Source organism: Perna viridis, chromosome 3, assembly GCF_037379345.1.
Source record: "Perna viridis isolate PV_CMFRI_1.1 ecotype Kerala chromosome 3, ASM3737934v1, whole genome shotgun sequence".
Taxonomy (NCBI): domain Eukaryota; kingdom Metazoa; phylum Mollusca; class Bivalvia; order Mytilida; family Mytilidae; genus Perna; species Perna viridis.
Window position 1 is genome coordinate 49,411,957 of NC_142447.1, and position 53,389 is coordinate 49,465,345.

The window sequence follows — 53,389 nt, forward strand, 5'->3', positions numbered from 1 at the left end:
ACCGCTTACAGAGTGCAACATTCTACAGTTGACTATGTCAATGTGGCCAACCTTTCTATCTGTCTAGTTTCTGCGTTATCTTCTGGTGACTGAGAGGGGATTTAGTAGGTACTATCTGATCAAGACCTATCTTAGGAACAGGCTCAAGGTTTCATCAATCAATTCTCTTCTAAAGATCTGTCTTTATCCTTCTGATTTGAAGAGTTTTAGGTTGTAGAGGGCTTTCGAGGTGTGATGTTTGGCAAACGACAGGAGGATTTTTTCTTATTAGTTGAGTGTCAGGTCATACCATAAAAGTAGCTTATGTCAAATAGTAGCTATTTTCAGACAAAGCTATGTCATTATGTAAAAAAAGTTCTATTTTACTATTTTTCTAATAGTAACTATTTTTTTGTATTAAGTAACATACGTTTTCTTATAGAAAATAACAGTTATTTTTTGTAATATTTATTGTATTTATTGTTATGCCTGTATCTGTAAACTTAAAATGAATATATTAACAGTGTTTATGTCTTTACTTTATGATACTACTATTTACAAAATTCTGCTGCCCATAATATGTCGTTCGTGCTCTACGCAAAACTGGCTAAAGCCCTCAAAATCCTAGCTAAAACCTTGATATAGGTCTAGGAGTGTGATATACAATGTATGGTATGCCATATACCCGGTAGGTCTAAGGGTGTAATATATGGTATGCCAGATAGTTCTAGGGGTGTAATATAGGGTATGCATTTGTACAGTATGCAATACAGGTCTAGGGGTATGCAAAATATGTCTAGGCTAGTGATTTAGGGTATGCGATAAAAGTCTAGGGGTGTGACATAGGATATGCGATAAAGGTTGAGGGGTGTGATATAGAGTATGTGATATAGGTCTAGACCTAAGGGTGTGATACAGGGTATTTAAATCACAGGTCAGCCACAATGATAATGATTGAAAATTTTAGAATGGGGCAATTTCTAATACAATCAAAATGTAATCAAATCATTTTTAACATATTTAGGACAATATTCAGCAGGAATGTCATAAGCAGGGACTCTTTATGCTCTAAAAGTTTGTTTGGCTACATATAAATACCTAATTTTTACTAGATATCCTTCCTTTTGATAGATCAAGATCAACTACTGAATGTGATAAATATGTCACATGGCCTCGTTTTATCCCAGCGTACATTGCAGTTCCGAAAATCTGTTGTTAGAAGCTCAATAGATTTGTATTGTCATATAGTAGTCTATATTTAACTCCTTGGTAAGATTGACAAAATATTAACACTTTCAATCCTACATGACCCATCTTAAAATGGTAGACATTAACAATATACTAACAACTCAAAGAGTGTAAATTGCAGGTCCAAAAAATCCGTCATTAAAAACTTCCGACATCTTGAGAATGTTTGACCGGGTTGCTCATATTGTATCATATCATATATTGTACCAAAAACCTTGGTGTTAACCGAAAGCCAGATTGAAAATCCGAAAACCTCAATAAAACACGTTTTTAGGTGATATAATTGCTCACTGTGTTATTTAAACACACTTGCAAATAAGTTTTTTTTATTAGTATTCCAGCACTCTCTAGATACATAACGAAAGTCTGTAAAAATCAATATGGCGTCAGTACTTTGAAATTAGTCACTTTTCCTTCCGACGCCTTTATTGTTTTCGGTTATTAGAGGTACCGCGTTTGACCTGCGTCAGGTCAATTAGAAAAAAAATAGTCCTGCTCGCTAAGACAAAATCCAAATAATTTAAAATAAGCACATAATCGTAGAAATATTGGAATTAAACAAATAGTACAAAAGCTTTGGTATCATAATACTTCCATCTCTTACGAAAAATAAAGCAAGGTGCAAGGTGGAAAAGGGGGAGCGTACAGAGAACAGATCGCGGAATATTTAAGCGGTTCCATGTGGCAATATCCCACTTCCGGTTGAGTCCCACTTGCCGACGGTCTCTAAGTCAAGTTCAGGCTATAAGACTATTGATATAAAACTGAAAAATCGTCTGTCTGTGCGATTAAATAACCGTATCCTATTTAAAGAAGTCGCACTTCACTACAATGCGAATATTCCGGAAATATTTACAACCCGTAGTTGTTCAGAATTTAGTGAGCCATATCAGAATCTACTTTCGGTTCTGTGTTTTTGGGTTTTGTCCGAGGTGAAAAGAAACCATCTGTGTTTAATATATTTATGACTTATCTTATTTCAATTGCTGAAGCAACAAATTCATGAAAGTTACACAATGACAAATCAAGTGGTAAGAAATTCTGATTAATAAACTGAAGAGTGAAGTACGTCACTACATGTATTTATATGGAAATGCTTTAAATGTTAATGTAAATATAGGATATTAGTTTGTTATGAATACTGTATATATCAAATGAAATATCTTAGACGAGCCCGAATGTCGTGTTTAAGACATTTACGTGATATATAGTCGGCATCCAAAACGAAAGTAAATTGTGCATACATTGTCGGAAAACGTGTTTTTTTTTCGACATCTAGATACGCACAATTCACTTGTAGAGCGGTTCAGTGTCATACCCGCGTTGTGTCACTTCCCATAGAATGTTTCAAGGGCATGGCGGTTTAAAGTTCACAAATGACCAGATATACTTTACATACTTTGCCTCCTTCTTTCGACTATCAAGCTGTTTTGCGATTTATTCATCATATAATCGCAATACAGCTTGATATAAAACTACAAAAATAAACGAGAAATTGTATCAAAGATATAAAAGTGGAGGGTTAAAGATCAAGCAGAAAATATAATTGTTTCTGAAAAAAAAAGAAACAGAAAAGGGGGCAAAGTGTGTCCTGTGCAAAGGTCTGATTAATTGAAGGTCATTGATTTGCCAATACTTATTATTTTTATTTTCAGTTTTGTTATTTATTTATGATGTATTTTTAATTGCTGAGTAGACCATGCCCCAATAAAGCCCAAGTAAAAGTCTAAATGATTGCACAAAAATACTGGTAATGGTATTCGGTATCATTGTGCAATCCTTTAGACATATATTTTTGTTGGTTTGTGCTGCATTGTCATGACTGGATGATCAGATACCCATTAAGTTTGCTGGTTGGCAGCTTCCTTTAGAATGGTGTGGGGCTTACCTGAAAAAAGGTCGTCACTTTCCCTTATATGATAATTTTTTTTCTGTTCCATAAACACCTTCATTTTGATTGATTTGTTTATCAACCATTTTGCAATGTGCACTGTTTTGTAAGAAACAAGTTTACTGGTCCTTGAATGGAAATAAAGAGATTCCATTCTGTTTTATTCTTTACCTTAGTGTATACACTCTCTGATCAAATATCTAATCAAACATCAAGCAGATTTCTACTTTTCGACGATGGTTTGTCTTGGACTGTGGTTAACTTATAGGACATTATAGTAACACTATAGGACATTGACATCTGCTAAGTAAGCCTTTTTTCTGGCAAATGTGCACATCATAAATACAACATACAAACTAAATAAATTATAAATCCATGTTTTATTATCCATACAAAAGAAAAGAAAACAACAGAAGAAAACAGTCTCTTATGCAACAATAAAAAACTACTATTAGAAATTGTTATAGAATACTACAATGAAACCATTACATGACTAAAGTTGACATTCTATATAATATTATTATTTTTAAAAACTCATGCAAAACAGCTGAAAATACTTGCACACTTTTAATACCACGTCTGAAATCAAATTTAACATTACTATGTATTAAAATTTGATTATTTATATTTAGGTTTTGTGGTAAAAACTTTTTCCTACCATTCTGGTTTCCCCGCCTCAATTCCACACCTCTGAAACCTCTGTACCGAATTTATATAATTATTATTAAGCACCATATTTACTTGATCATACTGCAGCTCTATTTTATTCAACAAATCGTGTTTTTCAGGAGGGGATTTTTGAACATTTTGGAATTTGAATCTCCACATTGGCAAGGGACTTTCTCCTACAAGCAGTATTCTTGTCTGATATAAAGGTAGTCTCTAAATTGTTACATTGATTACTCATGCGGAGCTCTTTGTATTGCCCCCACTATGTTTATCTGGCTCACATTTGTTTCCAGTCGCTGTATTTTTTTTTCTGTTTGTCTGTATCTTTATTGACAAAGATCTTGTTTACATTTTAACTCACTTTTGTTGACCATTCCTCAGTTTTTTTTGTTCTTTCTCATATTTTGTTTACCAAAGGATGTCATCCTAATATAGTCACCTCCGTGGAATGTTATCTATAATATCTGGTTCATGCTCAAAGATTTTAGTGTGATCCACTTTGCTCATTCATCTAGATTTTTATGTGTTATTTCGAATATTTTATGCCTCTGCAGTAGTAGATTTGTTTTTCGATTTTGGGTTACTATTATACTATAATCCTAAATAATGGAATTTTCCGAATTATTTCTTTATTTTACCCTTTATTGTTTTTTTTTCATATTTTATAATGCTGCCTGAAATAAAAATTCGCGGTCGTATGGTGTACATATAAACACGCTTTCGTTCGTGTTGTCGTCCATCACCATTTGGTTTTCCAGCAATAACTGATTGATTGATTGATTGATTTTTGGAGTTTAACGCCCAGCTATATTCAGGCGATGAACATGAAATGATGATGATGATGAAATGAAAAAGGGATGGGACACAAGGATAGAAGGTCGACAAATTTTGATTGCCACTAGAAATGGGGATGGATGGGTAGGGTCGGGCAATTTAGCCTCCTGTGGCGGAACACAAAGGTTCCTACTCCTATCGAATACCACAGCAGGGTTCTTTAACCCTTTAACGATGGTTTGCGGTCAGTTTTTGCGTATTATGACCTGACGACCCCAGCATGTAACATGCCAGGGTTATCCCATTCTACCACCTAGGGCACACGACTCAGTTGCTCTGTGGGCACTATTTAGTCGCCTTTTATGACAAGCTTAGCGCTGCTGCGGGTCTATTCTTTTGACACCCGGACCCGCACGGGGCGTGTGCAGTAACTGGAATAGTATTCCGTTATCTTGATAAAGGTTAATAACTGGGTTGAATTTGGAGGTTATGGTCCCAACTATTCAAGAATCAGGCGTCAGAAAGGGAAAAACATTTCATTTGAGATTTTACTATGAGTGTTTGGATCTCTATATATGCTCTAATACCACATTGCTCTATACGATAAAGGTCAGGCTTGGATTGACTTTTTTTTTTGACATTTAAAAAAAATAAATGAAAAATCTTCTTTTCCTGGTTCGATATTTTTTTTTTTGAAACAGAAAAAAAGTCAGTGCTCACTTCTTTATTTCATGCATTTAGATTTTCTTATTTGACTGCCTAGCAGCTTTACTTGATCAAAATGAAATGCTTTAGAAGTGCCATCTGTTAAGCACTTCCAAAGACCTAGCAAAAATGCTGCAAGGTACACAAGAGTTTGACCCGGATTCCATAAGAAAATGTCATTCAGCTTCCTTGCTGAACATTAAATATTGAAACCACCTATTCCCCATGTACTAATAATACTTCTAACGACTTTATATAAATTAATTTCCCAAACGTGACATATGTGAATTGAAGACAAAAAGCTTATAATGTCATGCTTATGAATGAAAGTTATTTTTTACCCTATATGTCGATTGATTCGATGAGCGTTCCTTGCGGTGTCATTCATTGGGCATGTGGGCTTAAAACCTACGTTTGACGATTCATCATGGTGAAATACCTCGATGATTATTCTGGTCATGATTGAAACTGAATTTCCGTAAAGGTTTAATTATGCTTTTTTACAGACACACAGACAGACAAGTAGTTTATTTAAGTCTTACCTCTCATATAACATACTGAATATTAATTGTCAAAATCGGTATCACATGCGGTATCAACCCGAGACTCCTATATCACCCCAAGGCCATCGGCCCGCAGGGTTATATAGGTTAAGGGTTGATACCACATGTGATACATATTTTGATATGTCATTTTCGTTATATCATATATTTTAAATATACTTAAAGTTTGGTCTGTGGTGGTGTGCGATATAGGTCTAGGGTGTGATATAGGTCTAGAGGTGTAATATAGGGGATGCGATATAGGTCTAGGGGTTTAATATAGGGTATATTTAGACAAACACTTATAATGCATATACAAACAAGGTATATTTTAATCTAAATACATGATATAATGAATATTAGATATGGTATAACAGTCTTCTTTGTTCATTGGTTATTATGATCAAGTGATGCAAAGGATATTCCATGTACATGAAGCCTTGTTTCTATTTTTAAATATATTGACGCTATGTTTCTATTTATATGCATATGGACGCTATACATCTAAATCTAGATCCGGATATAAACCATTCCTTCCTGTAAAAACTCTCAGCCAATCATGGCGAAAAATCACAACATTCAAGTTTATATCCAAAATACATTATCCACATATATAATATGTAAATTAAGAACTTTTTGTGATACAGGTTATTGGCGAATATCTTTGGTCAGCTTACCTCTATTATTGTATGTAATCTTTAACCCGTCTCTTTGGTTTTTAGAGTACTGGGAAGGCTGTTCCGGGTAAGCTGAATATCCTGGGCGATAGCGACGATTCAGGTAAATTGGAAAATAGTTTACAATTGTTGTCTTCAAGGTCGCTAATGGTCAAATATTCTATGCCACTTATTTCGACTTGCTTTCAACATCCAGGCGAATTCAGTACTCTACTAAATCTAACTCCCAGTCAATTAGTGAATTTTTCAATGTATGGACTTGGTTCAGAATTTTAAAAAAAATCAGTGAGCTAAAACTTGAAGATTTTAGGTCGATCATGTTCTTTTCCATTTCACATCTTTTGACATATCTTACATTTGTACACTACTAGCAAAATAAATGTATTCCTGTTTTGAAAATAATTTATACTTTACATTTTAGAACGTTTCAAAGTTTATGTCGGTTTTAAAAGCTCATTAGAGCTTGTATTGTAATATTTTATATGTACCGACTTTACTTTTGAACTTAGTTGTGTAACGATACAGTTCGTAAATAGGCAAACTTCAAGCGAAGTTGCGGTATGAATTTATTTATTTAAAATCGGGTGACTTCGTGACCGTGATGACCCGAATGTTTCTCAATCAAAACAACTCGGAGACTAGGCGTTTCTCAGCTATATTACATTAATACTAACCGATCATTTCATCTTTTAATGTAAACTCCCACACACGTAAAAACACGCGTAGAGCACATGTAGACGTATAGTATTTAAGAGGTACATTTTGATCTCGTATGAATCTAAAATTGACGGTTCTACGGCACCGATCAGTAGCATAATTTGGTGTAGTAATGTATAATTATGCGAATCATATAGGTTACAGACCACCAATTCAACCAATGAGCATTTGGAACGTACGCAAAAATAGTCCTACGCAGAAATTACCCCTGTTCCTCATAGTGCTGTGAAAAAAGTTCTCATCTTATTTAAAAAATTTAAACAGTTTCTGAAAGGAAAAACATTTCTGTACATTTTATAGGTGCATTTTGCTTCTTGTGATGTGAAGCCTAATCTCCATAATGAATTTTAAATATACCCCTATCTTGTGAAAACACTGGGATTTCCCATGCTATTTATAGACCCTTCACTTCCGGTGACCAGTACTGCACTGCAAGTCTGCTAACCCCACATGCCATTCTGAGGATTGTGAGCTGACATATGTAGAATCATGCTGATATATAGTCATCTGCAGGTTAAAGTTAAGGTAAAGTCCAGAGAAGCCATTGAATATTGTGAAATTAGCATAGAAGACTATGGGAAGTTGAATTAGTGGTTTTTAGCCTTAAGTTGAAGCCATGGCAAAATGAAAAGTTTCTTGAAATAGCTTTAAACTACTTGAAGATCTTGTTAACTTTGCCATGACAGGAATACACTACAAAAATCCTTCAAAATATGCATTTTTTTAAGTTATAGGTCCAAATTATGGAAAATTGGTCTTTTTGGCTGATTTTTATGTCCTATCTTGTAAAAAGTGTAGAAAATTTAGTAAAAATATCAAATATTAAACTTTGAGGGCTATATTTACCTAAATATGGTAGTAATAAGCACTTGAAATCAAGTTTTGTGTAGATTTGAGCAAAAATTAGGTTAGAAATGAGGAAAAACTCACTTTCATTACTGCGGTTAAGGCCATATAAGCATTCCCCTATGGCAACATGGAAAATCCATTATTGAGCACTTTTTTTGCTTTAGGTGCCCTTTACTGGTCATGTTTTAATGTGAAAACACTGTATTTACAAATTTAAAGCCAAATATATCACCTTTTGTAAAAATTTAAAGATTTAGGGTTTTTGACATGTGATCAAGAAAAAGGGGGAGGCATGTCAGAAATAAATTTTTAAAAATAGACCAATTTCTCAGAATATGATTACTTTTAAAACTATTTCTTCATTAATATTGTTAAAAAACAAGTTGTGGTTGATATTTTTTATTTGAAAAGTCAGAAAAAGTTCTTTGCAAATATTTAATGCATTTCAGTATGGTAGAATATTGTCACTTTTTTGCTCGCACAACTTGGTTACCCTATATTTAAAAATAAAATATTTAAAAAAGTGCTTGTCACATTTCACTGAAACTTTGCAGATGCATTCAGTATGTGTGTAGGAAGATACCTGTATAGTTATTAATTTTTTCTAAGACAAAAAGTGACTCTTTAGGTTACAGACCACCAATTCAACCAATGAGCATTTGGAACGTACGCAAAAATAGTCCTACGCAGAAATTACCCCTGTTCCTCATAGTGCTGTGAAAAAAGTTCTCATCTTATTTAAAAAATTTAAACAGTTTCTGAAAGGAAAAACATTTCTGTACATTTTATAGGTGCATTTTGCTTCTTGTGATGTGAAGCCTAATCTCCATAATGAATTTTAAATATACCCCTATCTTGTGAAAACACTGGGATTTCCCATGCTATTTATAGACCCTTCACTTCCGGTGACCAGTACTGCACTGCAAGTCTGCTAACCCCACATGCCATTCTGAGGATTGTGAGCTGACATATGTAGAATCATGCTGATATATAGTCATCTGCAGGTTAAAGTTAAGGTAAAGTCCAGAGAAGCCATTGAATATTGTGAAATTAGCATAGAAGCCTATTGGAAGTTGAATTAGTGGTTTTTAGCCTATACGAATTACAGTACTGAAATTACGAGTGCAAGAAGTCGCTACTAAAATTAGCGATTTAATTTTTTTAGATGAACCTCAGCATGATTGCTCCGTCGAAAACATGGCCGCCTTTATTCAGAATAGAACAATTGGGGTCGAACAACAGTTATATTGCAAATATCTTAAAAAAAGAAAAAAAGAAAAAAAAACATTTGGTCTAGGCAAATTTTGACAGAGTGTAAGTGCTTAGCATGATGAGAGCTACCTTTGTGTTGATTTTCGTGAAAATCTGTCAATTGATGTTTGAGTTATTGCCCTTTTTCGACATTTTGGTTTTATTATTTGAAAAAAAACTTCTTCTCTAAAACTACTATTCAGAATCAAATGAAACTTGATAAGATTGGTCCTTAGGGTATTCTGCACAATTGATGGTTAAAAAAATTGAAACGTCGAAAAACATGGTCGCTGTTACTAAAAATACACTCTTTTGCAAATAACTCAAAACCGTTGAATTTAGCAAAATTCTGATGGAGGGTAATATAATGTTCACCATCAGAAGACAGACTTAACTCCTACATTAGGCGACGAATCACTTTGAAAATTTCGCCATAGGTCTAAGTCTCCTGAAACAATTTTTTTTTGTCGTTTTTCACGTGTACAACTTTGAAAATCTTCTCTGAAACTATGCGACAAAATTTAATGAAAGTTGGCATTACTGTTTTTAGTCTATACTGCACAAAATGAATGTTAAAAATTTTTCATCGGTCGAAACATATTGACGTCGTTACTAAAAAGAGAACATAGGAATCAAAATGCTTTTTTTGCTATTTTTTCTCAACTATAGTAGAATAATGAAGATAAAAGCTACTCATAAGATAAACATGTTATTCTGAGTTGACTGGCAGTTGCTCGGATTCCAATGATTTTTTTTTTTTTGGTTTCAATAGAAAACATGGTATTTTAAGTTGAATGGTGATCACGGAAGTTCTTCTGGGCGGTCATTTTAAAAATGGCTGCCATTTTCCCGTTTATTTTATACTTGTTTTGATTTCGACGATATTTGGTTTATAAAGTAAATTGGGTCTCATGAGTTGAATAGTGATGATGAAAATGTTGTATAGCCATGATTTAACTTCATTTTATTTTCTTTTTCAGCAAATGTATACTTGGCTTAATGCCCCCTCAGACCCGGTGAAATAACAGGGCATAGGGGGGTCCCAGCCCAAACTTTTTCTAGAGGTTCTAAAACACTGAAGGTATTTCCAACATTTTACAGTTGAACTTGCAGCATTCATCAATATATGCTCTTTTTCGGCACTTTTTTGTCAAACATGGTAACAAAGCATGATACCTTAACTTACTCAGTTAATAGAGCATGGTTTGCATGAGCGATTCAGGTTCTTCGAGAGCCTCATGTTTCCAGATACAACATACATGTGAGTGGATGAGAATATATAAGTTTGAATTTGAAACAATTGTCAAGTTTGAATTTCTTTGTTTGTACAGTGGATAATAGTAATGCAATGTAATTCATTTGTAATACCTGAATAACTTGCATTTTCATCAATTAAGATCGTAGATCAGAATTGATATAGTAGTCGCCAGAACCTTTAGTTTTGTAAAGCCTGTTAGCATCTGAAATTATCTTGCACTACCGCAGAAAAATAGTCTCACTAGCATACCCCATTAAGGTTCAAATGCAGATGATTAGGTCCACTTTATAGGTATTTCTTATATGTCATATTTTTTTAATTCTATGCTTTTTACGTCAATAAACAAATCCAATAAACAAGTTTACTGTGAAATAAATAATTTTATGTTGATTAATTTGGTTTGTATTAATAACGATCCAATTAAAAATAATTGACATCTAACCTCTTATCAGTACCTGTTTATTTCTATGCATTTACTCGAATAAACCAACCGTTCGTTATATTATATTCAATATGTCGATATATTTAAGTTGCCTACAAATGCAATATTCTTAGACTTTTAATAAACCATTGGATGTTTAGTTGGAGATGAATCCTCTTCGAGATTATAAATATAGTCATCGTTCAAAGAAATGAAAATGAGCAATGCTGAGAGCTGTCTTCATATATTTCATGCAAGGTCTGGTGGATCCATATATTTATAAAAAGGGGGCAGTGGTTGCGATTAAGAAACTTATATAAATCAAAGACTGAAGTCTTCGAAGTCGCTTTTCGTCAAATATTCACTGTCACTGATTTTGGCATACTTTAAACATCCGAAATGGTATAAATGCGATATGCTCTAAAATCGGGGGACTTGGTTCCCTTGAGATTATTGCGTACTCTTTCGTAACCGTTATGACCCGAATGGCTATATATAGATGTCGGTGTACTGATAATATGTATGACCTTTATATAATCAATTGTAACCAGTGTTTGAATCGGAAACTGGGCAATATGACATAAATTCAGTGCTAACCGATCATTTTATCTTTAAATGTAAACTTTCCGTTCAAATACAAGCAAAAACACGCATAGACATGTGTATGATATGTTTTATAAGGTACGCTGTAGCAATCTTTGGGTCGCGTATGATATTGACAGGGAACTAGTTTATGAATCAGATTAAGCAGCTTTTTCACGACACGCTGGTGTCCATGCGATAACTTGTAGGACTTGGGCTGTGAAGCTTATCAACCGAGAAAAGTAGCTAGTTTGAGAGGGACGTGTGTATAAGAGCATGCTTTATTTCAATGACTGTGGCTAACGTTTGAATGATTTGACAGTCAGTTTCGACCTGGAGATCTTTGAATTGAATTTCGACTTGAAAATTTAGGAACTGGGAAAGGTCAACTATACTCGGCGTCACATAAATAAGATACCGTTAAAATTTGAATAAAAATATTTTCTACGACTTTATTGACACCTACAATCGTTTAAATTGACTTGCTCATTCGTTTAGCCAAACGGCTTCTCCCTACACATTGAATCGTTAAATTCCGGTGAGATTTTAATTCTCGGTCCCAATATTTACATTGTCAAAAGTCGGCCATGTTTACAGTGATCAGGTTGCTAAGAGATGTTGTTTACGTTTAAATGGTTTGTCCAAAAACCGAAGAACCCAGAATGCATTTCGGCGTAAGTTCGGATATCTCGGATTTATTTTACGCGAACAACGTACAATACCGAGAAGTTGATCAAGCAGACGATTGTCACCGAAGTTCGACGGGAACTTACGAACTTCGTTTGTAAACAAATTGTCGCGTAGAAACCAACATGGCGGATATTAGTATGGGATTTTCCCGTAAGGATTTGTTACGTACGATTTAAGCCAATAAGCGACTCGTTGGTAGTAACACGTCATGCATATATGCGAACTATCTTCAGATTAAATAAAAGAGAGACAACTCTAGCAGTAAGTCCCGACGGTTTAAAAAGTAGAGCTTCAATTCGAAAATGTGCTGTATGTGACGTCGAGTATAGTAGTGTTTAGTTCAATTATGCAGTATGTTGGATGTTTTGTGTTAATTCATCCAGGTGTTGCATGTAAACGAATATTGAACCTGAATATTTCGCAAACTGGCGCACGGCATGCTACGATGCATCGCGAATTTTGTTATGTGTTTATTAAATGTCCTTCGTAATCAGAATGGTGAATTTAAAAAAAAAAACAAGAGTTCAGTATTAACCATTTACAACAATAAGCTTGTGTTTAGATACGCTTGAATTCGATCCTCATACTTTCCTTTTACTCCTGCTTTTATCCGATATTTATGCAATTTGACGATTATTTGAGGCGTAGAAATCAGTACATGAGTACTTTGATTGTGATAGTAATGGATTTCATATAATGCAAAATCCTTGCAAAACTCATTACATTGAGTTAGTTAAAAAATACATTTATTTTAATGCATTATCGTTGTCCTTTATCTTCGAAAATTCCATAGAAATATTCACTTTTCTCAATTATTCATCCTTGATTTTGTTGGATTTGTTTGTTCTTTATTTTTTTCAGACGAAGGATTCAACGCGGTAAGTGAAATATAGGCATATTTTATACGAAAACAGATAAAATGTCATTGTGCTGTCGTCTTCATTGTCGTCCATAAACTCTTTTCTTCCAATTTTGACGCCATAGCCGAATTATTACTGGCAAATACTTGAGATTGATATTACTTTTTGGAATGGATCCTTTCTTTTAGAATTTGCTAAATGGTTTATTACAGGGGTCGCTTAATGGCTTAGAACTAGAGTATCATAAAATATTGCTTGCTAATGATTCCCAAAATGTCGTGCTTGTCGAGTGAGCACTTTTCTTTTAAATGCTGGTATTCCAGTTCTTTTTGTACCCAGGGGTATATAGGTTTCACCCTATCAGTCTGTCCGTCTATCCATGCTGTTTTCTAGGCAGCTTGCAGCATTGTTATGAAACTATGTGGGATGTAATATAACAACATGGATAATTATGTACATGCTGTCAAGAATTTATGTCTGTACAAAAATTGTAGAAACTTACAGGATTGCTATTAAACTTCATTAGGGTGCTAGATTACCCTAGAGATGTGGAGATGTGCATCTTGTCATGAATTTATGTTTGGACAAAAGTTATAGAAATGATGGCTGTTGAATCTTAAGTATTTTTTTTTAGCAAAACGTGGTCTGATGCGTTGTCCACATCTTCTCCTTAATGATTTTCAGGGTTGTAATTAAACTCAATGAAGTGTTAGAATATCACATTGGAGGTTTGTATATTGTCATGAATTTATATTAAAACAAAAAATTGTAAAAATGGTGGCTGCAAGACTTATGGAATATAATAATCTGCGCCACAATCTCTTGAGATCTGTATGAAACTGTATCAAAGGGCTCCTTTCAAAAGCATTGTATAAAACTTATTGAGAGTTGCTGTTGTCTTGACTAATTTAAATGGGGTTTATGGTTAAGTCAAGAATAGATGCTGTTACAAAGAAATGTTAATTGTTTTATAAATATTGGCATACAAATACACAAGCATCAATAATGGGATAATTCAAATATGTCAAAATCCAGAAACATGGCCTGAACACAGGAAACAAAGATGATCTATATACATGTACATAATGTAGCAATTTTCTTTTCTTTTCCAATTTTAGATTATTCAGGTGTTTTTTTCTGTGTGATTTGAATTTAAGCAGTTTTTATGTAATTTTTAAGAATATTTCAAGGTAGATCAAAGGTCGTTCTTAAATCTTTCGCGTTAATAAAATTCAAGAGCTATCAATTACTCGAACCTGCTTCTATTAATCTAAGGACGCTTCTTTGTACACTCGTAAACTCGATTGCTTCTTGTTACCGACCCATTCTTCGTAACTTGGTACTTTGGAGTTCCCATACAATGATTTCTTTTACCCTTTTGAAGTAATTTTTGTTGCTTTTTTCTTGAATTAATTTGAAATGCTCACTAGATAGAATTGGCTTACTGGGTTGATTTAATTCATTTCTTGGTTGGGAAGGAGGCACAGGGCGACTATTAAGCTCTCTATCTTTTCTACTCCTACAACGTAAGAGGTTGGAACTCTTTTCTTCCATACCAAAACCTCTTACTTCCGAGCGCTATATTGCGAACCGCTTGTTCCGACGTTCTTTGAAATCGGCAGAATTGTAGTAAAATATTTACCATTTAAAACATTTTAAACAGTTTCTTTACCTTAACACGGGAGAAGGTGACTGAACTGAAGGAAAAACAAATTGCCTACCTGATGGGAAAATCCAGCAATCCTGGAAATCTTGGTGGAAGCAGTTTAAATGAACTTCACTTTTGGTTTTCAGCAGTTTGAATGGGTACATTCGGTTGATAAAATTACGAATTCTAATTTGGGAAACGAAAATATTAAATTAACCAACAAATTGTCATTACCAACTTAAAAATATATTGTATTCCGTAAAATTAGTGACCATATTCAATATGGCAGGTCACTTAATTACAAATGTTTTCTATGTATTTAACAAAAACTGTGGCTTTTTATCGCTTGATTTCCGGTGGGTTAAACTTCTTTTATGTAAATAAAAGACTGGAAATATTTTAAAACACGTTTAGCTTATTCACATTTGCGGTGGCTTTCAACATGTCAGATGCTAGAGGTACGGATGGCACCAAGTTAGAAAATATCTTGCTAAACAACCTCTAGGACTGCTGGAGTACTCTTTTCCTGCTCATTCCTGTTCGTTTTTTTCGACACCCCCCATTTCAGTAGATAGATAGAAACTGTCAGTTGATGGCATTTTTTATGAAAAATTTGACAAATATATTGTCGAAGATGTATAAAAACTCCTTATTTGTAAGTAGTAAAGGTCTTTTGTAAGTTAATCTAGATTACTTTCCTCTAGTTTCTTCAGAGTATTCGACAAATACCCGAATTATAACTTATCTTTTGTCGAATACAACAGTTCTCTGTGGGAAACGACCTGTAACTTTTAACTGGATAAATAATTTACAATTTTGTTATAATAGGCCTAATTTAAAAGCACATTTGTGTATTTTTAGTTAATGGTTGTCGTGACCGAAACTGAAATAGAACTCAGAACAAAGCAGCGTTAATTTTGTTTTTCCCCAATTTATATAAAAAACAGCAGATTTCTAAAATCTCGCATAATTGAAATTGTTCAGAATTAAATAATTGCAGAATTTGTTCAATGCAAATTATGAATTATTATAAGACATGATTTAGATTTATTTTATAAAAAAACAATCCTCATCTCCCAAACTTAGATACATTTAAATTTATTCATACTCTATAGTCACGATGGACTATGCTGTATCAACTACTACTGTTTTAGAATTATAAAAGCAAATGCACTCCAGCAGTGCTAGAGGTTGTCTAGCAAGCTATTTTTTGATTTGGTGCTATCATAACCTCTAGCATCTGTCATGTTGAAAGCCACTGCAAATGTGAATAAGCTGAACGGGTGTTTTAAAATACTTTAATTCTTTTATTTACATAAAAGAAATTTAACCGACTGAAATCAAGCGATAAAAAGCCTCAATTTTTTGTTAAATACCTAGAAAACATTTGTAATGAAGACAGTTCTCAAAGCGACCGGCTATTCTGAATTGGGTCACTAATTTTACGGAATACAATTTACTTTTGACAAAACGAACTAAAAGTTGGTAATGGCAATTCGTTGGTTAATTTAATATTCTCGTTTCCCAAATTAGAATCCGTAATTTTATTAACTGAATGTACCCATTCAAAAATGCTGAAAACCGAAGGTGAAGTTCATTTGAACTGCTTTTACAAAAATTTTCCAGGATTGCTGGATTTTCTCTTCAGGTAGGTCATTTGTTTTTCCTTCCGTTTAGTCACCTACTCCTGTATTAAGGTAAAGAAACCGTATAAAATGTTTTAAATGGTAAATATTTTACCATTATTTGTCGATTTCAAAGAATGTCGGAACGAGCGGTTCGCAATATGGCGCTCGGAAGTGAGAGGTTTGGGTATGGAGGAACGGAATTCCAACCGCTTATATTGTAGAAGTAAAAGCAAATGGAGAAGTGTTGGTATGATGCGATTTGCTAAAATGTACAATTCTTCAAGAATTTGATTTTTAGGTTCTTACACCACTACATTTATTCCCTTTAAAATATCCTGAAAAAATGTTGATGTGAATTGCTGAACTGATATTTGATTTAAAAAAAAAAACTTATGTTGATGTTATATAATTGTTGCATCTTATTGTAAGGGCCTGAATGAGGCGCGCTATGAATTCGGAGAAGAAGAATCAAGACAGTTGATGTTCTTCTTCAATGAGGAAATGAACACTGCCATGAAAGATGGAGATATTACGGTTGACATTCGTCCCGATGTTCCGAAGGTTATAATAAAGGCAAAACGTTTAAGTGGAGGTAAAGCCAGCGAAAAGAATTATTGGAATGTATTGCTTCATGAAATAAAACAAGAAAACTTACACAATGAAGATTTTGATAACGTGAAAAGAAATATCAGTCAGTCTGGATTGTCTGCTAGAGTGCTAGCATTACCATCCCGTGAAATACAAAAAATGACTAGGATTTATGCCAAAAAAAATCAAGATTTGGAAACTCTGAAAAGTAAAATGAAGGATACCATCCCATTGACGGGAAGAGAAGGGCGTTTTGTTGATTCAAACCACGATGTAAAAAACGGTGGGGCAAGGCCTCGCACTAGTGTAAAACAAGAGCAACTGCCTGGATCCTTAAAATCACGTGGCTCAATGATCTCAAAGTTAGAATTCGTCACAAAAAATTGCTTGAAGGTAAAAGTATACACGGGACCAATAACAAGACTCGATGTTGATGTTATTGTTAATGCTGCCAATGATCGGCTAGAAAACATTGGAGGTGTAGCTAAAGTTATAGCCGATGCCGCAGGGAGGGATTTGGGTCGTGAATGCAAAAACTTGATCCGTGACGAAGGAACTGTAGCAGATGGTGACAATATGGTAACGAAAGCAGGAAAGTTGCATTACAAAGCCATCATACATGCTGTTGGGCCAAGGTGGACTGCTTACTCTGATAAAGTGTCATGTCTGGAAACATTGATTACAACAGTAACTAACATTCTTTCTACGGCGGAGAAATTTGGATACAGGACCGTTGCAATGCCACCTATAAGCGCAGGTATTAAGATATTTTTGTATATTGAGTCTCTGAATAATATGGTATTACATATGAAATAAAAAGTCTGGCATTAAGATTTCACTGTAAGTAAACTATCTAGTCTATGGTCTATAGTATTTGAAAACAGATCCTGTGTTTCGCAAATTTTTGGAAATGTATGTTCTGCCCTGACCAAAACTGGCACAAGGACAACTCCGCCTCTGACGAAAATGACTGCCTTCAAAGAATTGCCATATATTTTTAAGTAGCTCTCCAGCTAAGAATCATGCAAAAACTGATTCAAGGGTAAAAAACCTACATATTTGTATTTTTGATATTTTGTTTGAATTGCCACAGTAAACAGAAATTTACATTCAGCTTTTCATATAACCCGTGTTCTTAAGAGATCAAAATTATATAGAATGCACTGTAGGCTTCAAAATTAAAGGAGATAACCCTGTACATGACAATCAAATAACAATAGAATCTGTTGGATTTTCAATGTTGATTATCTCCTAAGAGCAGACTTGAATGAATAATTACACATTTCATAGTATAGACTCATAAAACAACTTAATTACAGAAATAAAAATATGTAGCCTGTTTTGGGGTGTATAACATTTTTCAGATTTTGCATGATTCTTACAAATACAGCTACTTAATATTTTATTTTGCCTTGTCTGCGAAACGAGAGCACGAGCTATCCGTGCCTGTATATTTCTAATTGGTCAATCATGAGGTCAAGCACCGCCTTCCTCGTTAACCAAATAGACTTGTCGCTAGCGGGCTCAAACCCTTGTCTTGCTACACCCGGACCTGTTCGGGATTGGACCTTGTTCCACTTTATTGGTTCTGGCATTGTTAATCTTAGGATAACTGATATAGTTTGTTAAAAAATAATGACTTGAAAACTAAAAGAAGAGATCACGAGATTCGCTTTCGTTTTTTTTTTTTTTTTTTTTGGGAGGGGGGGATAGGGTTCATTTTCGGACCCTCGCCAGAGCAGATTTAATCAGTAGTATTCAATTTTCTCCTTGAAACTAAATAAGAATGATTTCTGTCACCACCATTTTGACGTCAACCCCTTATATTGACTACTTCCGGTTTTATCCCAAACAGAGGCCAAAAATTGGAAAAAAAAATCCTCATTTTTTCACACCAATGATCCTTCAGGGGACTCCTGACCCCCACTGGTGACTGTAACACTTTGTTTGGCTTCAGTGGCCTTCACGGTGTACAGGCTGTAGGATAGATGTGCTTTTGCTCCTAATTTGCTCCCGATGAACTTTGCATGTAGCATGAAATTAACAGAAATGGGCAAATGACCATTTTCGAGGGACACCTCGTGGTCGCCCATCTTTAATTTATATATAACAATCAGTATCAGTACCATTGTGCAACTAATTTGCATATAATTTGCATAAGTTTGCAAAATACCGAAATCTAGACTTTCGTTCAGAATTACTCAGCACGACAAGGGTCAACAGACAACAGTTTTGATTATATTTGATTTTTTTTATAATGTTTTGAACACACTCTATCGATATGACCTTGTTCACTAGAAAACTCCAGGGAAAAATGAACTTGAATTAGTCATTGGCAGCAATAAAAAAATCCTGTCACAGTTTCTAAGAAATATTATTTAACTTGTTAATATTTATGTGATTGTGTATATTCATTCATAGGTATCTTCGGAGTTCCGAAAAAGTTGTGTGCTGCTATGTACATTCATGGCATTATGAAGTTTAGTGAGAGATATGAAAGGTTAGAAAAACTCAAAGAATTTCATATAATAGACATACAAGATGAAGTTTTAGATATGGTAGCTGAATGGTATGATAAATGGAAAGTCATCCCAAACTGCCTTGATTGTAGTTCCATCCTAGTAAAGGAATATGAAAATTCAAAGAGAAACATTTCTGGAAGAAACGAATGTTTTAAAAGCAATGATAGAAAGCCAAATTTTGGGACTGACTCGGACATGTGTGAGGTTTCACTCAAAAGTAGTACAGGCAATACTGAAATTCGTATTTATACTGGTAATATAATGGACTTAAAGAAAACTAAAATTGATGCAGTTGTTGTAAGCGACAGTCCAACATTTGATGGGAAAGGTGGTCTTGCAAAGGCACTTTTGAATGCTGGTGGTAAAACATATCGAAAACAACGTGAAATGATTAAACCCAATGTTGGTAGTGTTAATGAGGGTAAAGTGTATATGTGTGACGCGGGGCCAGACCTCCCCTTCGCTCGTGTCTTCCATGGTATTATAGGACGACTCAGCAATGATAGGCTTGATTACCATTTGAAAACTATAGAGCAAATAATACTAAATACATTAGATCTCATTGAGAATACCAGTAAGAAAAAGAAAGTAGCGTTGGCATTCCCGATGATTGGTACAGGTGTGTATGTAAAAGCTATGCTTCTAAATATCACTATTTGCATTAGAAGTTCTTACCCAACAGTGGAATTTAAAACCATGGAAATCATGGTGTTCTTTTACAAGATGTTTTATTACCTCATCACAGGGCTCATAATAAGCATATAATCAATTAAGTAGAAAAGTGTCCCCTATCCTAAGCCGATGATTAAAAATGCACGTGACCTTTTGACCACCTTGCGGAGATTAAATTTCTGCGAGTGTTTTCCCGCCATTTTACATTTCCCAGTATTCTACAGATTTCATGGGAGAAACCGTTTCTCCTTCGCCCTCGGGGATTACAAGATTTCTCCACTCTCGATTGTCAAATTTAAGATTTAACACACTCGCTGAAGCTTATGGGTTGAAATTAAAATTCAACTGTCTCGAGTGGAGAAATCTTGTAATCCCTTCGAGACTAAAGGAGAATCTATATTTCTCTCTCACACATACACTATAACATACCATTATCTTAGTTTTGACTATAGGCGAAGTGCTGTAGACGAGAGTAAAATAATATACATTTAATTGTGGTTTGTTCTGAAGTATGATTTGATCTATTGAGTTATGTAGATAATCTGGTATATCAGTGATGACTATTTTTTAATAAATTACGAGTAGAATTTTCTCCCTGTGTATCTAAGACAGGATGAATCGGTTCTCATTGTGCCGGTCATATAACTCTTGACTTTTGCCTAATTGCAGCAACATATCCCTGTTCCAGAAAACTAATTGTAATAATTTTAGCAATGTACAAAAAGTCCGCGCAGTTTCGGCCAGCTGTTGTATAACTTAAGGGTTGTAATAGGAAAATCCTATACGCCGGTGCTGGTTTCACTCGATCTGTCCGTCCATATGTCTGTCTGTCCGCACTATTTTCTAAGCAGCTTGCAGCATTGTTATGAAACTTCGTGGGATGTAATATATAACCACATTGAGATTTGTATACTGTCAGGGATTTATGTTTGGACAAAAATTGTAGAAATGACGGCTGTTGAACTTGGGCATTTTTCAGCAAAACTTGGTTTGATGCTCTGTCCGTAACTCCTCCTCAACGACTTGCAGAATTATTATGAAACTTAAATGATGTTAAATATTACCGTATTAGAATGTGCATATTGTCGGGAATTTATGTTTTGGCGAAAATTGTAGAGGTGACGACTCTTTGAACTTACGCATTTTTCAATAAAACTTGGTCTGATGCGTTCTCCGCAACTACTCCTGAACGAATTGAGGATTGTAATAAAAATCAATGGAGTCTTAGATCACCATATTAGGATGTACATATTATGGGGAATTTATGTTCAGGGAAAAATTGTAGAAATGATGGCTGTTGGACTTAGGCATTTTTTTTTTCAGCCAAACGCGGTTTATTTGTTGTCCGCAAATTCTCAACAACTTGCAGAATTAGTATGAAACTTAATGGGGTGTTAAATTTCCTTATTAGGATGTGCATATTGTCAGAAATTTATGTTTAAAGTAATTTGCATTCCTGTTCTGTCACTGTTTGTCAACAAAAACAAAAATAGCACTGATTGTAGTTTGGAGTTGGGTGTTTTAGAAATGGTAGCAAAGGTGTATGTAAAATGTTCTTAGTCTATCCACCATGAACATTGTGTCCAATATGAATTGTGTGTCCACATTGGTCCCCAAATATACAGGGTTCAACAGGCTGCAGAGGTATTAGGGGCAATGTCTAGTTTTGTTTTGTATTACAACATGTATATCAATTCGGACTGCGTCACATTATCAAACAATATTATACAAAATAACCTGGTTTGCCAAAAGAGAACCAACCAACCAACCAAAAGGATTGTTACAAATCGTATCAAATCAAAGTAAAAGGGAATAGTGGCTGCAGTGGCAACTTCACGAGTTTCCAATACTTTAGTTTATGAGCTCAAATTTTCTTTTATATTACAGGAGGCCTTACTGATGTTAGTTTAATCAACTCCTGTTGTCAAGTTGCTGAAGACGCAATTTGGAAAGGTCTTGGTAAAACATCGGCCGTAAGACAAATTCACTTGGTAAATCAAAACCAAGAAATCACCGATATTTTGAGGGAGTTGTTCCAAAGACATATCAAGAGAGGACCAGCCCCACGTCGACCATCCATTGTTCAGAAGACAACAGGTACTAGTAATGTCAACCAAGTTAAAGGGCTGAGAAAGATAGAAGCATGGAAGTTTGAAAAACAAGAAGGAAGCAATGTTGACTTTACTGAGTTTTGGAAAGTATTTGGTAAGAAAAATGAACAAAAGATCGGAAACCTTATGATAATTGGTGATGATGAAGATGGTGCAGAGGAGGAAAGCAGCTGTGTCATTTGTATGTGTGAATCGACAAATCCAGTGCAACTTATCAAATGCAGTCATGTATTTTGCAGAGAATGCATTATAGAGGTTTTTAAGGCCAAGCCTTCGTGTCCAATTTGTAGTACTACGTACGGAAAGATATATGGAGACCAACCGCGAGATGGCATTGCCTCGGTGTACATAGATCCAGTACCATTACCTGGATATAGCGAAGACACATATGTTATTCAGTATGAGTTTCCTAGTGGAAAGCAACAGGTTTTTAAGATTTTTATCCCATTTCTCATTATTTCTCATGTTAAACAACAGAAAACTGTAGATTTGAACCTGAATTTTCTGTTATTGTACATGAATTCTTCCATTACATTAAAATCTTTATTTCTTATACCTCAATTCAACAGTTTCTATTTTGTCTTTTTACATAATGTGCTTGAATGAACTTTATTTGCATTAACTATAAATATGTATATTGTAACATTTTTAAAGCATAAATAATTCTCCTGAAATTTGTGGGCATTGAGATTTGCATTGATTTGTCGTGTTTTAGTGACGTTTACAGTGTATGTATATTGGTTGTTTTTAGTATTAACAATCCATGTGTAGATTTTAAACTTATAAAATTTCTTATCCTTCTTATTAATGATGAAAATCGTGTACCATTATACTTTTCTGTTCAGAAGTGCTGAAGACCTTAGTTTTATTTGTCTTCTTTCTTTTATTTTTATGAAGGAGTTTCACTCAAACCCGGGTCAACCGTATGATGGCATTACAAGGGTGGGATACTTACCAAAAACAACAGATGGAACACACATTTTGGAACTACTAAAGAAGGCATTTGAGCAAGGTCTAACATTTACTATCGGAAATTCTAGAACAACTGGCAAAGAAGGTGTAATAACTTGGAATGATATCCACCACAAAACGTCCAAAACAAGTGGACCACAGAAGTAAGTACTGTAATAAATAGACGTGTGTTTAAAAATCCCTTTGGTTGTATTTCAACTTCGTGCTTGGTTTTTAAGGTTTAGTTGCAATTTGTAACTTTCGATCGCACGGAACTCGTATGATCGTTTTTTGGATACTGCTTCATTTCCTATAATATGCCCCGTTTTTTTTTTTATAAAAGACTATTTTATGTTTTCAAAGTATCACCTGTTTTCCAGACACAAAACAAAAGTCAGTAAGTATGAGTTCTTATGCAAATCGCATGTTTAAGTGTAGAGTGAATGGGGTATTTTTTGTCTAGTTTCTAAATTCTAAAAAAAGGAGTGCATCGTGTACTTTAGCACTGCTCTCTTAAAGTTGAACTGTATTTCTTTTTGATTTATTACGTTAGGTTTGGTTACCCCGATCCTGAATATCTTGGTCGTGTACGAGAAGAGCTTGCTGCTAAAGGACTTGTTGATTGAACAAACTTCTTTTGTAAAGTGACTTACTAAAAATCTGTGATAATAACATGACATGCATGTATCTATGAGTATGTTCTTTTAGTGTTTTTATCTTTACAATTTTTATGTAACATTATAATTGCTATATTTTTAATAGTCGTATTATGTTATGATGTGGTCGCTGTCTTCGTTATTTTTTTTTTTTCGTTTCCAGGTGATAACTTTAGTTGTAGTGAGCCGAATGTCATGAATTTTTAGATATTGTTACTTGCTGGTATTTGAAAAATAGTGTCCATGGTCTCCAACATTCTGCAAAAAGGGGCCAAAAATAAGGAAATATGTTTCCATTTAAAAAATGATTATGTACATGTAGAAGATTTGAAATAGCATTGAGCATTTTCAGTGTATAGGGGGTCCAAAGTGGGACCACACCCTAAAATCAACTTAATTATTTCTGGTCCGATTTTGAAAAAAAAAATCCTTAGATTCCTTGTGCAAATCTCTTGTAGTGTTTTTACTCAGTATTGAAATATTTTCCACCATTTAAAATTAAAAAGGGGTCAATGGGACAAAAAACGTCATTTTTTTTTTGGAAAGACTGTATTTAAAAAAAAAATCATCTGATTTTAATGGACAGTTGAATTTTTAAAAAGTTCTTGACAGAGTTGTTGACATCATTGCACTCTACAATCAACTTTTTGTGTTTGGCTCAAATTGCTGGACACGTGGCTACCTCCACTCAATATTACAGTAAAATTACTAGAATATGGGAGAAGTACCATTCTATATACTTTTCAGTTTAAATTAAATTTTTTATGAGTTATTGGGATGTTCATGTCGTGAAAGCAATTTGAAATGTTTCAAATACACAGTTGTTAGTTATGCTGATCTAAAGTTCTGTATACTTCTTCACCAGTTATGACAATCCAGAAGGGCGGGCGTATTCTTAACTCTATACTCTATAAACTACTCATAAAGTCTTTGGTTAACGTGATTTAAGTTGTTTAAAATGGTTAATAACTTTATAGTTATTACACTCATTAAGATGTGAACTCATTTTATCTACGTGCATTATGATTTGTGTTTTTTTTATAAAGTGCTTTTCCTATATGGTAAAATTTTGATGTATTATAAATTTGTGTTTACTGAATATTGAGTTGAGTTTATTTTGATTGTTTTGTTTTTCTGTTGTATTTATCATAATCAATGACATGGCTTCTACAAGTTTATGACATGTAATAAGATTGTATTTAATCTGAATAAATTTATAGAAGAGTTCTTGGTTGTTAATTTACAATAGTTTAGTAGGTTATAATATTTATTTATTATATGAATGTAGATAAAGCTACACCAGTATAAGTTTTATTTCGTGTAGCTTTTATATTTACTCAAATGGAATTGCGGTTTCTCGGAATGCATTCTGTCGGTTTTGCCCGAGCTTGATGGTAGAAAATGCAGTCAACAGTAGAAATGACTTCCGCATTATAACTCCTTGGAAACATAGTGTGTACGGAAACTAGTCTCTGTAGTTAATGTCATCAAAATTATATTGAGTACAAGCGTATGGATTTCTGTGAAATTGTATCACAAGGTGCCTAAGTAATGTTGAAGTTTGGGATTAATTTAGGGAGTTGTGACTTGAACTGAATGATGGAAAAAACACAGGATTTTTTTCTTTTGTCCGCGCAAAAACTTAAGTAAAAGTGTACGGATCTCTTTGAAATTACACCACAGCCACCTGACCGCACGAGGCGGGCTGTGGTTGATTTTTGACTCGAACCGTGTATGTATTAAGAGACGAAAGTAACCGACACTAACATTTTCTCGATGTCGAGATATTAACTTGAGAAAATGTACATGGGTATGGAAGCCTAAACTGTCTGATGAGATACACATTTGTTTACGTGTTGTCAACTTCATATTACTTGCTGTGGTTTTATAATTACATGTGGTCATTTTGTATTTACGTTATGTAGGAACATCTTTACATTATGTCGTTTTGTCTGTATGTTCTACCATTTCGTCTTTACGTTCTGTCATTTCGTCTTTACGTTCTGTAATTTTGTCTTTACGTTATGTCGTTTTATGATTACGTTATGTCAACATATATTTACGTTATGTGGATTTATCTTTACGTGCCGTGGTTTTCTTATAACGTGAGGTCGTTTCATCTCTACGTTATGTCGATCTCTAAATACTTTACGTGCATTTTTTTTTCTTTACGTGCTGTGATTTCTTCTTTACGTGATGTGGTTTCTTCTTTACGTGATGTGGACAAAAATGTCATGATGACGTGTGACACCGGAACTTTTCGATCCGGTGTAAACTTCAAATCAGTCCGCAAAAGGCAAAATAGACATCACAACGCCGATTAGAAAAATGCTGAACGAAATACACTTGGGTAGTCTATCCAGTCACCCTAGATTGTTCATTCTATACTAAAAATAACTTGTTTGTTATTTACGTTCAGTATCATCACAATTGATACACCTGGAACTCTGTTGATGACGTGGCGATTTTCGTAGTCAGAATGTATTTTTTTTTAATTCCAAAAACATGGGAATTTCGACTCCCGCGAAAATTTGCATAAATTCGACTCTACAAGTTATTGGGTGACTAAATTTTATTTTCTACATTAATAAACCACCAAAACTAATTTTCAAGAAAGAATTTTAAAAAAAAATGGTCCCAGTATCAAACATAATTTTCATTGTGACGTCTATTTTGCCTTTTACGGACTGATTTGAAGTTTACACCCGATTGAAAAGTTCCGGTGTCACACGTCATCATGACATTTTTGTCCACATCGCGTAAAGAAGAAACCACATCACCCAAAGGAGAAATCACTGCACGTAAAGAAAAGAAAATGCACATAAAGTATTTAGAGATCGACATAACGGAAAGATGAAACGACCTCACGTTGTAAGAAAACCACTGCACGTAAAGATAAATCCACATAACGTAAATATATGTTGACATAACGTAATCATAAAACGACATATCGTACAGACAAAACTACAGAACGTAAAGACGAAATGGTAGAACATACAGACAAAACGACATAATGTAAAGATGTTCCTACATAACGAAAATACAAAATGACCACATGTAGTTATAAAACCACAGCAAGTAATATAAAGTTGACAACACGTAAACAAATGTGTATCTCATCAGACAGTTTAGGCGTTCCATTCACGGGTCTATTGAAATTGTACAAGGTACTGTGCAGTATAGCACGAACAGAAGGCTGGGGTTATTTATATTTTTTTTGTTGGGACTTCCTGCTGTCCTGGCAATAACTTCAGTAAAGGTATGAGCATCTCTATGAAATTGTATCATAAAGTGCCATACCCCAGAAAATAACAAAATATCTCTAGAAAAGACAATCGCAAGTTTTCATACCACTAAATTAGGCAGATTTGAAGGCTTGTGACCCTTACCATTTGGGGATTAAGGGAACTACCATTTGATTTTAATGAGTGGGGGTCTAGGATCTAATTTGAAAAAAAAATGCAGGATTGAAATTTTCAAGAAATAAAAAGCCAGGACAAGCGATAAGGATAAAAAATAATAAGGCAGGACCTAAATTTTCTCAAAATATAAAAGCAGGATAGAAAATTTTGTTCTAGCCCCCATTCATAAAAATCAAATGGTTACTTCCTTTGGGAGAAAAGGGGTCTTCTTATAATACTGTCAAATAATCGTCCAAGACAAGGGTATATTCAGCATTTGTTGTTGTCATCACTACAACAGTTTTATGGTCGACATCACAACAAGGGTCATTAAACATATTGTAAACTGCAAAAGAATCTATCACTGAATCTGGACATGAAACTATCACTCATATTTTTGAACATACCATAAAAACAATACTGTTTTATCAATGTGAAGTATGTGACTCTTTCAAACCTTTCTCATCCAAATTTATACTTGTGTCCATTAACTTTGGCATGATTTATTTGCTAATGAAGAACTACTGTAACATAACCTGTTTTGCAAATTAATTCTTGTGATTCATAAAAAGATAAATCATACTACTCTATTTCAATATATCTGCGATTTATACGGCGAATTTTAAAATATTGTCCGCCAGTCAGTTCTTATTATTGTCGTGAACCACGATTAATTCGAAATGCATTTCAGAATTTCTTTAATTTCAATACAATTGAACGTAATGAAGAAATGGCCTTTTCGTCTTTTGGATTTTCATTTTTCGTATGACCTTGAACAATGAAGAAAAAGGTCGTATAATTAATTTTATGTGTATATTTTGCAGTTACAGGAAATAAAATTGAATAGATTATGTAATTTGCATTCAAGGACCTTTAATTGGGCAATCTGTCTACATGTGGATCAGTAAAAATCACCTTACGCCTACAGTTGCAGATCCAGGGGTTGACGCCCCTCCTTTTTATCGGAATTTTTTTCAGTTTCATGCGTATAATTGACAAAAAATTGTAAACGATGTCCTAGCCCTCCCTTTTTTCTGAGGAACCTAGTTCCGGACGTACGCCTACAACTTATATTTCCAGAAGTACAAATACTTTCAATCAAATGTCATATGTCATAAGTTTTATGTTGCTATTTGTATAGTATAAATCTAGCACAAACACTATCACATTTAAGCAAAGTAGAATTCATTATCAGTAAATTATACCTGCGTTGTATGCAGGATAAGATTGAAGTACACAGCTCAACGTGCCAGATATACTCGTGTCCGTACCAAACAGAAGGATTATATGTGTTCAACTCGTTACGTGGGCTTTGGTTCTAACTTACAAAGACATGAAAATTCCATTCACAGGTAGAAAATGCTGACGTGTGACGCTAGTGGGAATGGGTATTCTAGAAAGAAACTCTGGTAGCTCATCTAGGTGGACATCCATACAAACGTTAAGCCTGTAGAAAAACCCATGTTCGAAAGTTTTCACTGAAGTGCCTTTTTGTATGCATGATGGGACACAGGAGAAACGTGTACAAAGTACTAAGCCCAACATGTAGTAAAGAATTTGGGAGCAGAAAGTGTTTAAAACAACACACACACACACACACACACACACACACAGGAGCACAAATCACCAATGTTATTTTTAGGTGATCATTCACATTGGGGTCATCTTTACAAATCATTTAAAAATGTAAAATTTAAAAATTTGAATTTTACTTTTATTTCTGAATTATTTTTTGTAAGCAAATTGTCAGCCTTTGTTTACTTTTTGGTATTTTTGAAATAAATATCAGATTATATAAATCTCTACATCCTTCCATTATTCAAATTTTTGATGACTAAAGATGTTAGGATTCATTAACTTTATAACTTTGTTCCTCTTGGAGCTTGAGGTGGATTTTCCCAGTTCCAATAGCATATATAGAATTTGAGTTACCAAAGTCGTTGTCTCTGAAAATAAAATCTTTTATTGTACTTACATTTAATAAGTAATTAATATCGAAAATGTGTTAAAAACAGCAAATCAACGAGAGGTCCTATTTTAGCTCACCTGGCCGAAAGCCGTGTGAGCTATTGCCATCACTTGGTGTCCGTCGTCGTCGTCGTCGTCCTTCGTTGTTAACAATTTTTCTAAACTCTTTTCCTCTGACACTACTTGACCAATTGGAACCGAACTTGGTATGAATGTTCATTGGGGTATCCTGCACAGAACCAATGTGAGGATTTTTGATCCGTCGAAAAACATGGTCGCAGTTACTAAAATAGAACATAGGCGATCAGACAGTAGTTTTTCGCATATGTCTCCAAAACCGTTAGGTTTAGCCAAATTCTTTCAATTGTAGAAAAAACCGCACTATAAGACTTACAAAAGTCTTAGGGCTCAAACTTGTTAGACGACTCCTTGTAAGAGTTATTGCCCTTAAGAGGTGAAAAATGACATTTTTTTTACAGTTTTCAGTTAATATCTTGAACACTATGATAGATAGAAAGGAGCCTTATGATAGGTCCTACCAAAGTCTTCTGAGTCAAAATTCTTGGACAACTCCTTGTTAAATTTATTGCCCTTGAAAGGCAAAATTTAACCAGTTGAGTGATTCATGCTCCTGTGAGCCTTTCGTAACTTTTGCTTAAGTATATCAAATATTTTGAACTCACCACGACGTTGTTGTTTTCATAAATACTGAATACAAACTACTTAAATGGACAGTCATTTGGGTAATTTTGAAATTTCTTTTTTCGATTTATCTTTGACATAAAAAAATTTAATGTCTGGCCACTCTATAACATGCTAGATAAAAGCTTCTATATTATGGTATATTCTAGCGTCGCCAGTTTTTGCTTACATAAATCCCATTCCACATAATTAAGGAGTCACACAAGAAAAAAAAAAGAACTTGAAACTAACATTTTACGTTATCCTCATGTTTCATGATTGTAATCGCTCTTAAAGTTGGGCGCAAAACATCAAGAGACAGGGTAGGGTTACATATTTTATTTCTAACAATGACACTGGATGTCTGGATATTACAAAAAAAAAAGGCCCTGCAAAATAAATACAATCATAAGTACTGTAACTTACAAACTTTGCAGAAAATATCAATTCTATATTAGACAAAATACAATTTATACATAAAACATCAATATTAACCGTGTACATGTAAATTCTGATTTTTAACACAGACTTTGTTCCATGCCACATTTATTCCAGCTTACATGTATATAAAATATTCGCATCTTGCCACTTGATATTCGCATCAAGCTACATATATAAATATTACCAAATATGAAAAATAAAGTACGCTTGTAGTTTTTACAAACTTCAACAATATTATAGGGTTATTAAATGGTTATTTTCATATTAATCCTGTATTATGTCCAAGTACAGTCGTATTGGGTTGAGACACTTGTATTGGCCCGAGGCAATTTACATTGTATTTTAAGTCATCAGTTAATAAAAACGCATATAAAATCGTAACACGCTATATCTTCTATATTATGCGGTAAGCAAACTAATTAACTATATACCTACATAAACAACTATACAATAAATTGACACTCTGCTTACCTTACATCAAGGTGCAAAGGCTGCATAATCGTAAAACTGATTTGTACTTTTACGATAAAAATATAATTGACAAAAGTATTTACGGTTAACGAAAATGTTTACGATTGTCCTTTAACTTTAAAATGATCAAGACATTAAATCATTCATTCCGGAGCGCTCGACTATGCATTCACTCATTTTATTTATTTACACATTCTTTATACTGGAATTACGTTAAACTTGCTTATTTATGAAAAATGCATGAAAAACAATAAACGTTATTCTTTTAATAAATATGCACTTTATCATTAGATTTAAGCGTTTAACATCTACACAACGCACATCGCTCAATCATCATTCAAATAGGGGAAAATCATGCAAACTCATTCCAATTAAAATATTCAGAATTCTGGCATATCATATAAATATATTAGTAATTTAGGAGTAGAACTAACCTGTAAAGTTGCAGTAGAAAAACTCCGAGAATATAGGCTAAAAACCACTAATTCCACTTCCCATAGGCTTCTATGCTAATTTCACAATATTCAATGGCTTCTCTGGACTTTACCTTAACTTTAACCTGCAGATGACTATATATCAGCATGATTCTACATATGTCAGCTCACAATCCTCAGAATGGCATGTGGGGTTAGCAGACTTGCAGTGCAGTACTGGTCACCGGAAGTGAAGGGTCTATAAATAGCATGGGAAATCCCAGTGTTTTCACAAGATAGGGGTATATTTAAAAATCATTATGGAGATTAGGCTTCACATCACAAGAAGCAAAATGCACCTATAAAATGTACAGAAATGTTTTTCCTTTCAGAAACTGTTTAAATTTTTTAAATAAGATGATAACTTTTTTCACAGCACTATGAGGAACAGGAGTAATTTCTGCGTAGGACTATTTTTGCCTACGTTCCAAATGCTCATTGGTTGAATTGGTGGTCTGTAAACTATAGTAAGATATAAGTTGAATTAAATATTTCCAAGACACATCTTGTCTATCCGAGAAATTATTGAAGAGTGACATATAAAAGAACAAAAGAACTTTAGCGCTGAAAATATATTCAATAGAATTTAAAGAAAGAGAGCGGTCAAATCAACAATGAAATGGAAAACCCTTTGAATTCAATACAGTGAGATAAAAATTAACAGAACCACAGAAATAGTCATCGGTCAATAAGTCATATAATTATTTGATAACCAGTTCCATTGAAATATCCATGAAACCATCTTTATTAGCCTAAGCAAATACAAATAAAATATAAAAACGAAAACAACAAATACAGTGAAACCTATCAAATTACTGTCTACCACATGATATTCTCCACTCAGAATCATGTTAAAACAGTTGATACATGTATAACCAGTTTTTATATTTTATGACTGTAGTGTATCTGTAGTAAAAGTATAATACAAACTTAAGAAATGAACAAAAATAAAGTGAATTAATTTGTTTTATGAACTGATTTTGTCGTATGATGCACAGAATTTCACCAACTTTTCCTTGGTTGGAACGAGTTGGCAATAAAACTGCTTGTTTTTTTCGATATGAAGATACGTGTAGTGAAACTGCATGCTTTTATCTATAGAATGCACCCATACACAAATAAGTATGTTCTTTGCAAAACAAGGGTTTATATGTTACCTTGTGCAAATGAAGCGGGCTTTGTTCTTGTCAATCGTCATAATTCTTGTCTCCACTCCGAAAATGACCATATTATACTCCTTGCTCATAGGCAAAGCTTAAAATTATATTTCAAAGGTAACTTTAAAACCTTGCCATTATTTTTGTACAAACAATTTGGGCACTTGCACGGATGAGATGTGCCAGTTTTTCCTAGTTTTTCCTTTGACCGGAAGTCTAAATAACATGGTGGGAAATATCGAAATTTGTAAAGCAAAAAGTAAACATTACATTTTATTCAAAGACAGGAGTCATAGGTAAGAATCAAGAGATATTTGCTACATAATTTCTTCTCTTCCTATTGATTTATAATTATGGAAGAATGTATTAACTGTTTTTTTTTCTCTGTCACTGATAATCCAGTCAAAACAATATCAGATGCCGAGTCTGAGATGATCGACAATGATGAAAACTTCAATATTCTGGTATATTCTAGCATCACCAGTTTTTACTTACATAAATCCCATTCCAGATTTCATCAAAAACGATACGAGGCAAGTGTTCGTAAATTATATAATAAATAATCAGCAATATGTAAATTATGAAATACAGTCTGACCAACAGACATGTCAGTCAAAAATTCAGTTGGTCAGACAGAAATTTTGGAAGTTTTTGATTGCTTTCATATACAAGAAAAAGGTCAAATTTGGGTTTCACTCAGACAAGTTGGAAGTCTTATTTGAAAAAAAAAAAATTGAATACGATTTTCATTTGATATATGAATGGGAGAGTTCTTTGTGATGTCATCACTTATCCTGTGATTTGGTTTTGGTTTGCAAAAAATCCATTGAGAGGCATCAAATCATTATATCTTCTTCATTTTTTTTAAGATAATTGAAAAATCCTTTTGGTTCCTTAAATTGCAAATAAAATTCTTTTTATCCGCAAAAGTGTTAAATAAGTATTTAGTAATCACGCTACATGTATATAGGTTACATACCACTAATTTAACCAATGAACTTTTAGAATGTTTGCAGAAATAGTCCCACAAAAGTTTTAATGCACTTGTGTTACGTTGCTATGGAAAAAGTGCACATCAAATCTGCATAAGTGAGCTTGTTTGGCATGGAATTATATTTTCTTTATTTCTACATAAATTGAAGACCCCATTTGTGAAATGTAGGGTAATTCCCATTCTATTTGTAGCTCAGTATCTTCTGGAGGCCATGTCGCACTGCAAGGTAATAAACCCCACATAATATTTTCAGGGCTATTAGTTTACACATGCAGCTTTTAGGTGATATATAGTTTTCTTCAAGTTAAACTTAAGGTAAAACTCCATAACTCATTGAACTTAGTGAAATTAGCATTTTAGATAATGGGAAGTGACATTAGTGGTTTGAAACATACTGCAAGACATCCTGCGGTTGTATTTTTCATTTTTTACTACCACCGTTGTTGTTGCTTTTTTAATTACACATAAACCATTGGTCTCATATACACTTGGTTAATTTAACGCTTTGAACAATTGATTAATACTCGGATGCTCTCTAGAATTTTCACAATCAACAAGGACACCCAGCATACATTTATAGTTTACGATTTCAAATGGATAGTTGCACATGTACATGTACTTCAAGGTCAACTTCAAGGTTGGTGATTTAATTAAATTCTTTTTAACCAAAAGGATGCTTACTCTAATGGAAAATAAACAATGACATTTGGGATATGTTATTTCCAACACTCCCACAAAAAAAAAGGACTACTCTGGCAAATATTTACCAAAAAAGATTAAATTGCACACATAGTCACATGCTCAAATTTTGTGCATTCACTGCTATTTGGGGAGTGACTTAGCATACTACCAACCATATGCATGTAATTCAATTTCAGTGTTATTTATGTGGAGGAGTAAATGATGATAAAAGGCATACAGATAAAGCTGGTCACAAACTGACTGTTTCTGTTACTATAGGCCCTGTATGGTCTTACCACTTATATTCCTTTTATGTCAAAGCATAAATTCCATACAATCCCCAAATTAGAGCTGAGTCTCTATTCTGTAATTGTCTTAAGGGCCTACATGTAATTTAGAGTGAGAAATAAGCAAAACATTTTCCTTTTTGTGCTGACCTCCCACTTGTCTTTGAGAGTCAGAGAGTGAGAAGTACATGTACATCGACAAAAATGTCATTTTAGTTATTTTTCAAACAGAATTTACTGAAACTTTCTTTGTCATCAGTGTCTAGATTAGACCCTGTAACAATCATTTCTGGAAGCGAATCATTTCACAAGACTGGTACAAAACATTTCCAGATAGTAATTTTTATTTTATTTAGAGAAATTGCTTCTAGGATTCCTATTTGTATACCTTAATAAAACTGCATAAATTATTTTAAACACTAATTCATACTGTGATGCATGTATATACAAAATATTTGTCAAAAATGTTGTCAAGGGAAATCTCCTGCAATATGGAAATGGATTGCAGATCTCCTGCAAAGAAGATGAAAAAGGTTAATATGAGGAAGTCAAAGGCCTTTAAGTATGAGCTAAGTCCGAAGCTTGTAATTGGTTCCTTTTTCAACAAAGAAAATTCCTTGCCATTTATCATATTTGCCAAGTTTTTAGGATATTTTCTTCTGTGGAAAAAAAGGACATTCCAAATGTTTGTAGAATTATTGGTTGAACAGTTTCACTTTTAGGTTTAGAGTAGGGTTTTATCTAGATCTCTCGAACAATCATTAAGTATTGTGTTAAGAACTAGGTTTTGGCTATTTAATTGATAGAACAAAAAAATAAATAATACTATAACAACTATCAAGAAAAGAATTTGTGATCAAGCTTTGCAAAATGAGCATAGCAGTAAACAGAAAATGATAAATCATCTTCCAAAAAATATTTTAATCAAAGGCCTTTTAAAGTGGCACCATTTATGATTATTTAAGAGTTTAAAAGTTAATTTTCTTTATTTTGATGTACATGTATGTGTACAACTTTTTTTACCCTTATTCCAAAAATGTAAAGAAAATGGGGGCCTAAAATGAGAAATTTTACTCTAAAAATGAATTCTCATTTTCTTTAGATTGTGTGGTGTAGGAGAGTTTTTTATGATTTGGTTTTGGTTAGCAAAAAATCCATTGAATGGCATGGGGCATCAACTTTAAAATCATCTTTTTTTTTTTCATTTTTTAAGATAATTGAATAATTCTTTTGGTTCCCTACACTGCCAATAAAACTCTTTTTCTTCATGGAATTGTTAAGTAATTATTCAGTAATTAGACTATATAAGCATAAAATTTTAAATATAATTTTATTTGAAGATAGAGGTTTACATATGAATATAATTTCAAATTTATTTTTCAAGTAAAATATTTATAAATTCACATACAAAATATGAATTATGTTATCTAATTTAAACATTTAACAACCAAATTTGGATATGAAAATTTATAATATAATGTTTTGAAAATTTGGATTCTAATGAAATTGTTTATTGTTTATTTAGTTGTTTATTGCCAACCAATTTGACACTTAATGATATGCAAATTAGTGAATATGACATCACTAATGAGATTGACGAACTCTCCTATTACATATGAGGACTTCCTCGTGGTTCATTGAAGACTAATGGTTGGCCTTTGGCTGAGATTTTCATCCTGGTGGGGTTATCTCATTGACATACATGTATACACCATACCTATTTTCGTTACATTTGTATGCAGATTGCACATTGAAACCATTTTCAAAAGCCTTAAAATTAAAATTTTTCACTGCTGTTGAGGCCCATGTTAATGCCCAAAATTTTAACACTCAAATGAATATAAATAAAAATTACTGAATCTTCAAAATAGAAACATTTTAAAGAAAAAAATTTGGGGCCACCAGGCTGTTTACAGGGATATATGAAAAATTGTCAGACCATCCTCCTTTTTAGCTCACCTTGCCCGAAGAGCCATGCATTGTCTGGTAACAATTCTCTAAAATTTTCTCCTCTGAAATTACTGGGCAGAGTGATATGAAACCTTGGAATGGATGTTCTTTGTTTAGGCCACAGTTTTTTAATTTGTTGGTTTACTGATTTTGGACTTGATGAAATTGGGTTGGTCTGTCAGGAAAAAAATAAAAAATAAAATGGACACCAGAAATAATTTTCTACCATTTATGTTTTATTTTCAAAGATTCTATTATATAATCTGACATAGTTTAGAAGTGCGATACTAACCTACTGCATGTACCTACAATTTACAATGTATAAACACCAATTCTCATTTCAAATTTTTAAGTGTCCAATGGACTTAAACAATGTTAATTTCTTCTGATTTTTTGTATCTATAGCATTCATTACATCTGATATAGTTAAGTTAAAAAAAGATGGTAAAAAGTGACTAAGAAGTTAAAATTAAAGTGGAAATTCAAGTTTTACAATAGGTCAAAAAATGTGTACTGTAAATTCATTTTAAAAAATAGCTGTTACAATTTTATTTTTTCTCCTAGCTGAATAAATCAGGTCAGCAGATCTATAAACCAACAAGTTAAAAAATTGTGGCTTTAGGGTACATTTGTATCTCTGCACAAGTTTTGTTTAGATTTTGCAGTCGTATAATGTTACAGGGTCATCTGGGGACACTTCGTTTCCATACAATAACTTTAGTTGTACATGTATATACTTTGGACTTTTCTTTTAGAAAAAGGAGCCAAAAAGTGTAAAAAAAGCTGTTTTATTAAAATCCATGTAAAATGTTTCATTCTGGTAAATAATTATATCAGATTTTATGTCTTTTGGACCATTTTCAAGTTATAGATGGTCAATGTTGCCAAAAAATTCAACTTTTTCCAATTTTTGGTCTGATTTCTAAAATTGTTTTTTTTTATTGGGGATTCTTTATAAAAATACTGGTCTGCTGTTTTCAATCAGATTTAAGATATCTCTTAAACTTTTTGAATAATAAAGGGGCAAAAGGGCCACACCCGAAAAAAAAAATCAAATTTTTAGCTTACCTGGTCAAAGGCTATGTAAGGTATTGCCATCACTTGGCATCCATTATCATCGTCCATCGTTAACAATTTTCAAAACTCTTCTCCTCTGACACTACTTGACCAATTGAAACCAAACTTGGTATGAAGGCTCTTTATGGTATCCTGCATAGAACTGATGTGGGGATTTTGATCCGTTGGAAAACATGGCTGCAGATACTAAAAATAGAACATAGGGGTCAAACAGTAGTTTATTGCATATATCTCCAAAACTGTTAGGTTGAGGCAAATTCTGACATTGGGTAAAAGTGCTCAGCATGATAAGATCTATCAGTGGTCAAAATTTCATTTATTAAGACATCATCATGTTGGGGTTATTGCCCTTTTTTTACCTTTTTAGCTCACCTGGCCGAAGGCAAAATGAGCTATTGCCATCACTTGGCGTCCGTCGTCATCCGTCTCCATCGTCGTCATCATCCTTCATCGTTAACAATTTTTCAAAATTCTTCTATTCTGAAACTACTTGACCAATTGGAACCAAACTTGGTATGAATATTCCTTGGTGTATCCTGCATAGAACTGATGTGGGGATTTTTGATCTGTCCACCGTTACTAAAAATAGAACATAGGTGTCAGACAGTAATTTTTCACATATATCTCCAAAACCGTTAGGTTTAGTATAATTATTTCAATTGCTGAAATGACCCTTATTATAGGCCTTCAAAAGTCTTCAGTGATCAAAGTAGTCAGGGGACTCCTTGTAAGAGTTATTTCCCTTGAAAGATGAAAAATGCCTTTTTTACAGTTTTCAGCCAATATCTTGAGAACTATAATAGATAGAAAGAAACTTTCAATCATTGAAATGATCCTTATGATAGTCCTACTAAAGTCTTGTTGAGTTAAAATTGTTGGACAACTCCTTGTTAAATTTATTGCCCTTGAAAGACAAACTTTAATCAGATGAGCGATTCAGGCTCCTGGGAGCCTCTAGTTGATGTTTTTTTTTGCTATTTTTAATGTTATTTCTTTCAAAAATGTTCTCCTCTGACATTATTTGATCAATTGGAACCAGACTTGGTATGAATGATCCTTGGTGCATCTTGCATAGAACTGACATGTAGATTTTTGATCAGTCAAAAAACATGGCTGCTGTTACTTACAATAGGAAATAGGGAACAGACAGTTGTTTTTTTGCATATATCTCCAAAACTGTTAGGTTAAGCTGAATTCTTTCAGCAGCTGAAATGATCCTTGTTATTAGGACTACAATAGTCTTCAGGGACAAAAGTTGTCTGACGACTCCTTGTAAAAGTTATTGCCCTTGAAAGGTGAAAAATGACTTTTTACAGTTTTCAGTCAATATCTTGAAAACTGCATGTATGATAGATTAAAAGAAACTTTTAGTTGTTGAAATGATCCTTATGATAAGTCCTACTGAAGACTTCTTGAGTCAAAATTGTTGGACGACTTCTTGTTAACTTTATTGCCTTTGAAAAGCAAAATTCAACTAGGCGAGCGATTCAGACTCCTGTGAGCCTCTTGTTACTTTATAGTTTCTCCTCAGAAACTACTGGACAGAATTTAATGAAAATTGATTGTCTGTTCCTTAGGTATGAGTATTAGGAATTTTTATTCAAGAAAAAACACGGCAGCTTTTACAAAAATAGAATGTTGCTTATCCGGGCAGGTGAGCAAAATAGGCTCTTTAGAGCCTTTAGTTTCCAAATTTGAATTGTTAGTCATGAAAAATCGATGAATTGGAATTAAAATTCAAAACTTATTGAAATTTGAATTTTGAATACTAAATAATAAGTACAAGTGTAACTTAGTATCCAAAAAATTATGTGGCAAAAAAATCAATGGCATTATAACCTTATTTGTGATATTTGTAATTTTCTTGTAATGGAGTTATCTTCCTTTTTCAGTGCTTTTTACTTGTACTTTAGAACACCTTTATTGAAAAATAAAATTTATTCACAATGCACCACATTATCATGATTCCTAGAAATGAAAAAAAAATGGAAATTTTGAAATTCCACAAAAAAGGAGAGCCGCCTTACTGTAGATTCATATGTATCAGTAGATTCAAATCTGACAGATCTACAATGTGTAAGTATAGAAAACATGTCAATGCCCACTCTCTTGCAATATAGAGAGGGCATCATGAAACATCAAATAGAAGATAAATGCATTTCTTCATACACTGCCCAGTCTACAACACATGTTTGTCAAAACTAAGCCGTAGGCTAAAATGTAGTTACAATGGCCTTGAATTCGGAAGGGCACTGCACCCTTTTACCCTTTTCAACTCCACCCATTATGCCTTTGTGCCTTATCTGACAAAAGATGTTAATTGCTGTCTAAACAATTAACAATTTGTTTCTGGTAGCAAGTCATTTCAGTATTCTATGGTTTAAGAAAATTTTAGGTTTCCATTGGAAACTCCTAAATGAAAATTAACTTGTCCACAATGGAAGTCAGTTTTCTGTACTTTCAGATAATTTTCTCCTTGCCAAAGGGGAAGTGAAACATAGTACAATGTATATGACATTCCCACACCAAAATTGCACTTGGTCTGAGTGGTAGGAAAACACTGCATTTATGAATACAATGTACAAAATTGTAGCAAAGATGTTTATGATTACAAGATTATACCTTTCACTGGGTATTAACTGCTAGATGACAGTTAAGGTATTGTATATCAGAGTCTTTGATTTATTTTCATTCATAGAAACTATTGTTCATTGTATTTTAAGGTTTGCGGTTGAGCCTCAAAAAAAAGGATGAAAATCTAGGAATTGGGGTTGGGTATGCTATATTATCTCATCCTCTTGTAAAACTTCTTGCCTTAAGGTTGATCATACCTCATCATTCTTTTCTGTCATCTTGCAAAATCATACAGACATATGTATTTTTTATAAACTATTAGTGTTTGAAATGATGTAAAATAATAAACATGTATTTAAATTATTTCAAATGATTTTTTCACATAATATTAGAATGATAAAACTAAAAACATTATTTTTAAAAAAGCCTCTTTCAAGGTGAGATAATTGGTGGGAAAATTCTTCTAAAGGGGAGTTAATTGGAGGGAAAATGTTCTACTGAAATGTTCAGGGAATTTTAGTTTTTTGATATTGCAAGAAAAAGAGAACGGTGACCCCCAATTTTCGTTATGAAATGTGAAAGAATGTCAGTAAAGTGTTCTTTATATAAAGTTATCAGAAATTTTATTGAATAGTTTATTAGAAGTTTGTGAAATATTGAAAACTCCCCACAGAATCCATATAAAATCTAGTAAAATATTGACTTTAATAAGGCTCAATTATCACAAAATCATATTTGGTGACCTATGTTATTCTAAAGTTTGTTCATTCAGGGTCATCTTAGAGAAAAACTAGGTATGATCTACAGGTACAGGTACCATAAGTTAATTTTTGGATCCATAGACATATCATATGCATGTACAGCTAATAATTTGGGTTTTTTTTATATAAAAAGTATGAGAAAATGATCCCCAAAGTTGTCATTTTACTGTACATGTACATGTTTATAAATCATATCTCTTACACAACATTTAAAGGAACATCACAATTATTCAGTGTTTACTTTAGAGAGCCTTAAGCAACTTTAAATCAAAAATCAAATAATGATGAAGCCAGTACTTTCTTGGATTCCTTTTATTAAGTTTATTAAAATAAGTTGTTTTAAGTGACTGATTTTGGTTCTACCAGATCTAAACTCTTCTTTAATTTTACAGGTTCTAAAGGTTTGGTATAGAGATAGTGCCTGTTATGCCACACTAAGGTACATGTATTATGTTACATTTATACATTTTCATGCTCATGTGCATACATTGTTAATTTTTAGTGTATTAAATCTAGAGTGTAAATTATGTCTCATTACTCTCAGTTGAAATGATAATCACTGTATATTGGGGTTTATTTTGTCATATTTTAGCTCACCTGGCTTAAAGACGGTGTGAGCTATTGTCATCATTTGGCATTCATCATCTTTCATAGTCTGTTGTGGTATGTCATCATTAGCTTTTTTCAAACATCTCCTCTGAAATTATTTGACCAGTTGGAATGAAACTTGGCATGGTTGTTCCCTAGGATATCCTGCACAAACAAATTGTTTAAAATTTTGAAATATATCGAAAGACATAGCAGCCTTCAGTAAAAATAGAACATAGGTGTCAAAATACAGTTCTTTTTTCAAATTTCTCTATAATCATTGAATTTAGCAAAATTTTGACATGGGTATTATTGTTCACCGTTAGAAGATGAACCTTTGTCAAAATTTTCAGAATGATTCATCACCTGAAGTAGGAATTATTGCCCTTGAAACTTTTTTTTTGGTCATTTTTCATTAGCACAACTTCGAAAATCTTCTCTGAAACCACCCCTTAAAAGTCTTAAAAAAGTTATCATAATTATTCTGTAGGGTATCCTGTACAAACTGATCTTTTAAAATTTTGAAATATGGAAAAACATGGCCACCCTTAGTAAAAATAGAACGTAGAGGTCAAAATACAGTTTTTTGCATATAACTCAAATGAAAAAATGGGCTTTGTTTCTAGGAAAGGTACATAGGGGTCCAAATGTTTTTTGCTTTTTTTTCTCAACTATAGAAGAATAATAAAGATGAAAGCTACTCATAAGATAAACATGATATTCTGAGTTGACTGGCAGTATTGAATTTTTTTAGGGGGCCAATGTCAAAATGGCTGCCATTTTGTAGCCATTTTCACCAGTTGCTCGGATTCCATTTTTGGTTTCTCTAGGAAATATGGTATTCTAAGTTGAATGGTGATGACCGAAAATTTGTTCCCACTAATTTGGATACTTGCTTTGATTTCAACTATATTTTGTTTATATGGTATGGTCTCCTGAGTTAATGGTGATTATGAAATATTGTATAGCCATAATTTAATTACATTTTATGTCCTTTCTCAGCAAATGTAAAGCAGGATAATGCCCCTAGACCCAGTGGGATAATAGGGCATAGGGGGACCCTGGCCAATTTTTTTCCAGAGGTTCTAAAAAACACTTTGAAGGCATTTCCAACATTTTACAGTGCCTTAGGCACTCAATTGAACTTACAGCATTCATCAATATATGCTCTTTTTCAGCAATTTTTTGTCAAACATGGTTACAAAGCATGATATTTTTACTTACTAAGTTAAAAGGGCATGGCTTGCCAGGTGAGCGATTCAGGCTTTTTTGAGAGCTTTTTGTTGTAGTTTATGTTGGTACACAAGACTTATGTATTTTACAAGTTTTGTGGCAATGGGGCAAGACTTTGGACGGATACAAAAGATGCCTATAAGCTATGCACAAAAAAACATATACATGTACATGTAATTTCTTTGTACATGTAATTGTTGATATTAATCCTTCAGTTTAGTAAACTTGTTAGGATTTGAAATGATTTTGAATGTCCTTTGCGTGGTATCAAGGTAAAATATTCGTTTTAATCTGTTGGTTCTAATGTTTCAGATAGTAAGATTATTATGATGATGGATTTGACACATTTGATGACCAATTCTACATACATGATGGACAAGACAATACCATCCACCTCAGCTGTTCATCAGTCCATTCCAGATTCTACCACAGAATCTCCTACTACTATTCAGATAGATCCCATGTTACAGGTCCATAGACCTAATGAGTTACAACCTTTAGACCAAAATGCCAACAGAAGTGAGAGTAACACTTTAGATTCATTGAAAACATTAAATGATAGTGAAGTAGAAGCATTCACAAATCTGATTTCTGATGTGTCAGTGACTGTTGAAGTGGATAGTACCCAGCCAAGTCAGTCATTGGTAGATTTGCCTACATATGGTCTTGGTGGTGATAATCACAATGATTTACTGACATTTCAACCACTTCCAATGAGTCAAGGTGACCAACAACTTCCACAAACCTCATTGTCACAGCTCATACAGTCAGAGTTCTACAAAGATGAACAAAAAGTACAGGAACACTTAATTGGACCTATTGATCATCGGATCAGTAGAACTTTACCAGATTTCTCTCGGTACCCACCAATGTGTAAATGTTCATTTATTGATAAGTTAGTAGCTGTAGAACAGATTTGGTTGTGGAAAGAGCAGTTATACTTCCTGCCTCAAATCAGTATTTTAGTCATAGGCAATAGGGAGTATGCTGGGATATTTCATGATCCTAACAAGGGCTACATTGCTTTAGGGGAGATAATAGAGAGAATGATGCCAGGATACCAAAAAGATCTGTTAGCTTTCCTGGAAAGAACTGAAAATATAGATCAATGTTCACTGTCTCCACAAGAAACTGGCTATCTAGAACAAAGACAATGTATCAGTTCAAATACTTCGTCTACTTATCTATCAGCTGTATCCTTATCTATGCTAAGAAACATGGCACAGTACATAGTGATGTATGAAGGTCATAAACCGGGCTTTAATAACCAAATTAAGGAGATTGCTAATGGTAATTATTACAGGAAAATACTTCAGCGACATATCAGGTGTGGTAGTTGTGGGGGAATTATCTTACAAAGTAATGAACCAGAAGAGTATGTTAAACTCAGTGTTCAAGATAGTGCTAGTAAGATGGATCAATCAAAGTGTTTCTCCGTAGGATACATCTTAGTAGCAGGAACAAAATATTTAGCATTTAAAATTGACAATAGGATTTATGTATCTTTTAAAGATCTCTGTCAGAAGAAAGTTATGAAACTGCAAGTATTGCAGGCACGTCTTGGTGCATTGAGACAAAGACCTCGTCTGGCTCCTCATGTTTTGAATAACTACCTCAATACTCCAGAATATAATGTTACAAACACAATGTGGATAGACATAGCCACTCTGCGTTGTGTGTGCTGTATGGCTAAATGTTCACCAGGATTTAATGCTGATGCCTATGGTTGCTTTGCTACTGTTAGTTTTACAGAGCATTTCATCACCAACATCTATGGCAAAGATGACCATCAATCTGACAATGCTGTCTATACGATGGATCCTAAAACATTTGAAGTTATAATGAAGAAAACAAGTATGAAGTCTAAGTCCTCATCAAAACCACTGAAAGCAGAAAAGCCAAAACAAAAAAGTAGTCTTAAGTCATTTGAATTGTCATCTAAGGAAAATGTTGGTTACGACTCACCTGAAAAACTGAATGACTCTGCATTTTTCTTTGAGAAACAGGAAGATTGTAGTTGGTCAAAGCCAAAATCATCATTTAGAGAGAAACCTAAATCAAGCAAAAAAGAAAACAAGTCTAAAAAAGAACCAAAACCTAAAACACCTGAAGCTAGTGATAGTACAGAAAACAAAGAGACATATGTTTTTGATGATAAAGAAAGTCTTTTCAACTTTCTAAAAACATCATGGAATGATGGTAAAGGAAATGCACCTGTGTCACAAGACAGCAATAGTGAAAAATCTAAAACGAAAGTAGAGAACAAGTATGTTCCAGGAAAGACACCAACATTTCGTGTAAAACCAGCACAAAGACCCTATTCTTGTAAAAAGTCATCAAAGCATGGTAAAGAGAAAGAAGGTTTGGTGAATGATTCAAATCACTATCAAGTATCCATGGAGAATGATAAAATCATATTGACTGTATCAAAAGATCACATGCAGCATAAAAATGACTCTATAAAAACAAAGGAGAACATTTCTCAGTCTGTATCTACATGTAAGAATGGAAAAAAGGATGAAACAAGTAGTGCTGTGAAAAATCTTGTTGCACAGTTTGATCAAGAAGGTGTGAAAGAAATAGATTCTAAAAACTGTGTAAGTGGTATTATAGAATCAGCATCCATTACACCACGAACTGAGACACGTATTCTGTCAAACATAGATTTGGACGGCAGTATTAATCATATGTTTGAAACACCACTTCACCAGAAAGTAGTGGTAGAAATTATGGATCCAGAACAAAGTCAACACTTCACAGATAGGACTTCTCCACTCAGTCAATTATATCAACAATATGAACAATTTGAGAATGAAAGTAGTTCTAAAGTTATTGACACAAATCAAACTCCTACAAAATCTGATTCCACTGATATTGTTCCAATGGTAATTGAAGCTGAATTACAAGTTAGAAATGAACAAGAAATGCCCATTCAAGCTCAGAGCCTGTTAGAAACTAGAGATTGTTCAAAGGAAGATGTCACTGATCAGTTGTCAGTCGATAACAAGCCAAATAGTTCTTTAATATCTAGTGGAATATTAAAGAAAAAACCTATTATCAAAAGGAAAGCCTCTTTTTCAGAAAGGGAATGTCCTCAGATTCAGAGGCAGCAGTCTCTAGGGAGAACACAAAGAGCTAAAACATTGAGTCCCCCCAAAAATAGACTGCAGCTAGAGTCACCTACTTTTGCAAGGCTTACAAGGGCTGCTTCCCTGAATTCTCCTGTGTTTAAAGAATCAGGGGAAATTGATAGAAGTCATGCTAAGGTAAAAAGATTGTCAGAATTAGAGGACAGATCCCAGCCATTAGATTTGCTAGCTTCATTGGCAGAAGTGATAACAGATGTCAGTGAATCTCAGGAGGATGAAAATCAGGAGGGTGTGAAAAATGAACAAAAGTCATCATTAGAAAATCATAAAAGAATGAAAGAGCCTGGTTTGAAAAATGGTGAAGAAAGTGAAAACAGACACAATGTCTCATTAAATACATGCATTGAGGACAGTTTTATCTCAGTACGGGAAAGGGGAAAATCAGGACCCTTTATTACAGACAATTTTCCATCAAAGAGCACTAAGTCAAAGAAGGAGAAAGGATTGTTATGCACCTTCATTGCAGATGAAAATTCAAACATTGATAAAGTTCCATTTAGTAACACTGATCAGAATTTTGATACATCTGAACTGTACTGTATGAAGGAGATAAAAACTTATCTACAGGATTTAGTAAATAGATTGATTATAGAACCATGTAAGGATATAATTTCAGGACTATGGAAGGTAAAAATGCAGCTTACACCTGGAACACATGAAATGTATCCAGGTAAGTAAATGGTTGATCATTTTCCAAAAAACTGAAGTCCAGTTTTGTTTTTACATGGTTAGTGAAAAATTTAGAAATAAATCACGGAAACTCCATTTTATCATTGTTTTACCATGGGCTGACTATTTATGCCGCTTTATTTTACCACAAGTGATAGCGAGGATATAGTATCAACATAAATGGTCAGCCCGTGGAAAAAAACAAGGTAAAATTGAGTTTTCATGATATATTTTGATTCTAATAGGACCATAACGGTACTTTTTTTACATTTTTGTGACCTATTATGGCAACCTTAGACCCCCATATTTGTCTATTTTTAGCAATACACTGTACACTAGCTATGTCAGTTGAAATAGTCACTAGTGAGACTTTGCTTTGGTTTTTTTTTGGTTTTTTTTTTTGTAGTTAAGGAAAGGGCTAATTTAGTAGATTGATGATAGATATGGCAATAGTTGTATGCATTATAATATAAGGTTACAGTGTTCACACATGGACAGGTACAAATGTACAATATTTCATTCATTGGCGATTGTTATTGTTTGGTTTCATACATGATGGCACGCGTGTACGTGGAGAATGCTACCAAATATGTGTAAGTGATTTTTACGGAATATAATATAACTATTTTGCAACATAAAGTTTAATATCTTTGTTAAATATAAATTTGATGTTTGTTTACACTACTGAAATTATTGAAAAGTGCTGACACACATCAGTATGTTTTGTGTGTTTGTTTACATGATTAATGTTGGAAGTTATTCACACACACACAAGTCATGCCCAATAAGCCGTGTGCTGCTCATATGGCAATCGAAAATCAACCACAATTGTGGTCACTAAGCCTTTTAAGGACGTCATATTAGAATTGCATGGTATACATATTAAAATTTGTAGGATGTGATAAATTTAAATGGAAATGATTTTAGTGTTCCCTGTAGATTTTGAAGAGGACAGAGTAGTCTATATGCACCTACACCGTCCCAAAATAGTCTGTAGGGAACATCAGTTTCCATTGATAACCTCCATGTAACAATCAATAATTAGATCATGATTAAAGTATGTATCAATAAATTCTTGATGTAATGTGTTGTTGTAGAAGTTCTAATAGTTTTTAACCTTGACATCTTATTTAAAGTCTTGTTAATTTACATTTGCATGAATATTCTTCACTATAATATAAGTAGAGGACAAGTAATAGCAGTTAGAAACCTTAAACATGAAGTTAAGATAACAATGCAACAATTTTCAAATAATTTTTTTTGAATATTAACTTTTCATTTCTTGCAGTAGATTAACTGCTTTATCTTGATTAAATGTATTATTTCAATAATTAGAAATGTTTGGCAATGGTGTTGATGAGAGGAAGAGGAATGCTCTACTTACCATGGTTGCTGAATCATTCATCCCCCAGAGTGATGACTTTACAGGTCATAAAAGTGACTTCTCTAGTGAATTCATCATGTTCATAGATAAAAAGGACAAAGATGCTGGATGTAAGAAAGAAAAATACAAAGTCAATCAAAATATGCAGAACAAATATATATTGTCACCAGAAAAAGTAATATCAAAAGGGTCTTCAAAATGTAGTGCTAAAAGTAAGACATTAAAACACTCTCATAGAAAGACACATGGGACAGAGGGAACCAGTAGTCACAAATCATACAACCATCCAGGAAAACACAAGTCTGATCTGACTGTAGAAACTATCGATAGTCATACAAAGAAATCTAAAGTTTGTGACAAAAATTCCCTGGCAATCAAAGACAGAATATCTGAACAATTGTTTAGTGATCAAAATAGCGATGATAACATAGCCAATGATAAACAGAGCAAACAACAATCAAGAAAAAGATCAAGGGAATCTCTGATAGACAAAGTACACAAGAAAAAGCAAAAGGTTTACTGAAGGTGAGAAAGGGTAACTAACACATTGAAATAACAAGGACAAAAACTGAAGGTGAAAAAGGGTAACCCATTGAGACAGCTTGGGCAAACTGAAGGTAAAAAGGGGTAACCCATTGAGACAGCTTGGGCAAACTGAAGGTAAAAAGGGATAACCCAATGGTACAGCTTGGACAAACTGAAGGTAAAAAGGGGTTAAAAATTGAAACAGCTAGTGCAAACTGAAGGTGTGAAGGGGTAACACATTGAGACAACTAGGGCAAACTGAAGGTGTAAAGGGATGACCCATTGAGACAGGTATGGCAAACAGAAGGTGAGAAAGGGTAACACATTGAGGCAACAAGGAAAAGGACTGAAGGTGAAAAGGGTTAAACCTTGAGACAGCTGGGGCAAACTGAAGGTGAAAGGGGTAACACATTGAGACAGCTAGGGCAAACTGAAGGTGAAAAAGGTGTTACCTGTTAAAACTGTAAGGGCAAACTGGACATAAGAAGAGGTGATGGGGCAAATTAATTTAGTTACGGCACGTTGAAGGTGAGAAGAGTTAACACATGAAGACATCTAGGACCTACTGAATAGAAGAAGGGGTATCACACTAAGGCAGTTAGGGCTAATTGAAAATGAGAAGACGAAACACATTGATTAATTCAATGATTGTGGTTTAATATTGTATGGCAGATATTTCAAGGTCCAAAACACATTGAGACAACTAGGTCAAACTAAAGGTAACATATTATATCAGTTAGAGCCAACTAAAGATTAGAATAGCTGACACAGTTAAGAGAAGATAGTTCTTTTTTCCTGAATATTATTGTATAACACATACTTTGTAAGTTTTTATGCACAGATGCATTTTACTATAAATTTGTTATTTACCAAAATAAGAAATGTATTGACTAAAAATGTTAACAAATGGTTAGGAACAAAGGAAAAATTGCAACATATGTTTTCATATGTTTGTAAAGGCTATTTTATCTTTGATATCTGTATTGTATTTTTTTTTAGATCTAAAACAACAGTTATTAAAAATAGATATTTAATTGCTACTACAGCTTTTTTTTGTTTTGATATCATATTTCCAATATTGAAGTATTGAAGTACCTTGAACAAGTGACACCTGAAAGTTATGAAGTGTGATTTAATATCTAATTTTTTTTGTGTCAATTAATATTTTTGACAAAATTTCGGGAATGTAGTGTTAACATACTTAAGGGTGATCCAGGATTTAAAATGGAAGTAATGGCCAAGCGAAGCGAGGCTAGAACATTTTTTGGGGGTAGACTTTGTGAAAAAGGAAGATTTCATGACAAAATTTTGTTTTCTCATACCTTAAGAAGGGTGTACACAGGATCTGCCATCTATTAATTCATTATTTATACAAATATTATTTAAGTAATACTTCAAGCCTTGATTGTGTCACGCCATGGAATAGAATAATAATATCAAATGTCTAAACATTCTACTTCCATGGTCACATTAATATAATTTGATTGTGTTTTACTAACATATTACACATGTACTCTTATATTTATTTTTATTTAGGTTATAATTGATGGAAGTAAGATCTGTCTGTTACTAAACTAGTCATTTACATTTCAATGGAGAAAGATAAATATCCTTGTCTTGAAAACCTACTCAGGAGCCTGGTGTATGTGTTCTTGATAGGTCCATCTGTTGGAGCAGAAACAACAATGTCAGTTCTTGTATGTTGTATGGTTCTGAAATATTTACCGTGATCAATTGTCAAATACAGTCTGGTGCTATTAATATCAAGTCTTTATTCCTATGCTAACAATCATATAACTGTTGTATTATAGAAGATGTACTTATGTAATTGTTGCTTTATGAAAACTACGGTTCTTATGATATAGATTATGACCTGTATTAAAGCCGGGTTATAAAGTCAAGTAACAAAGAAATATATACAATCCTAAAAAAATAAACCTGATCTAATTTGTCTGGAATGAATTGTAATGAAAAGTTGTAAGATTAGTGATCTGAACAATACATATTACATTATCTTAGTAAATAAAAAGAGGGGAAAAGGGAGGTAAATCAGAACTACTTAAACTCAAGTTTCTCAAGTTTGTTTTATAACTTGTTTACAAGGAGAAATATTACTTTTTTTTAAAAGAAAACAAAAACAAAAAATAATGAGGTCACTCACAGTTCTAGTAAAACATGCTTTTATACACGTTTTTTATTAACCACTTCTAACATAGAGAAGTGTCTGTATAAACTGCTCATATATTGATTTTTGTGAGTTCAGTATAAAGTTATAAGATTTATGATTTGTTGATTATTTCCCTTGTTTTTCTGTATTAGGTTGTTATTGTTATAGATTTGGTAGGGAGTTTTATTCTTATTACCATCTCCATTCTGTTTTCTTGTATGTTTATTTTTATTGTTCTAGTTGCTTATTTTGCTTAATTCTATTGTTCAACATTATAGCAACATTTTTAATAGGGGCTTTCTTATTGATGCTTTCTGCAGTTGAAAATGATAGCTTGAAGGGGAGGGTCTATAAAGATTTCAATGAAGACATCAGTTCATCAAGCACAGGTTCACATCAGGGTACAGATTCAAAACTTTACAGGATATTTGAATGCTACATGTTTCCTGTAGTCTGCACTTAATACATAATGTCAGTTTATTTAATACAAAGCTTTTTTACGCCGAATATACAAAGTGATAGTATAAGATTTGACTATCTGGAGATATAATAAAGTTTGACAATAAAAATAAATCATTGTATATTTTTGTCATTAAATTTTGAATTTGGGTTAAGTTTAGTCTTGATGGTTTCATAAAGTGAGTAGTACTTACTTGTTTTCTTAATTACAATTTGACATCAAACAAGATTTTGATTAACATGCATTGTTTCTGGTGTTTATAAAATATTTTAGTCAAGTTCTTGTTTCAGAACATTTCAGCTGATTATTGCTGTTAGCCTCAGATGACAATTTTTAGGTTTGGATTTTTCATTGTAAATACTTTTAACTGTAAAATTTATATTGTAAAAATACAAATAATATTTGTTTGAATTGAAAAAAATATATTTATGATTAAATAAGGACTGTGTCTCAGAGATTTTACTTTAAAATGATTTTTTGGGGGGTTTCCTGTATAAACATATTTGAAACTTGTATTGTTTATAACTAAGTAAGGTCATCTTTTATGAGATCTAATGATACTTATAATGTTGGTAAAACTATTTTCTAATGACATATTGATATTTCTGGCATTTTTTAAAATAATTTTTCTCATGCACTTTTTACTAAAACTTCAAAAAGCTTATAATGGTTGAGTTTTCCTGCAAATATGGTAAACAGTAAATAATTAGTAAAAATAACATCTTATAATATCAACCACAGTTTCAATCAATTTATTTTTAAGTTAATACTTTTATATGTTATCAAACCATGGACAAAATGTTTTGGAGTTGTTTTACACAAGTTTTACAAGAGGTGTTTTTGTTAATAACTTTTGAACTTTTGAAATTTATATTTTCCTTTTTGAATTCTTCACTTCAATTTTTAGTATGTATGTTGTGCCAAGTTATGGCAAATTTTACATAGGCTAAGGAGGCAACTCATTTTCAATAAGTTTTTAAGATTTGTATTATTTTTGTGGAAGTTATGCTTGTTACATAAAAGTATGCTACTAGTGTATCTATACTGTGGTAAGACAATATGTGTACTCTATGAAGGTGAATGAACATTATAAAACCAATGTCTTTATAAAAAAATGATGTTCAAATGAACAACAATGCAATACTGTGAATCACCTTTAAAGGATGGTAATGGCAGAAGTTTAATGTTATTCTCTGTAAGAATCAGGCAGGGGGTGAATCATGGAGAAAAAAAAACAAATCTTTCCTTGAAATCTTATTAAGAATATCTCAAATACAGAAATGACATTCATTTCTTTGTTTGAGTGATAGTAATTTGAGGTATGAATTGCAATTTCATTGTCAAAGGGAGATAACTCACTTTTCACCTAGGTCTCACTAACTCATGGCATATTTCAGAGAAATGCATAATTTGAGGGAAATTGCCTTTCCTGGTCATTATTTCCATTTTCCCATAAAATCAGTATAGTGATATTGTTAATCTGGCTATATTTTAAGAGGTGCATTGTGCAAGGTATTTTAAAAAACAACATAGCAACAAGATTTTTATCAGTAACAATGACTCATAACTTGACATCATCCATGAAATACACGTCACTGCTTGGGATATTCAAAGTACTCAAATAGTCACACAGCACAGACTTAAAATCACACAGTAATGAAATAGGTATGATATAAATTGATGAAATCTGTTCTTTTTTCATAATGATAAATGATATTTATCATTACAACTTCTTGAATTATCATAGGTATCAATTTGGTGTGACAAGTTAGTTAAAATTGTAATTTTTTAGCAATTTAGGGAAAATATCACTGAGGGGCATGATATAAAAATGACCATTTCTTTGTAGTCTTATGTCTGATTTTGATAGTTTTGGTCTTATTAGACTAACAATACCACAAGCTTTCATAAAATGTAAAAAAAGAAAAATTTAAAAACTCGTAAAATGTTTTTAAGGTCTCACTAACCACTTCCAGGTCAAATGGCCACCCCACCTATGTAGTACCATAAACACACTGAACCTAGACATATGCATTTTAAGGGCATTATTTGTGTGTATTATGATTAAAAGTTGTCAAAATAAAGGTCTCACTAACCACTTCTAACGTTTCCATTACTTTACATGTTAAAAAAGTAATTTTCAAAGTCTCACTGTGAATTCCCAGGACAAATGACATCTTAAAGTTGCATACCGTTGCGAAGCTTGGAAAATAAGGCTTCCAAAGTCATTATGCTAATGGTACTATGATAGTAGAAATTCTTCACAAAATTTACTTGAATAAATAATACTGAAAATCCACATTTTTACCTGTTCTGCTAACTGACAGCATGGAGGCAAATTACTCGCACATGTAAACAATATTCATACACTTTTGTAGTTAATTACATATATGATTTTAAAATACACAT

General features: G+C 33.3%; 2 protein-coding genes across 5 annotated transcripts; both read left to right on the top strand.

Moving 5' to 3' along the window:
• The first annotated feature begins 2,094 nt into the window (after window positions 1-2,094).
• On the top strand, window positions 2,095-25,116 carry LOC148622724 (uncharacterized). Of its 2 annotated transcripts, XM_088572842.1 has the most exons (9): window positions 2,106-2,258; window positions 3,907-3,993; window positions 6,531-6,588; window positions 13,115-13,131; window positions 16,819-17,734; window positions 19,399-20,118; window positions 22,059-22,708; window positions 23,180-23,397; window positions 23,787-25,116. In XM_088572842.1, the coding sequence occupies exons 5-9, from the start codon at window positions 16,870-16,872 to the stop codon at window positions 23,857-23,859; spliced, it is 2,526 nt and encodes an 841-aa protein (XP_088428968.1). In that variant the 5' UTR covers window positions 2,106-2,258; window positions 3,907-3,993; window positions 6,531-6,588; window positions 13,115-13,131; window positions 16,819-16,869; the 3' UTR covers window positions 23,860-25,116. The 2 variants fall into 2 exon arrangements, with proteins under 2 accessions (XP_088428967.1, XP_088428968.1); XM_088572841.1 differs by lacking the exon at window positions 3,907-3,993 and having other exon boundaries at window positions 2,095-2,258.
• A 1,540-nt stretch (window positions 25,117-26,656) lies between these two features.
• Window positions 26,657-51,093, top strand: LOC148622725 (uncharacterized). 3 transcript variants are annotated; one of them, XM_088572844.1, is made up of 5 exons: window positions 26,657-26,760; window positions 41,198-41,244; window positions 42,939-46,445; window positions 47,780-48,353; window positions 49,890-51,093. In XM_088572844.1, the coding sequence occupies exons 3-4, from the start codon at window positions 42,953-42,955 to the stop codon at window positions 48,349-48,351; spliced, it is 4,065 nt and encodes a 1,354-aa protein (XP_088428970.1). In that variant the 5' UTR covers window positions 26,657-26,760; window positions 41,198-41,244; window positions 42,939-42,952; the 3' UTR covers window positions 48,352-48,353; window positions 49,890-51,093. The 3 variants fall into 3 exon arrangements, with proteins under 3 accessions (XP_088428970.1, XP_088428969.1, XP_088428971.1); XM_088572843.1 differs by lacking the exon at window positions 26,657-26,760 and adding an exon at window positions 32,685-32,777; XM_088572845.1 differs by lacking the exons at window positions 26,657-26,760; window positions 41,198-41,244 and adding an exon at window positions 32,685-32,777.
• Window positions 51,094-53,389: the final 2,296 nt, after the last annotated feature.

Bases quoted from the DNA above. Each gene is read 5' to 3' on its own strand.
- LOC148622724 (XM_088572841.1), top strand. The intron at 17,735-19,398 runs GTATTAAGATAT...ATTCATTCATAG, and splicing joins AATGCCACCTATAAGCGCAG to GTATCTTCGGAGTTCCGAAA. The intron at 23,398-23,786 runs GTAAGTACTGTA...TTATTACGTTAG, and splicing joins AAAACAAGTGGACCACAGAA to GTTTGGTTACCCCGATCCTG.
- LOC148622725 (XM_088572844.1), top strand. From the start codon at position 42,953: ATGATGATGGATTTGACACATTTGATGACCAATTCTACATACATGATG. The intron at 46,446-47,779 runs GTAAGTAAATGG...TTCAATAATTAG, and splicing joins AACACATGAAATGTATCCAG to AAATGTTTGGCAATGGTGTT.